The sequence below is a fragment of the Lacerta agilis genome, chromosome 16, assembly GCF_009819535.1.
Source record: "Lacerta agilis isolate rLacAgi1 chromosome 16, rLacAgi1.pri, whole genome shotgun sequence".
NCBI classification, from domain to species: Eukaryota; Metazoa; Chordata; class Lepidosauria; order Squamata; family Lacertidae; genus Lacerta; species Lacerta agilis.
In genome coordinates, this window is record NC_046327.1 from 28,441,315 (window position 1) to 28,506,482 (window position 65,168).

At 44.3% G+C, this 65,168-nt stretch overlaps 1 protein-coding gene across 1 annotated transcript; it reads left to right on the plus strand.

Annotated features, from left to right (window-relative positions):
• The first annotated feature begins 26,743 nt into the window (after positions 1–26,743).
• On the plus strand, positions 26,744–59,866 carry CASQ2 (calsequestrin 2). Its single transcript, XM_033173549.1, has 11 exons — positions 26,744–26,977; positions 39,093–39,177; positions 43,178–43,278; positions 45,151–45,262; positions 46,350–46,423; positions 48,341–48,471; positions 50,230–50,275; positions 54,340–54,394; positions 55,561–55,661; positions 56,339–56,413; positions 59,674–59,866. Exons 1-11 carry the CDS (start codon positions 26,744–26,746, stop codon positions 59,836–59,838), a joined length of 1,179 nt encoding a protein of 392 aa, XP_033029440.1. The 3' UTR covers positions 59,839–59,866.
• Positions 59,867–65,168: the final 5,302 nt, after the last annotated feature.

Consider the following 65,168-nt stretch of genomic DNA (forward strand, 5'->3'; position numbering starts at 1 on the left):
ATGGGCCAGTTGAATTTCATCTGGGAGCTACCCTGACGAGGGGTTTCCCCCAGTGCATTTGTATGAATAGATATTTGAAATTATCTCCTCTATTACAGTCTAGGTTTCTTAACTGCCCCCTTCAATAGGTTTTGCATCTTCCTATCCCTTCCTTCCTTCCTCCCTTCCTTCCTTCTTCGCCGAACTGTATAACCCTGTACCCAATTAATATAACCCTTTTGTGTAGATGGACGTGTCGTTTAAATACCAGGCACATTTCCCTTTGCTCTTTTATTCTCTGTCAACTGGAAGCCCCCTTCTGTATTTCCTTCCATTAAGAATAGGATAAACCTCTCTCCTTCTCCTCCTCCTCTCTCCCCCTCCCCAGTATGTGGGCTTCAGATTTGTCTTTGGCTCTTTGCTGGTTTGGGATGAGCCCCTCTGAGCCCCCTTGGGACGGAGGCAGGTGTTGCTTCAGTCGAGCGCATGCAACCAAATTACAGGACCGTCTGTCACCTCCTTTGGGAGATGGAGAGGGGGGGGAGGGGGGAGGCCACATGACAGAGAAGAAAAGCTTCCTATCGGTGCGGATGGGAGAATGAAAACATGAGTCACTCCAGTCCCTGGCCAGCTTTCCACCCTAAAACAGGGACCGTCCTCTGAAATAGAAACATCATTAGTATATAGACAGAAGAAAATTCAGAAGCTGCATTTGATGGTATCTGCTAGGTTAGCTCCCCATCTTCCTTTCCTTCACTTTTGAACATCTCTATATGTTGTCCATGAACGCTTATGCTGTAACAAATCCGTTAAGTTGCTATAGGACTTGTGACATCTATGTTGGATGGCTAAATCAGAGGCATAGGAAGGTCAGGTGGTACCCGGTGCGGAAAATTTCTTGTCATCCCTCCCATTGATTCCCCCCCCCCCTTGCAAAAATGGTTTTACATTATTTCATATTTTCTTGCAAAGGAATAATAACAAGTAATAATAATAAAAAAAACTTTTATTTGTATCCCGCCCTCCCCGGCCGAAGTCAGGCTCAGGGTGGCTAACATCAGATACATAACATTGGTATAAAATCAAACAATAATTAAATTACCTCCTAAAAACACCTCAAAATCAAATTAAAGTCTAATTAGATGGCTTTCCACAGGGTTAGGGTTGGGAACAGTAAGTGCTCCACTGAACTGAAATTTCAGCCTTCACGACATAGGAAAACAGCCAAGTAAACAGCTATTTTGGTGGAGGAGGGTCAAGATATTAACTGATATGTATGAAATTTCATATATAGTTATATAATCCCTAGTATAGTAAGATAAGACCTTTGGAGCAGGCATTTTTTAAAAAAAGTTTTTTTTTATGAACCGCCCTAGTAGGGCAGTAATTGTTCCTTGATAATTTGTCACCCCCTCCATTATGGAACTTGGGGCGGTCCGCCCCCTACGCCCCCCTTGCTATGCCCCTGGCTAAATAGCAGTGCTATTTTTTCTAGAAAAAGTGCCAGAACTCTCCATGAACACCTCCATTGTTCTCTCATAATGGCAATGGCGCCTACCTGAGAGGTAACCTCCCATCCATCCACTGTGAAGATAAATTGTAGCAGAGGAGAATCATGAATGCCACCATAAGTTCCTGTTAAGACAGAAATGAAATGTTTTAATTGGGGGAGATTTAAATCATGCAAGACAACAAAGATGCAGGAGAACAAATATCAGTAGGTAGAGCACCAATTGTTCCGAGTATCACTCTGGATAAACGTGCACACCAAGCAGAACTTTACATGTGTTAAAGGAAACTGGGCTTACTTGTTTTGATTGGTTCAACATAGAACAGCTGGTCATGAGAAATTAGCAACGTGAGCAAGCCAATTCTGTTGGGTCTATTGGTGGCAACCGTAAGCAGCAATCCTCACCATGTCTAACCTGAAATAAGTTACAGGTGGGTAGCCATGTTGGTCTGCCATAGTCGAAACAAAATAGAAAATTCTTTCCACTAGCACCTTATAGACCAACTGAGTTTGTTCTTGGTATGAGCTTTCGTGTGCATGCACACTTCTTCAGATACACTGAAACAGAAGTCACCAGATCCTTAAATATAGTGAGGGAGTGGGGAGGGGTATTACTCAGAAGGGTGGTGGGAATGGGTGATCAGCTGATAGGTGTGGAAAACCTGTTGATGACTCTTAACGGCTGCAATTAGTCTTGCAGGGAAAGGCAAGGGGTGAGATGGCTAAAGATAGCTTTGTTATGTATAATGAGATAAGAATCCAATGTCTTTGTTCAGACCAGGTTTCTCCATGGTTTTAAGTTTGGTGATTAGTTGCAATTCAGCCACTTCTCTTTCCAGTCTATTTCTGAAATTTCTTTGAGATCTTTTATAGAATGTCCTGGAAGATTGAAGTGTTCTCCTACTGGTTTCTCTGTCTTGTGATTCCTGATATCAGATTTATGTCCATTTATCCTTTGGCGTAGGGTTTGGCCTATTTGTCCAATATAGAGAGCTGAAGGGCACTGTTGGCATTTGATTGCATACACAATGTTGGTAGATGAGCAATTAAATAGTCCTGAGATGGTATGTTTGATGTTGTTGGGACCAGTAATGGTGTTGTCCGGGTTTATGTGGCAGCAAAGTTGGCATCTGGGTTTATCCTGCTGATCACCCATTCCCACGAAAGCTCATACCAAGAACAAACTCAGTTGGTCTATAAGGTGCTACTGGAAAGAATTTTCTATTTTGTTTTAACCTGAAATAAGTCCTATTGAATTCATTGGTACTAGCTCACACGTACAGGGTTAATTTAACTGCTGTTATATCACCTCCCAAAACAGGAGTTAAAAGTATAAATTAATGAAAAGCAAAACACAACTAACAGGCTATTTTAAGCATTCTTAAAAGCTTATGTCAAACACTGCAAGTATGTACTGTATATTATGGGCCAGACAGATGCAGCATACAACACATTAGTTTAGAGAACTGCAAAGCCAGCAACAAATAATGGGCAAATGTGCCAGGAAGTGGCCAAAATATGACCATCCAAATAGACACAGCTGCACTGCAGAATGTGCCAATACTTAACCAGCATACAAGATCCTAATTAGACAGCAAGAGAGAGGAAAGCTCTTTTAAAATAAAAACCAAAACACACAAAGTACAACATAGGACAACAAGGAAAGAGTCTGAAGTGTGCTTCTCAGCTTTAACTCTGATGCTTTATAAACCACCAGGAAGGTTTTGAAAAATCGTCTACGTAAAGGGCAGTGGGGCTGGGGACAGGGCCTGAGCATGTTTAGGTGAAAAAAGCCAGGAGGAGAGACAAAGGATTCTAGCGTGCACCCACACAGCAATTTATTCCACGTTGCATTTGAGCAGGGGTCAGCAAACTTTTTCAGGAGGGGGCAGGTCCACTGTCCCTCTGACCATGTGGTGGGCCGGACTATATTTTGAAAAAACAAAACGAACAAATTCCTATGCCCCACAAATAATCCAGAGATGCATTTTAAATAAAAGGACACATTCTACTCATGTAAAAACACGCTGATTCCCGGACCGTCCGTGGGCTGGATTTAGAAGGCGATTGGGCTAGATCCAGCCCCTGGGCCTTAGTTCACCTACCGATGCATGTGAGCTTCCACATGGACTGCATTGAGCATAGCTGTCAAGTCTCCCTTTTTGTGTGGGAAACTCCCTTATTCCAAGCCGTTTCCCGCTGCTATCCCGTATTGTTGATATCCCTTAAATTTCCCTTATTTCCGGGAAAGAGTCCGCGGACTCCTTGGGTCCCTGCATTTCTCAGCCCTGCCTGCCTGCCTACCTCACAGGACTATTGTGGGAATTAAATGAGGACTAGGACACCAGGGAGCTCCTTGGAGAAAAAGATGGAATATGAATACCTAATAACAAACAGACAGACAGGCAGATATATAAAGAAGAAGATAAAATAGACGAAGGTTTCTCTGCAACAGGGGCTCAGATTAAGCATTGCTGCCCCTAACTGGAGGCAGAGCAGAGCCAACCTATCCAGAAGCCATCAGTGGTCCTCTCCTCCTGCATGAATTGGCCTAATCCTTTTCTAAAGTCATCCAAGTTGGTGGCCATCACTGCTCCTTGTGGCAGGGAGTTCCAGAGGTTAACCGTGTGCTGCGTGAATAAAGTGCTTTCTTTTCTCTGCCCTGATTTCTCTTTCCTGGGTTAAATTAAGTTGTAGCCTGGAGGGGGGGGGGATTACCGCGGCGTGGACTGTCCCTGAGAACTGTAGACTGTCCCCGGGACAGGTGAGGGTGCTGATCCCTTATTTTCAAATCCAAAACTTGACAGCTATGGCATTGAGATGTGCAGAATATTGCATTAGTTTTCCTGATTATAATGCTAGTGCTTCTGTCCCATCTCCCAACATCCCTTTCTGTTGTGTTATGGAACTATAGCTTTTTGAATGCTACAACGGCATCTTCTCGCACTAAATTTCATTCGTACACAACAACAATGCCCACCCTTTCTGTATTATGCATGCTTCTGTGATTCTCTCATGGATACAGCAGGAAATCACTGCATGTTCTTCCCCTAGATATGCAGCGAGGTTGCTTTCGACTGGTGACAGAAGCACATTGGACTCGGAAGACCTTCGCGGTCCCTTCCAACTCTACAATTCCATGATTCTGTGACCTTGTTTTTACTTCACTTGATTCAGGGCTGATCCCTGGCATTCAGAACTGGTTCCAAAGCCAAGCTATAAAAAATCAAAACATGTGGGTTCCTATTTAAATGTTTCTTTGGAACAAGAGCGCAAATGACTTCTGCAAAACACAACACACCCACACCAACAGGCTGTGATCTCAGCTACATATACAGTTATATACAGGGATGTGCTGTACAGTACATGACTCTTTATGCATGAGAATCTGTAGGGTTGCTTCTATCCATGCAGGTGTGAATTAGATCCATTGCAATGTGGATGTACCTGGACTGTATCCATGTAAGCAAAAGCGTCCTTTGCTGGATTGTGGATGACATGTTTTTAGTGTCATGTCTCTAATATTCAGCAAGAGGCATCATCACCCCATCTCTATTCCACATAGATTCTTCCAGTAATAGGCTGAAGCTGGTTTGTGGTTGCTAGTTCAAGGCTGAAGAAGGGCGAATCATCTAAACTGTCACATAATGTACCCGGTAAATAAATACGGCCAATAAATTTTGTGTGTTTTAACTGATGGGTCCATCAATTAAATTGAGGAATAGGTAAAGTCAATGGGGGATGCGGGTGGCGCTGTGGTCTAAACCACTGAGCCTCTTGGGCTTGCCAATCAGAAGGTCGGCGGTTCGAATCCCCACGACAGGGTGAGCTCCCGTTGCTCCGTCCCAGCTTCTGCCAACCTACAGGTTCAAAAGCACGCCAAAAAGTACAAGTAGATAAATAGGTACCGCAACGATGGGAAGGTAAACGGTGTTTCCATGCGCTTCTCTGGTTTCAGTGTTCCATTGTGCCAGAAGCGGCTTAGTCATGCTGGCCACATGACCCGGAAAAACTGCGGACAAACGTTGGCTCCCTCGGCCTGTAAAGCTAGATGAGCGCCGCAACTCCAGAGTCGTCTGCAACTGGACTTAACTGTCAGGGGTCCTTTACCTTTAAAGTCAATAGTTCAGAGCAAATTTATTTATTTATTTTAGATGATGCTGGCATGTTTTAGTAGGCATCACCAAGAAGGGGATATTCCTTTGTCTGGAAGAGTGCCTTGTAAAAACAAAACAAAAACCCTCACTTTATTATTTTTAAAATGCATTGCAAAAATTCATTGCCATCCAGTTAATTTAATATGAGAAATGCCTCTTCTAATATGAAGATCACCATTTGCATATATATATTTTTTACAGTACTGTATCTTGAACTAAGTGGGGGAGGGTGGGGGAACTTTTCAGTGCAATGGGTCAGATGCTTAGCTCTGCCCCCACCCTCCACAGGCCAGTTTGACAGGTGGATGGCTCTGTCCATCTATCAATACTTGCATCACCACGACATCAGGCAACCTATTAGTCCTGTGCAGCTTAGCTTGAGTTGAAGGAAGATCCCGGCTGATCCCAGTTGAAGACACTGCTGATCAGTTGATCAGCGCTATCATCAAACCCCACTGGCGGCAGTTGGAAACTGTAGAGTGCAGCTGATCCCAGCAGGGGTCAGCTATGCTTGGGAGCTGCAGCCAGGAGCTGCCAATCCATTTGGGACAAATTTAATGCAAGCACCATTTCCCTAGGAACAGCCAGGAACACATTTTAATTGTCATACAAAAAGCATTCATAGATATTTCCTCAGAGGCAATGCCTATATATGCTTTAAATCATCAAAGTGCTGGTACAAAGTGCAATCTACAAAGTGCAAAATACAAAGTGCCATATAATGTTCAGTATAATGTTAAAGATGGTATTGCAAATGTCTATCAGACGCGTGGGTCCATCCTCCCAATGTTGGAGAAGATTACACAGTCACTCCAACATGTACAATAAAAAGGCTTAATAAAAATTCATGTACTCACCATTTTTATTGATGGTTTGTATTGTTGTTATCAAAGATAAAGTCCAGACCTTGAAGAAACAGCTGGTGAAACGGGAAGTTTGAAGCTAGCCACCCGTCGAGAGAACACACCCACATGTTGGAGTGACTGTGTAACCTTCTCCAACATTGGGAGGATGGACCCACGCGTCTGATAGACATTTGCAATACCATATTTAACGTTATACTGAACATTATATGGCACTTTGTATTTTGCACTTTGTAGATTGCACTTTGTACCAGCACTTTGATGATTTAAAGCATATATAGGCTTTGCCTCTGAGGAAATATCTATGAATGCTTTTTGTATGACGATATTGTCAGTTTAGCTTCATATTAATACAATTCTTCCAGTGATATACACGGTTTTGTATTTTATCTGAGGAACACATTTGAAGGCTCCTGGTTGTTCCGTTGCAGCTGTGTCTGCCCCCCATCTGATTTATATATTAAGTCAGGAGGAGAGTGGGTGGAGGGACCCTTGAAGAAAATGGCCTGCAGGGTCCCTGCCACTTAGGTGTACAACCATTCAAATTCCAGTTCCCTAGTTCGCAAATGTGCTTATGAATTGAAGAAGAAATTGGCTCCACACTTGGAATCCTACAACCTGGTTTTTCTCAATGGTATTTATGGGAATACCTTTTTCTTATTTTAATTGTGGCATCCCCAGAGTTCTGCAAGCACACTTAAAACAAATACAATAACTTTAGGAGGCATTAAACTAATGACACAGGGGCCGTGTCCTCCCAGAAGCCATTAATGCCTTCACTAAGAGGCCTTGCCTCAGCAGCAGGGCTGCAGTATCTTGGAGTCACTTTCCCCTTCATCTTCCTATTAACAGTCCTTGCATAAAGCAGGTTTGATGTTCAAGTAAGTGGTTTGGCGTGACTACAAAAGTAAGCTATTTAAAAGCGGTCAGTTCGGAGGGGGGGGTGATGAATAAGAGAATGTTCTGAATCCCAAAGGGACAAGACTATATCTTTCTTCACACCCTTTTGTTGTGCTGTTAATTATATTAATCTGGAACTTTGACCATGTACCAATTTATTGCACAATTTCAACCCCAGATCTGCCACAATGGGGAAGTTTGGATCCAATTGGGCTGTTGTGGCTGAGGCAGGTTGTGCCGGCAGAAATTAAGTTGGCAGAACTGAAGCCTGCACAAACCTCAAAACCTCAAAAAGGGACGTGGCAGGGATAGGATGGGAGAGGCGAGAGTTATGCCGACTCCAAACCTCTCTCTGCTCCCAAGGCATAAATTGTGCAAGCAAAAAGAGTGGTGTAAATTAAAGTTCCCCATCAAATGGGGCTTACTCCCTGCTAAGTCGCCGCAGGGTTGCAATCTAGGCTTTCTTGCGAGGAAGGTGCAGAGAGGAGTTTGTAGTGAGAGGGACCCTGGTGGCTTACATTGTGTTCAGTTGAACACACGCAGAACTTATGAATCTAAACATGCAATAATCAGGTCGGATTAAGATTGGTTGAAGCATTGGAGCTGTACTAATTTTCAGAAAAACATTATTATTATTATTATTATTATTATTATTATTATTATTATTATTATTTCAATTTATATGTCACCCCTTATCAAAGATCCCAGGACGGTGTACAACGTTGAAAGCACATTACAGAACATGAATGATAAAAACATAATAAAACATAATAAAAAACATACTGACAGACAGCCTAATATAGTGATACCTTGGTTTCCGACATCTCTGTTGACAAACGTTTTGGTTTTAGAACGCTGTAAACACTTCTGTTTTCGTACGCGCCTCAGAAGTCGAAATGCTTCCGCTGAGTGTATATGTTATATTTCTCAGTTTTCCCTATTAAGTTTGCAGACCGCCCCTTGCGCCTCATTTTTCGAACGTTTCAGAACTCGAACAGTCTTCCGGAACGGATTATGTTCGAAAACTGAGGTACCACTGTAATCAAATAGCGATCATAATAACAGTCCTCTTCCCCACACTTTCGCAGGCCATAGATTATTTCATAGCCATAAAGCCTGGGTAAAGAGGAATATTTTTTTTCCTGGCGTCAAAAGACATGTAATGACAGTGCCAGGTTGTGATGGCCTGGGAGTCAGACTCAGATGCTGAACCTGAGGGATCCCAGCCTGCACAGGATTCCCCGCCTCCAGAACCAGCTGAGCCAGGGCTAGGGCTTGAGCCTGAAGGATCCCCACCTGTGCTGGATCCCCAGGTGCAGGCATCAGCAGAGTTTGCTCTGGCTCCTGATGGGAGGGAGGACCCATTGCCTGCAGGTGCTCCACTCCCAGCCTCATCAGAGGAAGCTGAGGCGGCCCCTGGGTCCAGTAACCCACCAGCCTCTCCTGAGCTGCAGAGGCGAAGGGCAGAGAGGCGAAGGGAGTTAAGTGCCTGCAGGAGGAGTGCTCGCCTCCAGGCCCGGAGGAGAGGCGAGTCTCCAGAGGATCGGGGCCACCCTAAGCATAGGGCCAGATAAAAGCCAGCCAGCCCCAGCCCAAGTTGCGTGAGCAACTTAGCTGAGAACGTATGTTTGACCCGCAACCTCGTGCCTGCACCTACCTTGGACCTTGACCTGCTCCCTGCCTTGCTCCCCGCCGGACTGACCTCTTTTGGATCCCTAGACTCAGGACTGGACTTGGACCTCACTTCACGGACAAACCCCCGGGGCCAGCACACAGGTGAGCCTCTCTGGGGAGAACGTTCCACAACCGGGGAGCCACCACTGAAAAGACTTGTTCTCGTGTTGCCATCCCCTGAACCACTCTGGAATGGGGGACATAGAAAAGGCTTAATATGCAAGTGCAGGGTCTGAGTTAGTTCATACAGGGATAAGCAATCCTTAAGGTATTGAGGTCCTGAGCTGTGCAACATGTCCTGAAAGTGCATCTCTGGTTAAAGGAAGCAACATTTCATGCCTATAATATAAGCGTTTAGTCCTCCTTTGCAGCCATTTTATACTTCCTTCTAGATCTTCGAAAACAACATATGGAGTAGATAAGGCCAAGAGTTGGTGTGGCACAAGTCAGGAAGTGAGAAAAAACAAGCGGAACATTTCAAAAACAAAGGAGATTAGTAAAAAGGTTGGTGAAAGGGAAAGTCAAGAGGGTCAGATCTCTGAAAGGTTTGTGAGTTGCTTATAAAACTACAGAATTAGAAGCTCCGCTAAACAGTACCAGCAAGGAGTACCAAAAGATTGTCTGTGTGGTTAAAGAGCAGAGTCAAAGGAGCTACTGGAGTCAAGAAGGCCTCCTTGAGAAAATGGAAATCTTGCCCAAATGAGGCCATAAAGGAACTGATGCTTTGGCAAAGACAATAAGGGATGCTAAGAAAAGAATTTGAAGAACACATTGCTAAAAACATCAAGACAAAAACGCCAAATTATTTAAACGCATTAGTAGTAGGAGACCAGTTAGGGAGGCCATTGGTGCACCTGCTGTCTTGTGTGACAAGGAAGTCAATGATGTTCTAAAGGAGGAAAAGGAGATTGCAGAGAAGCTGGATAAATTCATTCTACCTCTCTTCACAGTGGAAAATATAGGGCAGATCCGTGTGCCTGAACTAACTGTCACCTCCAAGTCAGAATATTTTGGGATCAATATTTCTGCTAGGCTATGTGGAGACTTATTAGGGTAGACAGATGTAAGATTCCCATCTAGTTTCTGGCGATATGGTTAAATCCAGAAATAAAACTAATACAAGAACATAATTGTAGAGAAATGGCAACAGAAATGGAGAAATATCTAGAAAAGTAAAGATGCAATCCATTATCTTAGAATAGAAGTAATATCAAGATCACCTTACCTAAAATATTATTTTTATTAAGCACGCTCCCATTGGGAATAGAAAATTGCAAGTTAGCAGAATGGCATTATGAAATACATCTGTATGGACAAACAAAAATCTATATCGAAAAACAGACAAGGGAGGTTTGGGAGTTTCAAATATGATTAGCTATTATCAAGCCACAGAATTAGCTGCTGCTACTAAATGGTTTGAAATAGATATTTTGACAACAGCAGAGAAAGATCTATATGGTTGACAGCTGTGGGATATATTGTGGCACAGACCAGCAATGTTTATCTCTGATCTCAAATGCCTTCCCCCTACTAAATTTATTTTGAAAATATGAAATAATCTCTCACCCAAACTGGCACTGGGCCTCTCATTCTTGACATCCATATGAACAAATGTGTTTACAGTTAAACAATTCTACTGGGCTATAAACTCATCTGCGGGGCCCAGGTGGCGCTGTGGGTTAAACCACAGAGTCTAGGGCTTGCTGATCAGAAGGTCGGCAGTTCGAATCCCCGCAACGGGGTGAGCTCCTGTTGCTCGGTCCCAGCTCCTGCACACCTAGCAGTTCGAAAGCACGTCAAAGTGCAAGTAGATAAATAGGGACCGCTCCAGCGGGAAGATAAACGGTGTTTCCGTGTGCTGCTCTGGTTCGCCAGAAGCGGCTTTGTCATGCTGGCCACATGACCCGGAAGCTGTCTGCAAACAAACGCCGGCTCCCTCGGCCTATAGAGCGAGATGAGCGCCGCAACCCCAGAGTCGGACACGACTGGACCTGATGGTCAGGGGTCCCTTTACCTTTACCCTTTTATAAACTCATCTATTTGGTCTCAACTAAAGATGATGCATTTCAACTAAAAGAAGAAGTTATCTGAAGAAGTGTGCATGCACACGTAAGCTCATACCAAGAACAAACTTAGTTCTCTAAGGTGCTACTGGAAGGAGTTTTATTTATTTTGTTTCAACTACAGCAGACCAACACAGCTACCTACCTGTAACTATGACTAAAAGATGGTTATATAGTTTCATATACCTAAGTATCTATATTAATGAATCAAAATAAAACATGAATTATTTCAATATATTCAATTTAGGCATGCTATAGAGTGAATACGCTGTGGGAGCGACACTGGTGGCACTGTGGTCTAAACTACAGAGCCTAGGGCTTGCCGACCAGAAGGTTGGTGGTTCGAATCCCCGCGACAAGGTGAGCTCCCGTTGCTTGGTCCCTGCTCCTGCCAACCTAGCAGTTTGAAAGCACGTCAAAGTGCAAGTAGATAAATAGGTACCGCTCCGGCGGGAAAGTAAATGGCGTTTCCATGCGCTGCTCTGGTTCACCAGAAGCGGCTTAGTCATGCTGGCCACATGACCCAGAAGCTGTATGCCGGCTCCCTCAGCCAGTAAAGCGAGATGAGCGCCGCAACCCCAGAGTCGTTTGCGACTGGACCTAACGGTCAGGGGTTCCTTACCTTTACCTTTACCCCACCAGAACACTACATTTAAAAATATACAGTGGTACCTCGACTTACGAATTTAATCCGTTCCGAATGCAGATTCGTAGGTCGAAAAATTCATAAGTCAAAAAAGTGATTTCCCCATAGGAATGCATTGGAAACGAAAAATTCGGAAAAATTCGTAAGTCGAGTAAACTGCATCTAAAATTCGTAAGTCGAGTAAACCCCATCTAAAACCCCCAACGGATGTCCTTCGTATGTCGAAAAATTCGTAGGCATGCAGGCACTTTTTTCATTCATAAGTCGAAAAATTCGTATGTCGAGTAATTCGTAAGTCGAGGTACCACTGTACTGGTTAGTGCTAATCCAGTGAGGATATTCAATAGAATATACTGATTTCTTTTGCTTTTAACTTATATTTTTAATTATGATTTGATATTAACAAAAAGAATCTACAGCTGCTGAGACAGTGCTTGCTATCACCAATACAGAGCTGTAAGGTTATCAAACAGCAGAACAGCGAAACTTGAAATCAACAAATGAACAAATCCAGTAACAACTTAACTGCAGTGTTACAGTATGACAGACATGGATCTCACAAGTGCAATGTTAAGTCCTTGTCTAAGAAACAGATTGATTTCTGGTATTGAGTCCATTATGCTGAAATTCACATATACTGTATTGGCCCAAATATAAGCCACACCCAAATATAAGCCGCACCTTAAAAATTCAAGGGGGAGGGGGGGACAGACAATACCCGAATATAAGCCGCTTCCTTAAAATTCTGCAAGCACTCACAACCCTTTTACCGTATGTCTGTTTCAGCAGCGATATCGTAAAAGCCAATTTATGTAAGGTTGCGAATTTAAGACGCATTTAGCACGGCCAGAAGTTGGGGGGCAGGGATTGAGGCTTATATTCAGGCCAAAACGGTAAAAGAAAACGGGGAAAAGATCTGAAATATGATAACCTGATATATTGCAAATAGTGTGGACTTGGATTTTTAAGGTAATACATAAAATGTTAATAAGCACACCTCTGAAAGGTAACTTTTTGAAATCTGTTTATCTTACACAGTGTGGAATATCCCACCACTCAGAGATTGGGGTGGCGTTTAACAATATGATTATCTGCAAAGTTTCACTACCTATTCATTGTCCCTCAGACCTTGTGGGGGGCCGGACTATATTTTTTTTGGAGGGAGGGGGGAAATGATGCAAGAACACCACAAGCCCCGGTAGCTGCTGTGTCTTGCAAGCAGCAGGGGCTGGTGGTGGCGGAGGGACGATGAGCGGCACAGGAAAGGGCTCTGGAGAGGGGCTGCTTAAAATGGCCGCTCAAGCGCTGCTGCAGCTGGCACCAACTAAGCCCAGCCCCCTTCCTCCTAGGCAGGGCGGGGAGAAGCCAGGAACAAGAGAGGGAGGCAGAGGCAGCGCTGCTGCCGCCGTGTGAGGGAGAGGGAGGGAGAAGGAAAGAATGCACACGCTGGCGATCCACGCGGCAATTCTAGAAGGTAATTGGGCCTGATCTGGCCCACGGGCCTTAGTTTGCCAACCCATGCTCCTGACTCTGCATTCAGGTCCCCACTGCAGGATGTTGCAGTTGTACTTTCACCAGTGGAAAAATCAACCTCAGAATGGGCATTCCACTTTCTAATGATGACAAATCTATTTGTGGTGAATTGGTGAGAATGGTGGGCACAAATCAAGGGAAAACATCAGGTTTCTGAAACTTTAAACTTAGCTCAGCTGCAGCTCCTTCAACTTGGGTATTATATGGGGCGACCCAGCCAAATGGGCGGGGTATAAATAAAATAATAATAATAATAATAATAATAATAATAATAATAATAATAATGTCATGTGGCAGGAAACCCCACCAACTGTCCTAGTCTACACTACCTACAGCTTCTGAACCAAAGCTGCCACAAATGAAGTGGAGTACAGTAATCTACTCTCACTATTCTTATTATTAATTTCAATTCTATGCTGGTTTATATTTTAAATGGAAAAATGTCAAAGTGGTTTACAATGTACATTAAAACATCAGATAAAGCAATCCAGAGTAAAACATTGCAGAAGAAAGTCCAATGTAAAGTATACGTTCAAAGCAACATAATTAACAGGAAACTAAAATATTGTCTTAAAAGATTTCAAAATAAAACGTTACAAAGGAGGCCAAGCACAGAATGTACATTTAATGCAGCAAAGTTAACAAAAAACAATTACCTTTACATTTCAAAAGAAAACATTGCTAATGGAAGGCAAATCTATGATGCACATTTAAAACAGCAGAATTGGCAAGGTAGTAACATTCTACAGTAAGCATAGAACATATCTGCTGCTGGTGCTGCCAATGGTGGTTCATAGCAGGCGGCGGGTGTGGAAGCTCAGACTCAATGACCTGGGTCTGCCAAGATGGTCTCTGGCCTTCTCAGCAGCCTCAGCTTCTGTAGTTGGAGTCAATCTGGATGCAGTCTTCCCAGGCCCGGTGGGAAAAAGCCTGCAAGACAGGGAGCAGGTCTACCAGAACTTGCAGCCATACTAGTGTATGGACCACATCAGCCAAGCTGATGTAGTAGGATCTGAAACGAGGAAAAGATCCATTGTGCCTCCAGCAACAATGACAGATTGGGGAGCATCCCAGATTGAGATATGTCCTTTTCCTCAAGCTCAGTGCAGGTACGCATGCTCACAAGAGAGCTAGTTGTTTTTTCAGGTGCCCGCGGCTTTGTTCTTCACTGCCGATACACCTGACAGGTGCGTCATGTGTGTAAGGGCGCTTGGTCACATGCCTCTGTCTCCTCCCTTTGCTGTCTCGATTGTCAACTCCTGGGGACAGCAATCTGCTGTGCATCCTGACAGTATCGCCACAACAGCAATTCAACAAGCCGCGAATCGGCTGGCGGTATAACACAAGATTTTAGTTGCTTTCAGTGTATTGACCTCACCAGGGTTTATGCATACCCTGTTTGGACGTCAGATTTTCCATGTGCAATATTTCTGTGTGGTATGATACAAACGGACCATCTCTTTTCCTCTCACTCAGAGCCGCTTGCCCAAGCTTTCTGCAAGGAAGGAGAGCAGGGGCCAGCAAACTTTTTCAGCAGGGGGCTGGCCCACTGTCCCTCAGACCTTGTGGGGGGCCGGACTATATTTTGAAGGGTAAAAAACGAACGAATTCCCCACAACCCAGAGATAATAAAAGCACACAATATACTCATGTAAAAACACCAGGCAGGCCCTACAAATAACCCAGAGATGCATTTTAAATAAAAGGACACATTCTACTCATGTAAAAACACACTGATTCCCAGACCGTCTGCGGGCCGGATTTAGGAGGTGATTGGGCCAGATCCGGCCCCCGGGTATTAGTTTGCCTACCCATGAAGGATAGGAATGATGCTTTGTCCCAGGTCTGGCGCATATTTTTTATTATTTGTGTTTTTAATATGCTCTGTATACAAATTGTTCTTTCTCTTGCCTGGATAAAAGCGGCAGCACAGCTTGAAAGGGTTGCATGTGCTGCAATGTAGCCCAAGGATATGTGTTATTATCCCTCCCCTCTTGACCAGCAGGGTCTCGGCTCTCTCTCCCTTTCAGCCTTTTGTTTGAACAGATGGGATTGGGGAACAGAGGGAAAGAATAGCAGTCTCTTCTCATTAACTCTCCCAGTACACAAACAGAGACCTGAGCACTGGGGACCCAGGAAACAGGCCCTGCTTTCACTCCACACACAAATTGTGGCCATATGTACCCGTGTACAAAAGGAAGACACAAGATGCACAAAAAATAGACATTTACCTAAGGGGCCCCTCTCTATTTTGGTATCAAATAATAACCATTAATTTCATTCATGTTATTCAGCCCTATAACTCAAAAAAACACACACAACCCAACACCACCTTGTTTTTATCGAGCCTTAGCTAAACTACGGACTCAAATGATTTCTTGACGGGTGTGTTAAATATTCAGAGCTGTATCAGGAGGACTTGCCCAACCAAAAGAAGAATTATCAGAAATGACGGACAGACTATTCATCCAGGTTACCTTCCTTCTCTCAAAATGTGACCAGTTCTACCTTCTTCCCAGAATGAACACTAGTACCGATGACATTGTGGACAATAGCCTGTCCTGAAGCATATTTCAGGCCCTCCAAGTGTCCTGGATTTACAGAAGCTGTCCTGGTTCCTATTTTGATCCCGGAATTTCCCCCACTTAGGACGTCCCTGTTTTCAGCAGAGAAATGTTGGAGGGTAGCTATAGAGTTATGTGACCCCCCAAGCCAAATACAACCTTTAGAAGACATATGAAGGCAGCCCTGCAAAGGGAAGTTTTTTAATGTTTAATGTTTTATTTTGCTTTTAGATATGTTGGATATCGCCTAGAGTGACTGAGGTAATAATAATAATAATAATAATAATAATAATAATAATAATAATAATAATAATAATACAGTCATACCTTGGTTCTCGAATTTAATCCATTCTGGGAGTCTGTTCGATTGGCTGCAGGCAGGGCCATCTCGTCCATTGGGGCTGGTGGCGCAGCACGCCAGGGCGCCGGGCCCCCAGGGGCGCCCCCACGAGCCCACCGGCATACCGGGCACCCCCTCCCCAACCCAACCCCATGGGCGGGTGGGCGCTCGCACGCTCATGCGCCGGCAGCACAGCCACTGCCACCCATGCTGCTCCCTGGCGGGCTGCGAGCCAGCCGCCCAGCCCCGTCTTCCAGTGCAGCGAGTGGGGGGGAGCCCGAGGGGCGGCAAGCGCGAGAGGGAGGCGGCGGAGGGATTGTTGCACCACGGCGGCCGATCTCCTTAAGACGGCCCTGGCTGCAGGAGCTTCCTGCAGCCAATTGGAAGCCATGGAAGCTAGTGCCGGACGTTCAACTTCTGAAAAACATTCGAAAACCGGAACAATCACTTCCAGTTTTTGATCGTTCGGGATCCAAAATATTTGAGTTTAAACGCGTTTGGCTTCCGAGGTACAACTGTAATAATAATGGAGGAATAGCACTATTCCCTATCTTCACTGGAGAAATATTGGAGGGTATGACATGTTTCTCCAAGACCACACCCCTGTCAAAGTTTCAGAGGACCAGACAGTAAAATGTTGGCTCACGTTGTTGGCTCTCCCAGAATTTGTCCCCAATACATGACTTGCGTTTAGAGGGGGGAGGCCCTGCCTGTGGTTCTGCCAAATAAAAATGGTCTGATCCAGGGAGTGGTTACCTAAAACAGGGCAGGTGCCGCCATTGGGAATTTCCTATCAGGAGAAGTGCCACATTGCCAGTTCCATGTTGCCTGTTTTCAGATGTCAGCCACAGATGTATTTGCTCACCAAGGCTTTTGAAAGATGAAAGCTAAATATGTATTTGTTCACCAAGGCTTTTGCGAGATGAAAACCCAGAGAGCAAGTAGCTTTACTATGGTCTGTTTGTGTTAAGTTCAGGTGCTTTTAGATTTTTTGATGTTTCAAGTAATACTTTGAGATGATTGTATTTTGCATAGTAAAGCACCCTGGGCTCCTATAGGAGGAGGGGTGGTATAAAATAAACAATAAATAGTAAGAATTTTGTTTTTTAATGACTTTTCTCTTGGTGTTCCTTGGGGATTTGGCTTCCAATCGGCTTCATGTTTCTCTTTCCCCAACAGTGGTGTAGGAGCGGCGGGGCATAGGGGGTGGGCTGCCCCGGGTTCCAGGGGAGGGGGGTGACACTCCCCGGCCCCTCCCGCCACTGCCCCGCCGCCCAGCACCCTGTCTGTGCTTCTTTACGGACGGACGGGGCAGCCCCACAAGTCGTCGCTCGCTTACCAGCTCGCCGCGGGAGCAGCAGCGCCGGCCCGGATGCACTACGCATACCCGGAAATTCTGGGCATGCGCAGTGCATCTGACATGCGTCATGAGCCCCACCCCTCCACTGCCCCGGGTGGTGAAGAGGCTTCCTCCGCCACTGCTCCCCACAACCATATTCTTCCTTGGTTCCCTTATTTATTTATTTGATTTACAGTATTCTGTGCATAGCATGTTCACTTGCATGTTTGTCTCATTTTACTTTTTAGAATGTGCCTATTTCCTCATAGATGTCTACTGTAGTGGCAATTTGAAAATCAGCATGCAGAAAACTGAACTAATTGTTTTTTCTTCCTAAACCTTCTCTGTCTTCTTCTATTTCACTATGTTTGAGTGGTTCAATAATTCATTCTACAAAAGTTTAAAAGGTTGGAGTTATTTTGGCAGTCCTTTCTTCACAATATTTCCAAATCCATCAATGTTTACCTATATTCTATGGTGAAACCATTATTCAGCTATTTATTCTCCCCTAAAACCTTGAGTTTTGATACTCATAAATTACAGGCATATGACTGTGTGTCCTTATGACTTTTAGACACTGTCCATAAACACTGGGCATGTATAGATCTTTAGATTATGACTAAATTTTTTCTTCAGAATCACAGCCTTCAAATTGTCCTGAAACAAAAATGTCCACCCCCAGACAGTTGGTTAAGTATTCCTATTGTTTTTACTTGATCGGCATGGGGGGGGGGACACCTGCCCACCCCCTTGGCTATGCCCATGGCAGGGTCACGTGGAGAAGAGCCTCCAATGAAGACCGCAGCCAATGGGCAGTTTCCCAATGAAATTGGGTCACATATTCCAGGGCCGGATTTAGGCTTGATGAGGCCCTAAGCTACTGAAGGTAATGGGGCCCTTTATAAGCCCAGCTGTCCTTTGTCAACAACAAATTGTTGCTGTTTTTTGTGTTGAATATATGCTACATGGTAATTTATGGACCTAAAAGGTATCTAAAGCCATTTGCACATAAGAAAATACTGTATGAATTTTATCAAAGTAATTGATATAGAAATGAGCAAACCAGTGATATTTTAGGGAGCAGGCTAGCAGGCGGGGCCGATTACTTACATCATAGGAGCCTCCACAACAAAACACTGTTGCTGTAGGTAGGTTTTTTTTTATCTTATATTTTGGAAATGTACATCCAGTTTTATTTCTTTAAATTTTTAGGGGCCCCCCAAGAGAGTGGAGCCCTAAGCTATAGCTTGTTTAGCTTATATATAAATCCAGCACTGACATATTCTCATCTCTGAACAGGACAAAATAAGCAGTACCTAACTGGGGAGAAATAGCTCCATCTCTTAGTATATGGTAGAGAACCAGTGGCAGCCATAAGAGTGGCACTGCAACTCAGGCAGACATTTTACAAAAGGTGTCCCCTGCCTTCAGCTAATTAGGACGAACCCATTAAGTGCAGAAATACTATTTTAGGTAGGAACACATTCTCAGCGGACTTATAATTAAGAAGCTACATTAGTAATGAAAAAGTGTTATATATGCGTTGTAATACTGTGAGAGGCACAATGAGAAGGGGACGACAGAGGACAAGATGGTTGGACAGTGTTCTCGAAGCTACCAACATGATTCTGACCAAACTACGGGAGGCAGTGGAAGACAGGAGTGCCTGGCGTGCTCTGGTCCATGGGGTCACGAAGAGTCGGACACGACTAAACAACTAAACAACAACAACAATACTGTGAGAGCTGGACCATAAAGAAGGCTGATCGCCGAAGAATTGATGCTTTTGAATTATGGTGCTGGAAGAGACTCTTGAGAGTCCCATGGACTGCAAGAAGATCAAACCTATCCATTCTGAAGGAAATCAGCCCTGAGTGCTCACTGGAAGGACAGATCCTGAAGCTGAGGCTCCAATACTTTGGCCATCTCATGAGAAGAGAAGACTCCCTGGAAAAGACCCTGATGTTGGGAAAGATTGAGGGCACAAGGAGAAGGGGACAACAGAGGACGAGATGGTTGGACAGTGTTCTCGAAGCTACCAACTTGAGTTTGACCAAACTGCAGGAGGCAGTGAAAGACAGGAGTGCCTGGCGTGCTCTGGTCCATGGGGTCACGAAGAGTCAGACACGACTAAACGACTAAACAACAACAGTACTGTCACACCAGAGGGCGCTGTGGAGTCCCATCTTTCGCCAATGTGATTTCTGATTATGAAGTTTACAACGTGTTTTCCTAAAACGCTTTTTTGATGCGTCTAGATGCAGCCCCTGTTTACATTTATAATTAGCAGTAAGATACAGATCACCTCCACCCTGTGCAACAGATAGACCAGTGGAAATTCATTAACTAAAAATCTCGAAATTTTGAAACTCCTCTGAAGAATACTCAGCATGGGAGACACTGCAAAACACGGGGTTTTTTTGTTTGTTTTTTTTGCTGCAAAACGACTTCAAAACTCTGGCACAGGTTTGGAGGGGACCCCAAAATTTCAGGGTTCGTAGTTAATGAGACTCCATCAGGCAAGGCCTCCTTCCACCTGCCTTGCCCCACCCTCTGGCCCTGGGAGTCCTCATAAGGAAGCTGTGCCTGGAGGGAGAACTGTGAGGGGAGAGACTTCCTCAGGCAAGGCCTCTTTCCAGCTGCCTTGCCCCACCCTCTAGTCTGCTTCTCAGTTTGTATTGTATTATTTTATTTTATGTACTGTGGTTTGCCGTTGTTTTATTGATTATAGTTTAGAACTTACTTATTGTAACTGTTGAGTGGATTTCTGTATACCTGAAGGAGCGTCTCCATCCCCATCATTCAGCCCGGACACTGAGATCCAGTGCCAAGGGCCTTCTGGTGGTTCCCTCACTGCGAGAAGCAAAGCTACAGGGAACCAGGCAGAGGGCCTTCTCAGTAGTGGCACCCGCTATGTGGAACTCCCTCCCTTCAGATGTCAAAGAGATAGACAACTACCAGACATTTAGAGGATATCTGAAGGCAGCCCTGTTTAGGGAAGCTTTTAATGTGTGATATTTTAATGTATTTGATTTTTTTTTGGAAGCCGCCCAGAGTGGCTGGGGAAATCCAGCCAGATGGGCGTGGTACTACTAATAATGTTTTTTTTGTTTGTTTGTTTGTTTTTTTCCCCATGGACTGCAAGAAGATCAAACCTATCCATTCTCAAGGAAATCGGCCCTGAGTGCTCACTAGAAGGACAGATCCTGAAGTTGAGGCTCCAGTACTTTGGCCACCTCATGAGAAGAGAAGACTCCCTGGAAAAGACCCTGATGTTGGGAAAGATGGAGGGCACAAGGAGAAGGGGACGACAAAGGATGAGATGGTTGGACAGTATTCTCGAAGCTACTAACATGAGTTTGGCCAAACTGCGGGAGGCAGTGAAGGATAGGCATGCCTGGCGTGCTCTGGTCCATGGGGTCACGAAGAGTCGGACACGACTGAACGACTGAACAACAACAACTAATAATAATAATAATAATCTTATACTGTTCTAATAATTGCTGGATGTTACTTTTTTGATGCAGGTTGCTTATTTTAAAGTTTTGTTTTATTATCACATTTTTGTATTGCATTAGATTGTTATAAGATGTATAATTTTCGTTTCTGCAGTTTGTAAGCCGCCTTGAATATTGTAAGACAGAAAGACGGTATACAAATTAAAAATGAAATGAAGCTGGCACATTTGCACACAGCAGAGAAGGGAAACGCAAACAAGAGATAGGTCACATGTAAGTGACAATGTGAATTTTTCATTACACTTTGATTACTATTGGCAGTAGCAGTTTATGAATCATCCTTGACATGTGTGTCAAGGTTATTTGCAAACGTAATGCAAACAGCTAGAAACAGTTTTTTAAAAGTAAATTAGAAAAGCAACCCAACAGGTTCAAAAACATTGCAAAGTGAACATCTAAGGCAATGACCTTTCTAACCATCTGTTAAGTTAAAGCTTGTCAAAAGAAAAATGACTTTAATTGTTTCCGTTAAGATGAGATAGCTGTTGTATTGCAACAGGAATGCTGAAATCCCTCTTCTGAGTTCCTGCGGAGCAGACTTCTGATGTTTCTGGGACTTGAAGGAAAACCTCTCCTGCAGAATGCAGTGGCCTGCTGGGTATACAGTATAAGGGATCGGTTGATCTCTTGGGTAATCTAGTCCTGAGTTATACATGGCCTTATAGGCTCGTACTAAAATCTTAAACTTGGCCCAGCAGCAGATTGGCAGCAAATGCAAATCCCACAAACAATGGTAGTTTGCCCCCCAAGCTGCTGTGCTCTGTACCAGCTGCAGCCTCCGTTTCTACCTCAAAGGTAGCCCCACATAAAGCAGTAACCTAACTTTGAGGTTGCCAATGCAAGGAAAACTCTGGTCTAAGTATACAAATCTAGGAATGGCTGTAGCTGTCTTGCTAGCCAAAACTGGTAAAAGGCACACCCAGCAATGGAAAACATTGGGGCCTCCAGGAACAGGGCTGGATTTAGGGGCACCCCCAGACTATGTACCTGCTCCTTCAGGGAGAGGGTGACATCACCCAGGGCAGGCAACTTATCAACTTCCTGAAGCCCTTGCCCACAGTGTTATGTATTGAAGTTCTCACCCTAGGCCACTAGGGGTGTGTGTATATAGTTCATTCTGCTGCAGTTTTCACTCAGGTCCGCACATGCAAATGAGGGATTGAAAAGTGACGTTCAGGGATTGGGTAACTACAGAAAGTTGTTACTGTTGCTTTGTAGCTGAGTTCTATATAAGCAGCTTGCTGAGCCCTTCAGCTCACTTCTGTTCCAGCCTGAGAATAAACAAGAGCTGCTTGGAAATCACTGTGTCGTCTGCTGTGTCCACCCACTACTTAACACACAGAGTCTGTGTCTTGCAAGGTTTCAGAAAGTAGTAGGTTGTGCATAGCTCACTTATGGAATTCACTGCCAGGTTTGGTGACAGCCACTAGTTTAGATGGCTTTTCAGATAATTCATGAGGTCTATCCATTGCTCTTCGCTGCGTGGCTGCTAAATTGTATATCCATGATAGCACTACAGGTTGCTAGGCAGCAAGACCACAGGAGGGTTATTGCCCTTATTTGGGGTTGTGGTGCTTTCTGGAGGCATTTGGTTGGATGCTAAACTAGATAGGCCTTTAATCTGATCCAGGAAGGCACTCCTGAAGTTCCTAGCTACCATATTTTTCCGTGTATAAGACGCCCCCATGTATAAGACAACCCCTATTTCTTGAGCCCCAAATTAAGAAATAATTAATTGCAACATTCCGTGTATAAGACGACCCCCAATTTTAAACTTAAAAAAATGGGGGGGGGGATATAGTCTTGTACACAGGAAAATACAGTATTTCCTTCTGCTAGTTCTCTACCCAGCCACCCCAATGAAACTGAACAGAGGGATATTATGGCCTTTTAGTCTTCAATGGATCCTTCTTATATCATTGATTGTGGTGTGTTAATGGCCCAGCTGGTATCAGTTAGCTGAATTGCTCTCCGATAATTCATGTTCTTCGAAGGGCTTCTTGATGCCGATGACAATGCTTGAATCTTGTCTTCTCAGGACTTCTGGCCAATGCAAGTGCAAATTTGATTTATATAGGGATCCCTTTCAAAAAACCTTTTCAGCGACAGGAAAACGTCAAAATAGGAATATGTCAGGCCGACCTGAGCAGTTATGTTCCTGATCTGTTGTTTAACCTCATGGCTGAATTTGCATGCTGAAGGGCAGCAAAATGGATTCCTTGTAAAACCCTTTAGCATTTACACAGACGCTGTCTGTGTAAGCAAGGTTGTCAAAGGATACGATTTTAGAGCAATAGGTGTCTGGTACCGTCCAGGCCCTGAGACATTTCTCAGTAATGCTCCAGGGATAGTAGTTGGGAATCCAGTAAATTATGTCTAAAAGAGTTATCAGATCAGTAATAAGCATTTCTATAGTGCTTTGGAATGTTCAAAGCACTTCTGATACATTAACATAGTGATCCTTACCAACAAGCAGTATAGGTCAATGTTGTTGTTGCTGCTGCTGCCGCCCCCCCCCCCCCCATATAGGGGCAATAATATGAGGAGGGGGCTCAGGCTGAGATAATGACTTTCCAAAGGCCGTCTACTGTGTTCATAGCAATTTATAGATTTGAATCAGGAGCTCCTAGATCTTCGCTCAAACTCATAACATTAGTTTTCAATATCCTTTTACATTGCTTGACCCATACATTTGCCTTTGATTGGAGAAATGACTTTGGCACTCTGATTATTAGTGATCTTGTTAATTTCCACAGCTGTCTTTTAAAATTGCTTTAGGGACATGAGCTGATCGGCTCAGACCACTTGCCAGAAGCTGAAAAAATAGTACCCAAAGGGGGGGAAATATATAGGGTGGGGAGTCCAAACAGCAGAAGCCCCACACAAGGACTTTGTCCTGCATAGTGGGGCTTTGCCCTTTCCCCCCACATGCTCCTATAATTGGGGGGGGCAGAGAGCACCCCCAAAACAGTGTGCAGGGCAAGAAGAGGCAAATAGTGTCATCTAGAAAACTTAAAAGCTTGCGCTGACAAAATGGTCAGAAAAGAGTGGTGTTGAATTCGTCCCAGAGATACCTACTATAACAAGTTTCCTGTAGGAGTCTACTTTCATTTCAGGACAAATTTCAGGACAATTGAATTGAGAAGGGCCCATTCAGTTTATTTTACATTCATACAGAAGCCAACACAGAGGGAAATTAATGAGGTCCCATTTGTGAATAGGCGAGGCCTGCCTTCTATGGAAGCACTGGCTGTGGCTGTATCTACCTTTGATGGATGCTCTGGGTGACTACCATTTTGTTTCCCCCAAAATGCCCCTTGGTAAAATAAAATGCCTGTTCCCACTGCAGGCAGCAGGAAAAACACAAGTGGGGGGAGGAGGAGGAAATGGAAAGAGGGATAAATGATTATAGTAAATCTACGATGTTTTAAACTAGGGGTATTGTTCTTGTTTGTTGTTATGATATGTGTTTTTGTGTTTTTATAATGTAAACCGCCCTCTGATATTCAGATGAAAGGAGGTACAGTATAGAAATTAAACAAACAAACAAACAAACAAACAAACAAACAATGTTGTAAGTGAAACGAGATTCTAACATAGAAACATGAAACAAATGGGGTTTTCAGTAATGAATGGTATCCCAAATTGAAAATAAATAAATCTTTCATACCCTTAACTTTCCGTGTTTATATGTTACAGTATTGTAGTAGCAATATGAGATTTCAATGCAGATTGCATTTATTCATATAGCAGAATTGAACAGCAACTGGATTACCTAACTGACAGAAGAATCTGGAGGCTAATTCACCACCAGGTGGCTGAAAAATATCATGGATTTTCTCAAGCTGGGCTTTTGCTTTTGCAAAACCCCTCCTTAGCTGAATAAACTTTCCCTGTGGCAAACTTTGTGGTCCCTTCAGCTTGAGCTGCTAATGCTAAATGTTTTGTGCAACATCTCTATCTAGTGACAGACAGAAGCAATTGCATCTCCCTATTCCTCCCCCCTTCCCCGGTTTACCACCTGGTGACTTGAATCATCTTGAACCAGTGGGGTGAAGTGAGAAAGTGTGTGTAAATAAAACTGCCCATAACTTTTCTCCTGGAAATGCTTTGTTCAGATCAAATGAGAAGCAGCAGTTTTTCAGCAAGTCCATCTGGCGGGGACATTATTTGTAGATGCTAGAAATGGAGATTTGTTTTCAACAAAACCTTTCAAAGTCTTGTGGAGATCTGTGTGCCTTGAAAAATACCAAAATCTAGCTGTTTAAGGCAGAATCTATAACCAGAGGAAGATTATCATGTTTTTCTGTACTCCTGCGCTCTGCTAGCCAGGGGTCTGTGTGTTTCATTTCAGGTATGGGATAAAACTGGGTTGCAACCTGAGACCTGGTTGCCACAGCCACTCTGGGCAGCTTCCAACATATATAAAAACATAATTAAACATTTAAAAAAAACCTTCCCTATACAGGGCTGCCTTCAGATGTCTTCTAAAGGTTCCATAGTTACTTATCTCCTTGGCTGGGTGTGTATGTGTGTCACATAACTCCATAACCTCCAACATTTCTCTGATGATAATAAGGGAGTCCTAAGGAAAAGCGCGACATTCTGGGATCAAATCAGAAACCGGGGTGGCTTCTGTAAATGTAGGACTGTCCGTATGAAATAGGGACACTTGGAAGGTCTGTATTGCATTGTTGTTTTAATCAATGAACCATTGCAAAAGCTGGTTGGGCTACCAGCAGTGTAGCTTAGGAATAAATAGATTTGTTTATGGACAAGCACCTACCCTGAGCTCCGTTGTGTGGAAGGGCAGGCTAGAAATTTAATAAACAAATACAGCCCATGTGAATTAAAATGTGTCTCTTTGGTTGAGTCCCACAAAAAAACGGGAGTGGGGGAGTGCGACAAATCCTCTTGGTCGCATCAACTTTGGGGGTTTGTTTCTTCTTCATAAGAACATAGGGAAAGGCCTGCTGGATCAGTCCAAGTTTGTATTTAGTCCAGCACCTAACAGCAGCCAAACATGTCTAGAGGAATTCTGCTTCATGGAAGCAATTTAGAATGCAGGAAATAAAACATCTCTTTGGAAAACCCCTAATCGCCTCCCGATAAATAATGAAGGTATTTTAAGGCCTGTTACCCACAAAATCCATGTAGTTGCTTGTCCCCTTCTGAAACTCAAAGGGAGATGCGTGCAGTTTCTGTACAGCAGAGGCATCTATCTCTGCGCATTCCTGCCCCTCCTCCCCTCTCCGCTATTCCCTTTCTCTCTCTGAGGCAAAGCAGAGTGCCAGCGAAGTCCCTCAATCGTGTCATATCTGTCCTTTTTATTCATTGCAGGGTCTATTTATAGCCCGAAACAACTGCTTCCTAAAAATGGAGTTCTTAATGACCCAGAAGCCGGGCCAAGCTATGTAAGGTATCCAGGGTTTGGTCTCCCAGCTTCTCCTGTCCGTCTTTTTGCCTTTGTCTTCCAACCAGGGTTGCTAGTTTGCTGTGGCTGCTTCTCAGTGACCTCAATCTATCTAGACGGATTCATAGGAAAAGCTGAGGTGGCGGGGGGTGGCGGATCAAGCTGGCACCCAAAGAGCTGGACCTCCGCAGGCTGTGGAATTCCTCTTCCTTCCCCCAAGATAAACAAGCCGAAACACCCCGAGATGAAAGCAGCTTGCTGGCTCCTGGCAGTTTTTTACATGCTCACTAGCTGCAGGGCAGAAGAAGGACTGGAATTCCCTACTTACGATGGGAAAGATCGGGTGATTGACCTGAGCGAGAAAAACTACAAGCAGGCCTTCAAGAAGTATGACATGGTCGGAGTGCTACTTCATGAGCCTGTGGCATCCGACAAAACTTCGCAGAGGCGTTTTCAAATGACTGAGATGGTGCTGGAGGTAAGTGTGGGTTGCATGTCACGGTCGCACTCAGCACCTTGGGGGGGGGGGACGGGACCAGATTGGGGACGTCCAGAGAAGCATTTGAAATATGCTCGAGTGCAGATTTGCACCTAAATCTTAACTTTTCCATTCTGCAAGGTTCGTGCCAATGAACCTCCTCAAAGCTGTCAATGTTTCTGTGGGGCAAGGTCGCTGGCTCTGAGTTGTAGTAAGTGGGGAACATCAGAGCAATTCAACAAGATCACAAATGCAAGCTTCATAGGCTTTCATCCACTAGCCAAACTCTCGGAACAAATTTCCCAGTCACTTATGTTTAATCCAAGTGTTTCTTCCATCTGCATTCCGGTATCAAAGCCATTGTTCTGCCCCTGTCAGGAATCCGACCCAAGCAAGCCTCTGCTAAATCAAGCTGAAAAAAAATATTCCATTACTTAGAAAGCCTCAGTCTGTGCTAGACGCCGGTTTGTTCTCTGCTGCCTGCTTTCAGATCTCTTCGCCGTTTGCTGCTCATGTTTATTTATTGTCAAAACCCATTTCTGAGCCAAGAATGTGTTTAATGCTCTGGTGGTGAGAAGGTTCCACTATCAGGGAGCAAAACGAAATGCTGTACTGGCTACCAGAGGAATCCTGTAAGTAACTAAAACATGTAAAGGACTACAAGGCATAGTGGAGGGATAACTTTTGGCAATCTGATTCTCCTGAAATTGCCAAGCTAAGAATATTAGTTGGGAGAAAGAGATGCAACAGCTACTTCTTACAGAGAAGCCGTCCTACATTGCCCTGTTCCCAGCTAAAATTCCTACTGTGGTCTCCTCCTTGTGCTGCATCTTGTGAACTTCTGTGGGTATCTCAAAGCAAGGCAACTGTGTGATATGAGAAGGAAGGAAGTCTTTTCTAAGCCTGTTCCTCTACTAATCACAGGTAGAGCAAATTCATGTTGACATTGGCAACTTTTAGCATCTCCCACCTGCTGCAACCAGGTCATCTTCCTGCCATGGCTGCATGTTTCCTTCATGTCCACGCACATGCCTTTGCAGGCATGCATGCATGCCAGAAACGAGCTGCATCCTTTCCCCTCGGAGATTTAATAGCTAGGGACTGCAGGAGAACAAGAGCCCTGGCACATCCCCAAAGAAATCACATTGCCAGACCTTTTAATACAGCAGCCCAATAGGCAAAAATAGGGGGCCAAGAAACACAGCAAAGACAGGGGCCAAAACACAGGGAGAGTTGGGAAATTTGTTCACGGAAATAGTTATAGCAAAGGGATTTAAGTGTGCCAAAGTGTTGCTAGCAGTGGCAAGACTTGTTTAACGAATTGTAGCAAATCGTTTCCGTAAAGCATGGTGCATTCTCAACCAGCAAAAGACAGACTGTGGGCTTATCCGCATTTACCTTTCCCCTGCTGTTTCCGGGCATAGTCTGAGCGCCCTTGTTTTTGCTCTGGAGCTTTCTGGACAAAAACCTGCCCTTTAAAGCTCCGTCCCATTCTAAGGGATGCTCCATTCTCTGCTCACGAGCCTACTCTTCGACATTGTGTAGATCTCTTTGAAACCAACCCTTAACATGTTTTTCTTCTTTTGAAGCGGGTGCTTGGGTGGCCTTTGTTTAAGACATTACAGGTCTTGCTAGGCCTAGCAATTAGTCCAGGGCCTAATAATAATAATAATAATAATAATAATTTATTTATACCCCAGCCACTCTGGGCGGCTCCCAACAGAATATTAAAAATACAATAAAACATCAAACATTAAAAACCTCCCTAAACTGGGCTGCCTTCAGATGTCTTTTAAAAGTAAGATAGTTGTTTGTTTCCCTGACATCTGATGGGATGGTGTTCCACGGGGTGGGTGCCACTACCGAGAAGGCTTTCTGCCTGGTTCCCTGTAACCTCACTTCTCCCAGGGAGGGAAGTGCTAGAAGGCCCTCGGAGCTGGACCTCAGTGTCTGGACTAAACGATGGGGGTGGAGACGCTCCTTCAAGTATACTTCAGGTATAATGAGAACAACTGAGGAGAGCGGAAGGCCAGCATCTGATGGATGAGGGTGTGCTAAGGCAGAGGGAGAGCAAGCTGAAGTTGACCACCAGCCAGCAGGAGCAGATGACAGCTGTGCCAGATTTAGAGCGGTGTATGTGGTCCCTCCCCCCCCCTCCACAGGGTGCCAAGCCAAAGGGGCACAAAATTGAGATGATTGATAATTGAGAAGATCCATTTGGGGGCGCCAAATGTTGGCCTAGCACAGGGTGCCATATTACATCCGCCCCTGATGCCAGTGTCGTTCACTCTGATTTGACCCACTCTAGGCAAATGGTGTAAAGAGCTGTGTAAAGAGCTTCCTCAATTCATTCCTTTGGCCAAATCTGGGTACAGACTACAAACTGACTCTGCCCTGACATGAAGGATGTCAGGGCTCATCCACACTTGCCTTTCCTCTGCAAATTCCAGGCACAATCCGCACTTTAAAGCTCTGTGTCCAAGCACCATTTTCTTTTGCTCCAGAGCTTTCCCTATGAAAACTTGCTCTTTAGCGCTCATTCGGAGCAAACATCAATCCATAGAAAACTCAAATTGATGTTTACTCCGGTTGAGTGCTAAAGAGTGTGTGTGGGTGGGGGGTTGTTGTTGTTCTTGTTGTTGTTTGCAGGGAAAGCTCCAGGGCATCTCCACCACCACCACCACCCCCCCAAAACCAACACTTGGACATGGCTCTTTTAAGTGCATATGTGTGCCTGGAAAGAGCAAGGCAAAAAGTAAGTAAGGGTAGATAAGTCCTGTGTTCCTGTACTGGGTGGAGAGGAAAAGAAGTCCCTTTCTTCCTACCCAGCACACAAAATGCAAGCAGAGAAAAACAGGAAAGGAGTGGCTTCACTCATTTGTGATCTGACCCACAGCTGGCTTCTGCCCCACCCACCAACAGTATGTGGCCCCCACCAGATTACCCACCAAGACCTTCAACATAGAAAAAGTTCCCCATCTCAGCTTTGAGATGATAGGTTATGGGGTGAAGGGGGGGAGGGAGGGAGAGAAAGAGAGAGAGAGAGAAATGCACATCTTTGACTTTCCCTCATTACCAGGGAGGCAGACATGTCTGTTAAATCTCCCTCGGAGAGTATCTTCTCCAGTTACCTCACCAACAGGAGAGAGGTTTCTCTGCTCACGCTCCAGGAATTTGGTTTACAGGCATCTGGGACACACAATGGTTGGCTGATCTGCACACTGTTTCACAAAAGGTTTCATATAGTCTTACTAGGTCATATTTTTAGCTGGGCTGGGTGTTCCTAATTTTAGTGACCTTAAGGGAAAGGCATTCTACAGCCCTGTGAATCTAGGGTGAGGCCATGTTGAACTCCAGAACTCATTCCTACGCCCTGTTACAAGTCTGGTAAAAGAAACAAATTGGATATGTTGCAGCAATTGCAGTCTTACCGATTTCAGTTTCCTCGCTGGCAAATGCAACTGGTACAGGATTTTTGGCTCGGGCTGCAATCTTTTGCACATGGTTGCAGGACACAGTTCCATTAAACTCAGCAGGGCATTGTTGTTTAGACGTTTAGTCGTGTCCGACTCTTCGTGACCCGATGGACCAGAACATGCCAAGCACTCCTGTCTTCCACTGCCTCCCGCAGTTTGGTCAAAGTCATGTTAGTAGCTTCAAGAACACTGTCCAACCATCTCATCCTCTGTCGTCCCCTTCTCCTTGTGCCCTCAATCTTTTCCAGGGAGTCTTCTCTTCTCATGAGGTGGCCAAAGTATTGGAGCTTCAGCTTCAGGATCTGTCCTTCCAGTGAGCACAGCAGGGCATACTTTTGAGTAAACGTGAATAGGATCATGTTGCCAATATGACCCAGCCAGAGTGGTGCATCAGATACGTAGAGTTTAATATAAACTAACTTCCACTGACTTCCTAATTTCATTGGACATTCCATTGCTCTCAGGAGACAATGGTGGAGTGGGTCTTTGGGGTGAAGAGAAACTATTGCCTTTTGTGCCTGTAGAGACTAAATACAGGAGAAGCATGTTTTGTTGGACTTAGGATATAATCATTTCATCAGACACTGTGTTAGGCACAACCAATCACACATTCTGTTTTATATCCTTTCCTCACACAATTACTACGGTAATTTTCATGTCAGAACGCATAATGAGAGATTCCGCTGCATGCAATATGCACGTAACTTTCCAAGCTAACCAATCGCCACCTTCCCCAGTTGCTGGGACTTCAAAGCACACCAACGGACTGCTCGAAATCCATTTTGCAAAGAGCCCACACGGCTCTTCCAAGTTGCGCCTGCGAATTAATAGCCTAATTCTCCTCGGAAAGAGTTCTCAAATTAAGCCTGGCTGCCCTGCCCTTGCTTCTAACATTTCAACAAAAGCCTGAACTGCTGTCAGTGAGCGCCATGAGCAGATTTAGTGGTAGACCCCCCCCCCCCCCAAGAGGCTTCCAGCTGGCATTTGTTATCTTCTTCAGCCTCCTGGTACTTTCAGAGCACACTTGGGCTTGGGCTATTTATAACAAAGATTTAGGGCATGCTGCACTTCCACAAGAGCCATGCTATTGTATGACATTTCAGTTGCGTGTTTAGACCTTTAATCTCCCCCTTAAATAAATTCAGACAAGACTCATAATTTTGGTTTGGTTTTTGGCAGAATTTAGGCCACAACTTTATTGATTACAGCAAGTGAGTGGTTGCATAGGCTCTGGTTCGACTAGCTTCCTGCACCATTGCAGGCAGCGCTGACCCAGGGCACCAGCATAGGTCAGCCTAGGGCGGGGGTCAGCAACCTGCGGCTCCGGAGCCGCATGCGGCTCTTTTACACGGCTGCCACGGCTCCGGGGCGGATACGCCCGCCCACTTCTCCAGCTGGCAGCGACCGCCCTCCAGCTGGCCGGCGGCCCGCCCTCCGGAGGCTGAGGGCGCTGCTCAGGGGCGTACCCAGGATCACCTGGCCTTGAACAGCGGGGCAGTGGGGCTCGGAGGCGGTGGGGACGCAGTAGAGGTGGCGCAGCTCAGCCGAGGGCTCTGGTGGGGAGCGCGCCTGAGGCGCGCACGCTCCTTCGGGAAGAGATGGAGCTGGGCGAGCGGGAGGGGGAACTTTGAAGACCCCGCCTCCGCCTCCGAAGCAGGCGCCCATGGGAGAGGCCGCCCCCCGAGCCTGCCTGGCGGGACCAACCCTGCCCAGCTCCAGGATTCTTCCTAGCGTGGGAGGCGGCCTTGGGGCGGACAGGGGAGCTCCGGGGTCGGCGGGTATGTGGGACCCCGCGGCATCCAGAGGCAGCTGGGAGGCGGGACGAGATGGGGGCAGGAAGGGGGCCTTCAGACGCGTCCCCGCACGGGCACTGGAGGCCAGGACTCCTCGGCTGGGTAGTGGGACCGCGGGGAAGGGCTGGCCGCGGTTCCTCTCAGAAGGCTGCTTGCTGCTGCGTCGAGGTGACGACGAGGTAGGCAGCTGCGGGCTGGGCCAGGGGCGGCGGGTGGCGGGCGAGGGGGGAAGCCCTCTTTTTAAAAATGGTCGAGGAAGCGGCGCCTGTTTCCCTGCCGCTGCCTCCTTCGCTCCTGGTTCCGCTCGCAGCCTCAGACCGCGCTCTTGCGGGCGCGCGTCTCTCTCCGCCCCGGAGCAAGGCCGGGACATTTTGCAGTTTTTCCTCTGTCCTGAGTGTGTGTTAGGGGAGCCTTGACAAAGCACCTGTTGGTGTGGAAGAGAGGAGTCCTAACTTGGATCTGTGTTCATGTGCAAAATCTATCGCCATTGTCATTAAGGGGGCAGGGAACTCCCCTAAAAAGGTTTGAACACTACGAACTACTACAGCCACCTGTATGCAAGTCAGCACAAACATCACAGGCTTCTCTGGTGCAATTCTGTGCTTTATTTAGCAAGAGAGGAGGTTGGAAGAGGTGAACATAGCCTCTGGTCTGGAATATTAAGGGTAAAAGACACTAAGATTATTGTAAAAGCCAGCAGTCTTCAATAAGACATGGGACAAACATTTAACACAAGTGTGCAGTTGAGGACTCATTTTTTTAAAAAAAACAACAAATCAAATATTTGTATGCTGTTGCAACCCACCTTGGATCAGGCTGTGACCTGGTAGTGGTCCCCAGGGTGGATAAAAATGAAAGATTTTTTTTTTAAAGGATTTTTTTTTATTTAAATCGGATTTTTTAAAATTTAAATCGGATTTTTTTTAATTTAAATCGGATTTTTTAAAATTTAAATCGGATTTTTTAAAATTTAAATCGGATTTTTTAAAATAAAATGCAGTGTTATATTTGTTTTAAATGTCGCAATGGTTTTGCGGCTCCCAGTTTTTTTTTTCCCCCTTCGGAAACGGGTCCAAGTGGCTCTTTTGGTCTTAAAGGTTGCAGACCCCTGGCCTAGGGTGAACACCTGGAACAGCAGAAAGCTGGGGTCAGGCTAGTCCACCACTCAGATGTCCCCCTGGACCAGCTGAGCTAGTTATGAGAAGGCTGCAAAAAAAGAGGTTCCCCTATGTGGGAATACACTTCGTGGGTTCCTTTGAACCCAGGGTTATTTGCTTTAAGTTAAGTTTGTTTTATGCACTATTTTACGTATCCTTCCGTTTAAAAGTGAAAGTAAAAGTAAAGCTCAGTAGGCATGTTGCCACTGAGATTACTCCGCCTAAAAGTTTAGTTCCAGAGGTTTGAATCTGTCAATGATCGTTTATTCTGCTTCCCGCCTTTTTGGGGGGCAGCAAAAGCGTTTCTATTGGTAAATATATCACTCGTGACGTTGCACTTGGTTGTCAATAAAAGGCTGCGGCTCCCCGCTTAGGCATTCATTCTTAGTTCAGGTTATTTTGGGTTTTGTTTAGTTGGGTTAAGTTTAGTTTTTGGGTCTCTGGGTTGGATGGGTTGGAAGCGCGTGTAGATTTAGTTAGGTCTTAGTTTGCGGAAGATTCTCGGTAAAGGCTTAGATAGCTTTAGTTTTAGCATAGGCTTAGATCGCGGAAGATTTGCCGCGTATAGTTTTAGTTAGCCTTAGCATTGCGGAAGATTTGGCGGTGCAGGGTTTGTTAGCTTAGGAAAAGCTTAGAATAGTGATAGGTTTAGTGAAGTGTAAAAGCCTATGCGGGTCAGCCAAAGCCATTCAAAAGAAGTATTGTGTCTGTCTTTATTTCACTCCGTGTAAAAATTTTGGGGTCTATCTAGCCTTCATGCTTAGGTGTAACTTTAGTGTAACTCAGGAGGTCGCAAGTATTTGTAGCTACTTTCACGAGGCATTTTCATCCGAACGACTCACGCACCTTCAGATTAGCCTGGCGAACAGCGGTACGGTTCGTTCGCAGGCTTGGCCGGCGCCCGTGCGGAAACGCATGTGAGGTGCTGGCCGCAGATCCCCGGCAACTGGAATCCCGTGGGTGGGTGGCCTAAACCTACACGCGGGAAGCTCCAGCAAAGAATCCCCGCACCCCTAGTTGCATTTGAATTCTTCAAATTAAAATGACAAAATGTCTTTTTTTTTCTTTAATCGATTGCAAGGAAAACACTTGAAACCAGGTGTTGCCAAACAAGGGAGCAGATTGACAGCAGAGGAGCGAAAGAGAGACAGGCCTTTCTGGTGAAATTCAGCAGGGCTTGGCTTTTGTTTTTCTCCTCTGCCTGACCTGAATCTGAATGCTTCCATTCCAGGCATAGGTGTGTCACTTGAACACAATGGGAAGGTGAAAGCAAGCTGTCAGGCAAACCCCTTTCCGGGAGCTGCCACTTTGGGAATGTGTCTTGGCATGTGCTAAGACAGCAACTTGCCATGTTCAAATGCTGATGCATTGAAGGGGGAATATGTTGTACATGTGTCACCAAAAGAAGAAGCCTTTCCAGGCTTTTTGGCCTGGAGTTGCAGGCTGCTGAGTTGCCTTGCACGCCAGTAACAGGAGAAATAGCAAGAGAACAGATTCCAATTGCAGGAGCAAAAGAGAGATTTGAGTTTACAACAAAACAGGGAGCAGTTAGTAGATTTACCTGTTGTAAGAATTACAGTTTTGAAGTGTAGGTGGGTTCCCACAAGGCAAGACATAGTGATAACAGCAAGAACCTTTATTGAACTAACAGAACAGGACAACAGGGGGCAAAGCAACTGCTTATATACATTTCTGAAGGCCTGGACCACTCCCGCTCCCAACGTGATTGGCTGTCTAAACTTCCAAGCTGCAAATCACGACTCAGAGTTTAAGGGCCAATGGCAGAGGCCCAAATCCTGAAATGTTTTGTGATTGGATGTCAGGTATCGAATCAGAACACAGGAGCTCAGAATCCTTAGTCCAGACTCAAGCCCAGGCAAACACAGAACACTGAATACATAACAAACTTCATAATATATGTGGAACTTTTTAAATTATTGAAACACTTTTAAAATGCTGAGTGAGGGCTTGTCCACGCTGGAGTTTAGTGTGGATTAAAATCTGTCCGTGGGTTTATGCATATTACTTTTATTCTGCTCTTTCCAGGCAAGATCTGTGTCTGAGAACCTTTATTCTTGCTCTGGAGCTTTCCCCCATGAAAACTCGCTCCTTAAAGCTCAATCAGAGCAAACCTGAATCTGTGGAAAACACGAATTGATGCTTGTTCCGATCCAGTGCTAATTAATGTGGAGAGCCAGTGTGGTGTAGTGGTTAAGAGCGGTAGACTCGTAATCTGGGGAACCGGGTTCGCATCTCCACTCCTCCATATGCAGCTGCTGGGTGACCTTGGGCTAGTCACACTTCTTTGAAGTCTCTCAGCCCCACTCACCTCACGGAGTGTTTGTTGTGGGGGAGGAAGGGAAAAGCAGATTGTTAGCCGCTTTGAGACTCCTTTGGGTAGTGATAAAGCGGGATATCAAATCCAAACTCTTCTCTTCTTCTCTTCTTTTTGTGGGGAAAGCATGGAGCAAAAGAAAAGACACTGGGACACAGAGCTTTTAAGTGTGGAGCTGTTTAAATGTGAATAAACCCTAAGTCTCCATTTATGGGGCTTTGTCTACATAACATCGCTCTCAATCAACAACCTTTTTTTTTTTTTTTTACTGGATTCACAGATAATAAAAAAACAAAACCCAGGGGGAGCGGGATGTGTTCAAATTGCATCAGTGTCGGGATCAGATGATTTGCACTTCTTTTTTCCCCCTCTGGGTGGATCTGGTTTCTTCTTTCCAACTCTTCTTTCCGTGACCTCTACTTCCGTTTTGTCTCACATCTCTTTTGTGGCAGTTGTGTATACTTCCCACAAGAAAGTCCAAATTTTCGCTCAAGGTAGGGTTGCCATGTGCCCTCTTTTTCCAGGACACGTCCTCTTTTTCCACTTGGGACAAATTGTGTTTATTTGCTTTGAATGGCCATCACAGCGTCCTCTTTTTTTTGCTCTTCAAATATGGCAACCCTACTGAGGGGTTCAGTTGCAAATGCGCACAGATTTGAATAGCGGAGATCAAATTCGAACTGAAAATCTGTGGATTCTCAGTGGGATCAAAGTGTTCTGTCGATGACCCCAATTGTTACACTGAGGTGGAGTCTTGGCAATGGGTATCCAGCTACAAAGGAGAACAAGGGGCCCCTGATACCTTCAGCAGACATGCAGAATTTCAGCAAGTTCAAATTGTCATGCAGAAGTGAGAAAAGCTTAGCTGCAAATTTTCTCCTTCTGCACAAAAATGAAGGTTACACAAGCTCCACTTTGTAACCCTCACAGGTCATGTCAGCTGCAAAGCACAGGTTATTGGGCATTGACACTGTCCCCGGTTCCCATTTTATTTCAACCCATATTATACCAAGCATTCCCAGCTGGATGAGAAAAATATTTTTTATGGTGCTTTCAATGTGTATTTATATTGTTTTAAAGGCTATTTTAGCTGTTTTTAATTGCATGATTCTAAATCACCTTGAATCTTATATGAAAGGTGATTTGTAAATTAATAAAACCATAATAATACCTCTGGCATTATTTTGGATATCATTTGGATATTTCCACCTATTATATTATAACTTCACTAGAGATCTAATTAGGTAGTTTTCCGGTAGCATTTGCTCAAAATGCCTCAAACACAAGAAAACACTGGGAACTACATTGAAAATATAAAACAGACTATACAATATCAAAGGGATACTATTATAAAGCATCAATAACCCTCCCAGTTCTGGGTCTGGGGTAAAAGCAATTTGGGTGTCTCCTTGCCTCAAAACGGGAAAATGTAGAAAAGAGGAGAATTATGAGAACCATGGGGAAAGGGCTAAAAAGATCTGACAGCAAGAACAAGTTTGCTTATATACTGAAAGCATGTTTATCCCATTCTTCATCTGGCTCTCAGGGCAGCTTATGTAAGATCAATAAGAAGCACGGCTGTCTCTGCCCTCAGGTTTAATCTGCAAGACACAATGGAAAAGGGATGAGGGGAACAGAAGAAAACAAGCAAACTCGGGCAATAGTTCTTATAGTTGCAGACTTCTTATAAATGGGCAGCTTTAATGGAAACAACTGAAGGAGAAGAGAAGCCCAATAAAACTGACCTCTCAACATAGCCAGTGTTTCCCCTCCTTCCCTCTGTAACCCATGTGTGATGGCCTGGGAGTCAGACTCAGATGCTGAACCTGAGGGATCCCAGCCTGCACAGGATTCCCCGCCTCCAGAACCAGCTGAGCCAGGGCCAGGGCTTGAGCCTGAAGGGTCCTCACCTGTGCTGGATCCCCAGGTGCAGGCATCAGCAGAGTCTGCTCTGGCTCCTGATGGGAGGGAGGACCCGTTGCCTGCAGGTGCTCCACTCCCAGACTCATCAGAGGAAGCTGAGGCGGCCCCTGGGTCCAGTAACCCACCAGCCTCTCCTGAGCTGCAGAGGCTCAGGACAGAGAGGCGAAGAGAGCTAAGTGCTTTCAGGAGGAGTGCTCACCTCCAGGCCTGGAGGAGAGGCGAGTCTCCAGAGCATAGGGGCCGCTCTAAGCATAGGGCCAGATAAAAGCCAGCCAGCCCCAGCCCAAGTTGCATGAGCAACTTAGCTGAGAACGTATGCTTGACCCGCAACCTCGTGCCTGCACCTGCCTCGCTCCCCGCCGGACTGACCTCCTTTGGACCCCTAGACCCAGGACTGGACTTGGACCTCGCTTCACGGACAAACCCCTGGGGCCAGCACACCATGACTAGTTGGTCAGGCCATTAAGAGTATATCAAAATTGAAAGGTTATGGAACCACTCCCTTGGATTGCCCTGTACTTAGAACTTCTACGTACCCTCCAACATTTCTCCAATGAAAATAGGGATGTCCTGTTGTTGTTGTTGTTGTTGTTGTTGTTGTTGTTATTATACCCCGCCCATCTGACCGGGTTGCCCCAGCCACTCTGGGTGGCTTCCAACATATATAAAAACATAATAAAACATTAAATATTAAAGAATTTTTCTATACAGGGCTGCCTTCAAATGCCTTCTAAAGGTTGTATACAGTGGTACCTCTGGTTACGTACTTAATTTGTTCCGGAGGTCCGTTCTTAACCTGAAACTGTTCTTAACCTGAAGCACCACTTTAGCTAATGGGACCTCCCGCTGCCGCTGCTCCGCCAGAGCACGATTTCTGTTCTTATCCTGAGGTAAAGTTCTTAACCTGAAGCGTTATTTCTGGGTTAGCGGAGTATGTAACCTGAAGTGTATGTAACCTGAAGCGCATGTAACCCGAGATACCACGGTAGTTCCTTATCTCCTTGGCTTGGGGTTCGTGTAACATACCCTCCAACATTTCTCCGATGGAAATGGGGACGTCCTAAGTAAAAGTGGAACATTCCGGAGCCAAATCAGAAACCAGGACGGTTTCTGTAACTCCGGGACTGTGCCTGGAAAATTGGGACACTTGGAGGGTCTTCTACCAGGAGCAGCCCATCCCGTTTCGCAACCTGATGCGAAACAGGGCTGCCCCCTGTTCCTCCCAGTGGTGGGGAAGACGAGTAGCAGTGCAGTGTGTAGGAAGCAGTGGGGCGGCTGGGGCGCCTCCTCTCGCATATCTGTGTCCTGAGGCAACTGCTGCACCTCGCTTAACGGGAAGGCCGGCTCTGTCTTCTGCTCCATCAAATGCTATCTGTGGGATACTGGCCTGAGGAAATTTGGACTGACAACCTTGTCTGTGTTTTCCTTCAGCTCGCTGCACAGGTCCTAGAAGAGAAAGGCATTGGTTTTGGATTAGTGGATTCCAAGAAAGATGCCAAACTTGCCAAAAAGCTGGGTAAGTGTGATCTATTTATAATGCTGAAGATAATCATGAGTGAATGTTGAGGGGATTCCAGTGTCACATATCCAGTGACCAAAGTCAAATTACTATTTGCAGAGCAGCCAATGTTCTGCTGGATTTTTACGCATTACCGCCAGGCTTCCCTTGCCAGGGCCCTGATCCAACAAGATGCACTGCAGCAGCCATCTGGCCTCAGGCTGGCTGCGATGAGGCCCTTGCCCAAATTTCACTCTAAAGCAGTTGATGAATTCAGTCTTTCATATGCAATTGTTCCAATGATACCAGCATGGACGAAACAGCCTTTGACAACAATGACATGGCTAAGCTGGAGCAAAGTTAAAGCTGCTGTACTTCTGTGGTAGTTTAAAAGGACTGTGTGGGTACTTAAAAATAGACATGGCACTCAAAGCTGAGAGCAGCCAATAGCAGGAATCAAAGCCTCAAGGTGGAACAGAAAGTGATGGAGAGGAGGCAAAAGACAGAGATTGTTGGACAGGCTTGGAGTAGGCCCTGTAAGAAACTATATTGATAAAGGACACTGTTTATATTACTTGGGAAGTTACCTCTTTGGTTACACAAACATAGAATCATAGAATTGTATTAATGGAATACACGCAGCTTGCAGATTTAACATATAGTATAAGAGAACAAGAAGAATACGTTTAAAGAAGACTGGAAAATGTTTACTGAATATATGGGTGAAAATTGTGTTTATTTAAAAACGCTGGTAGCATTAAGATAAATTCAACAGTGTAAATAAATTTTGATGGATGTAGCAATGGATTACTGAATGGTTTACCAGTACTTCATGTAAAATGTGCAGGGATCTATGGTATGCAAAATGAACCATGGAAAGAGAAGAAGGAAAGTCATTGATTTAAGTTTGTTTAAATGAATATTTTAAAATGTAAATTAGGATAATAATAATAATAATAATAATAATAATAATAATAATAATAATAATAATAATAGAATCATAGAGTTGGAAGGGACCCCGAGGGTCCTCTGATCAAACCCCCTGCAATGCAGGAAGTGCAACTAAATCATCCTTGACAGGTGGCCGTCCATCCTCTGCTTAAAAACCTCCAAGGAAGGAGAGTCCACCACCTTTCGAAGGAGTCCAAAGAAGGGAGAGATCAAGTCCCCAGCAGGGAGTAAAGCAGGCTGAGAGAAACATGGAGGCACTGACATCTCCAGGAGAACTGGATTGCCACACAAAGATCTTGGCACAGCGATGGAAGCAGAGGAAGAATTCAGTCTGTATACGGAGCTAACGGCGGCTGATTAAAAGGAGAAGATGAAGACAGAGGGCAGACTCCAATTAACTTGTTTTGTCAGTGCAAGGATTTACATGTGCGCAATGGAACACTCCACCGTACACCTCCAAATCTGTTCTGCGTTCCCCCCCTCAAAAAAACCCCTCCAGAGAAGATTTGAGGAGGGCACAGGGAGAGAAGAGGGGGGGAAGTTTCGTTGCACAAGTGGAAATCCTTGTGCTGATGGAACGAGATAGCTTCATACTGCCCAGAGATGTTTCATTGTCTAGCAAGAGGGAAAGGACCAGGAGGAACTGAGTGCAACACTCTGAAATATTTAAACAGTTAAAAGGAATATTTGCTGTATACTGTGACCCCGGAAAAAATGGAACTGTTAGAGGGTATGCTATCTGAATCTTTTCAGCTCCTGTCCCAAGACTGAGGGCTCATCCACACTTTTGTTTGTCTTGTGATTTCTTTTGCCGTACCTGGGGGCAAAAAAATTTTTGTCACCCCCCCCCAGAGGTCAGGTGGTACCCGGTGTGGAAAATTTTTTGTCACCCCCCCCATTGATTCCCCCCTGCAAAAATGGTTTTACGTTATTTCATATTTTCTTACAAAGGAATAATAACAAGTAGTAATTATAATAATAAACTTTTATTTATATCCCGCCCTCCCTGGCCAAAGTTGGGCTCAGGGTGGCTAACATCAGATACATAACATTGGTATAAAATCAAACAATAATTAAATTACCTCCTAAAAGCATCTCAAAATCAAATTAAAGTCTAATTAGATGGCTTTACACAGGGTTAGGGTTGGGAACAGTAAGTGCTCCACTGAACTGAAATTTCAGCCTTCACGACATAGGAAAACAGCCAAGTAAACAGCTATTTTGGTGGAGGAGGGTCAAGATATTAACCAATATGCATGAAATTTCATATATAGCAAATGGCCAACGTACCTTGATTTGCTGGAAAGAAGAGATAAAAAATTAGAACTAAAATCATACGAAAATTTAAAGAACACAGTAAAGGATTGGTTCACCTACTACCAACTCTTTGAGAGATATAAAGTTGATAGCAAAATAGGATTTGAAAAAGAACCTTCCAAATTTCATTTGGAAGTGTTAAATTCTAAAACAAAAACTCTATCAAAAGCATACAGGATATTGTTGGACTGGATGGTCATGGAGGAACAAATAAAAACCTCAATGACACACTGGGCACAAGACGTAGGTCAGAACATCATGTTAACTAGATGGGAAAATCTATGGAAGGTGAACTGGAGCTTCACAGCATGCAACTCAATCAGGGAAAACATGATTAAAATGTTTTATAGGTGGCATATCACCCCTTACAAACTTTCTAAAATGTACAGGAATGCAAGTAAAAAATGCTGGCGATGTGATGAAGTTGGGAACTGGTATCATCTATGGTGGGAATGCAAACAGATAGAGTCATTCTGGAGAGAGATCCACTTAGAAATAGAATTAATATGTAACATCAAATTTAAAATAACACCGGAAGCCTACCTTATAGGCATAACAACGCCTGATATTCCAAAGAGAGTACGAAGTTTTTTTTTATATGCCACAACTGCGGCTAAAATTTTAATAGGTACAAAATGGAAAAGTGCGACAGTGCCAAATATAAAAGACTGGATTAATAAAACGCTAGAATATGTAGAACTGGCATATCTTACAGAAAAAATTAAAGACAATCCAAAAGAAAAATTTATAAAAGAGTGGAACGATTTCATACAATATCTAAAGAAAAGATGTAACACCAATACAGTGGTTATTATGGAATAGCCTCTGCCGTACTACAAAATGGAAAAAAAGAAAAAGGAAAAGGAAACAGAAGTTAAAGACAACATCAAAAGAACAACATTCGGGCTGAGTCACAAAAATACATATATTGAAAGTATATTTAATATTAAATTTAATGAAGAGATAAAATGGGAAGCCCTAGGAAGGAACTATGAATATTTTTAGCCTTACTGAAGCAATCAGGAGGCTAGAATAAGATAGTATTTTTAAAGAATTCATTTAATAAAATTATCCGGACTAGTATTACATGAAATTATATCTATTTATGTGGGTATGTTTTTTGTGTATTTGTATTACGTGATTGTATGTATTTGTATACGTGTATGTGTATGTATATGTAAATTTGTAATTTGTTTAATAATAAAAAAAGAAAAAGAAAAAAAGAAATTTCATATATAGCTTTATAATCCCTAGTATAGTAAGATAAGACCTTTGGAGCAGGCTTTTTTTTTTTTTTTTTTTAAAGTTTTTTATGAACCGCCCTAGTAGGGCAGTAATTGTTCCTTGACAATTTGTCACTCCCTCAATTATGGAACATGGGGTGGACCGTCCCCTACGCCCCCCCTTGCTACGCCCCTGGCAGCAGGACAAAATTTTTTTTTAGAAATCACAGGACAAATAGGAGAAATTGTGGAACAAATGGCAGTGTGGATGAGCCCCGACTGTTCTATTTCAGATGCAGATATTGCTGACACCACCTCCAGCCAAGGAAGACTGTTCACTTTCCAGAATGGTCTCCAGCTAACATTACACAGCAGATTCTTAATAGGCCTAGTGTGACCATTTTAGCAGTCTCTTTTTCTACATAATCCGGTTTTACAGCTCTAAAATCACAGGGCTGGAAGGAACCTCACCAGCCCATTTAGTCTAACTGCAAAGTCGTTGCTCTCTCTGTATGCCCTTTCTCTAGGTTTGGATGAAGAAGGGAGCCTGTACATCTTTAAGGAGGATCACATCATCGAGTTTGATGGGCAAATGGCTGCAGACGTCTTGGTTGAATTCCTCCTAGATGTAAGTGCAAACAAAACCAGAACTGGCCCAATAAATTCTCTCACATTCATAGTAGAAATAATGTTTTGGTGTTAGTGCTCTGGGCAACTTTTATTATGTGATACCTTATTCATGGTCTCCGGGCAAATGTAATATTATAAGCCATAAATTGTGAATGGAAACACACTTTGTCTAAAGGACTGTTCTCAATGCTATCTCCTTTTTTCTCCAATACTGTTCAAGTGGAAATTTTGAACTCTTGTTTTGTTCCAAGCTTGTTAAGATAACCAATGACCACTACCCAAGACTGCAATCCTATGCACATTTAATTGGGAGTAAACTTCATTTACCGTATATACCCGAGTATAAGCCGACCCGAATATAAACCGAGGCACCTAATTTTCCTACAAAAACCTAGGAAAGCTTATTGACTCGAGTATAAGCCGGTTCACCTTTGCCGCTGTGGAGGAGGAGGAGGAACGAGCAGCCTGAAAGCAGCCCTTTGGGCTGCTCCTTCCTCTTCCTCCTTTGCCAAGTTTGCATTTATGCGAGCAGTTCAGGAATGGAACAAGCTGCCTGGGGAAAGTAAAGAACCGCCGTTCTTGTACGCTTCTTAAGGAATGGTTAACTGGGGAGAGCGGGTGGCGGCACAAGCGGAGAGAAAGGGCTTCTTTCTCGCTGCCCCCACCGCCCGCCTCACTCAAGTATAAACCGAGGGCAGCATTTTCAGCACAAAAAATGTGCTGAAAAACTAGGCTTATACTCAAGTATATACAGTATATATCATGGGACTTATTTTTGCAAAATTGTGCATTAGATTGGACTGCTTGCACACAAATTGTAACGCTAGAAAGTTAGCCCACACAGGGTTACTCCTGAGTAAACTTGTTTAGGATTATGATGCAGTAATACCTGTTATTTCTGACATGTTCCCTAAATGCTGACTCTGAAGATTTTAATATGCAGACAATGCCACTATGTGTGCGTTGAATCAGTTCTTGTAGAGCCACATCCCCAGTACCTAGTTTGTATACAGCAATCTTCCCCAGTATGTTTTGGACTATAACTCTCACCACTCCAAGCCAGCATAACTGGCCAGACAGATGGGCATTATAGTCAAAAATATCTGGCCGGTACTGAATACTATGGAGCCGAGTGAATAATCCCAGATGGCATATAGAGAAATAGTCCCGCTTGATGAGACACTTTGGACTCAGCTACATTAGTAAAAAAAGCAAAAACAGCATTTTGAATGCATTATAAACATGCAACACCAGGTGGTGCTGGAGACTTCTTCTTTTAATCCAGATAAGGAAGAACGGGGCACTCAAATGCCAGCGGCGGCCGCCACTTGGTTTTCCCGGTTGGGGACAACCTCCACAGCCCCGCACCGTTACCCATTCACCCGAGCCTCCCTTTTACAAGGGAAGCCCGGGAATGGGGCGACGCAAAGGGGCCCGCCGGAGAGCCCAGACCGCTTCTCCTGGCCCCCGGGACAACCACCCCCAGCCACTGGCAATGGCGCCCTCGCCGGAAGTATGTTACGCTTTATCCTAATTTGATGAGATTTGGTCCAGTGGTTACGGAGCAAGGTGGTGTCATGCGCGCACGCAATGGGAACATTTTTATATATATAGATGCATCTCTGGGTTATTTGTGGGGCATTTTGAATGCATTATAAACATGCAACACCAGGTGGTGCTGGAGAGCACAAAAAATCTATGTTATTTTCCATAGTGTTTTTTCCCTTTTGTTATAATGATTTAATTTCTGACTTATTTATAGTGCGTTTCCCCCCCTGTTTGTAGATCCACCCTTTGTTTCATATCAGGCAGTAAGCACCCCATTTACATTGCTAATGTTGTTCTTGACCAAATTCTTTCTTCATGGCAGCTGATGGAAGACCCAGTGGAGATCATCAGCAGCAAATTGGAGCTGCAGGCCTTTGACCACATGGAAGAAGAGACCAAACTCATTGGCTACTTCAAAGGAGAAGACTCAGAACGTGGGTTTGATTGGGGGATTCTTAGGTCTGGGCAGATTCTGAAGTGGGCTAAAAAGGTCAACGTTTCTCATCCACATTCTGTAGCAAGAGAGACAGACTTGCTTAAGGGAGCTCTGTCCGCCTTGCTTACCGAATTGATCTTGTGATGCAATTCCCGTGTTCTGTTCAGCATGTTAGTGGAAAACCGAAAGAGATCACGGAATGTGTGCAGTGGAGATGGAATGCAAGGGGGTGGGGTGGTGCCCTTGCTCCCGTCATCAGCACATCCAAAAGTCTGAGCAGATCCTAAGCATGTAGGCTTACACAAAGAAGGAAAGTTTATCATCCCAGTTTCTCATCCCCTCCTGCCTCCACAGACTCCTGCATCCCCCAAGAAGACACCCAAGAAGGATGGGGTCCTTCTGAACAATGTGGGATGGAGTGCAGGGCAGGGGCTGTCCTTACATGAACTTCCTTAACCATTCTTAGGATCCAAGTTTGATTTGGGGTGATTAGATTCCCCTCCCCCCGGTATAAGTAGCCCTGTGTTGTTTGGGAGAGCGTCTCTCACCCTCTTGAGGCATTTAACTTTTCAGTTCAAGCCACAGCTAGGTTGCCACCTCCATGAACCTCTCCTAACTACATAACATTGTCACTTTCCCATTCACTGCAAAAGCTAGGGATAAAAAAGCATGTGAGCTCTTGCAAATCCACAACATGGATTCCTTAAACTTTGGAGTTGGATGCATGTCATTTTCAAACGAGAATAATATAGACAAATAAACCTCATTTTTAAAGGTTCTCTGTGCTTTAAAAAAGTGATATTTTAACTCATGACCCGTTTCATATTATGAGAATAGCTTGATTTCACGTTTTCCCCTCTTTCCCACTTATTCTTTGAGGAAAGAGGGTCTCCGCAACGGCAGAATCAGGCAAGGCTGCATAGCACAGCAGCAGCAAGGGTGGAAATGCAGTGTTGGTTTCTAGGCGGATTACCGTGGGAGCTACTTTTGACCCAGCTTTCAGAAGCCGGTGCCAGTGCATGTGTTAATCTTCATTTAAGACGACCAAATGTGAAATAATCTCCTCCTTCCTTTCTGCTTCTCAGATTACAAAGCATTTGAGGAGGCAGCGGAACACTTCCAGCCTTACGTCAAGTTCTTTGCCACCTTTGACAAAGGGGTAAGCAGCTGGAACCCCGCAAATTCCACACAAGAGCTCTTAGGAAGGATTGCAACAATGGCTAAATCTGGTGGTGGTTAAATATGAGTCATGCAATACTCCCATGGCAAGGGAGTTTGCCAGTTGTTCACTGCGTGGCTTGCAAGAACTACTGTACAGGGTCCTAGGTGTTGGTGCAAGTGTGTGTGTGTGTGTGTGTAAAGGAAAATTCTTAAATGCCAAGATTCAATTTTGGGGCAAGTACTCTTTGGAGAGACAACCTTAGCAGCGGTTTAAAGTCACAAAATATGCAGCAAAGTAATGTGTGGAAACATAGGCTGTTAGACCTTTTAAATATCCCCTACCAAGTGAATTCTAGAATGTCCCCTTCAAAAGTTTCTTTTCAAAGTTTCCCGTTTAGTAAACTTAAAAATGGTTTACTTACAAACTCTCCAAAGGTCAGAGTCATGTGCTTTTCCATACATCAGTTAGAAAAGTTGCAGAGGCAGTAGCACTTTGCTTAGTTACAAAGTGGTGAAAGTTCCTAAATTATTGGTATAGGAACTCAAGAATGGCTTATGAGAGCCGTGTGGTTGAGCTGATGTGTTATCAAAATTGTTTTGTGAATTACCACTGCTGAGAATGTAATTATCATTATTTGTAGTTTTCAAAAATTAAACTCCCTCTGGCCTTACTTTTTACAATCTCGCACCCAATCGTATATCTGTGTACCTGCAACTCAGGATAACACTTCATTCATCTGATGAATTGGGGTGTGGTCCACAATTTTTCTTGCCATTTATATTGGGACTTGATACTCAAACCTCGATGACTTGGAATGAAATTCAAAGGAAGATGAGGAGAGTATTCAATTTCTTTTACATTTTTCTTAGCTTGATTCTTTTTTATTTACAGTGTTTCATAGTTGCTAAGGGTCTTATGTATTTCTTTATTCATGTGAAGTGAAATAATCATTCACTCCTACAATCTGCCCACATGTAACAACCTCCTTGCCATCTGAGTTCCCACTTTTCTTAGCTCTCGCATTTTTTGAAGTCAGGTGGGTGGTGACCAGTGAAATTGTATTTTTGTTCTGGCATCTTGACTGTGGGATACTGTCCCTAAGGAGGCTCACTCAGTGCTGCCAATCCTGATATCTGTTCCGCACCAGATAAACACTTTTTTGCCTGATGCTTTTAATGCTAACTCGTTTTAGATCTTTTTCTAGCAACCGTGGATGTTCTTGCTTTAACTTATTAATGTTGTTATTTATGTTGTTAACTGCAAGCCGCTTAAAATATTTGGACTACCGTGTTTCTCCTAAAATAAGACACCGTCTTATATTTTTTTTCGCTCAACAAAACACAGTATGGCTTATTTTCAGGGGATGTCTTATTTTAACCGCATCGCATCGGTACGCTGCATAGCCATGCCTCTCCAGGCTGTTTTAATGGGAGGTACCACCTCACTATGGCTTATTTTCGGGGTATGGCTTATTTTTGGGGAACGGCTTATATTTCGCAAATGCATAGAAATCCTGCTATGGCTTATTTTATGGCTATGGCTTATTTTAGGAGAAACAGGGTAGATGTAAATTATCATAATACATTATTGTATAGGCATATAGAAAACTCTGCATGTGGGATTAAAGAACAAACAAATGATAACTGCCATTCAACCTTGCTAGATTCAATTTTGCTTTGTCAGTTTTCAGAAGAACATTGCTGATTCTGATGAAAGCAGTGTTTTTGTCGCTATGAAAGTACGTACAGTAGTGCTGTATTTCTTTGTTGCGGTATTTTAACTTTCCACATACTTACATGTTGAATAATTCTATCATTCAGAAAGTATTTGGTGTGAGCTGCCGATATATTAGAGAGAAATGTTTTTCAGCAAAAGAAATGCCCATAATTTACCAGTGTCTTTGATTGTTTATAGGTTGCAAAGAAGCTGGGCCTGAAGCTAAATGAGGTGGATTTCTATGAGTCTTTTATGGATGAACCGGTCCATGTCCCTGACAAGCCATATACAGAAGAAGAACTGGTTGATTTTGTGAATGAGCACAGAAGGTATCAATCATGGAACTCAGAATAGTACCCCTTGTCCTATAGGGCCAGGGCATCCCAGTTGCAGTGCAGACTAGGGTTATTGTCCCTGGACAAATTCCATCCCCGGAATGTCCCCAGATTTCATCTAATGTCCCCGGGAAATGCAGCAGCAGCAGTCTCTCAACAGCCCAGAGCAGTTGGCTCTGGCTGGCTTCAGGAGTTGCTTGGAAGTCCCCATATGACGGGGGGTGCAGGGGCTCTAAGATGCAGCTTCTGGGCTGCCTCCACCTTCCCTGACCCCAGCAACTAAGCTGTGAAGGGAGGCTGCCTATCAGAGCTTGCATGCAAGCAGGAGGGTGCAGGGATCTCTCAAGCAAAGGGAAGCCTCCCTTCCCAGCTGACGGATCCCTGCCCCCTCCTGCTTCCATGCAAGTAGGAATGGGATTGGGGCTGCTCCAATGGGAAGGGAGGCATCGCGCTGCCTGAGTCTCGCCACCGCTCTTGGACCTCCTTCCATGCCTGACCCACTGCACACCGCTTCCCCACCACCACCACCAAAGAACCAACTCAGGGGCTGCCCAGGCTACTGTGGAGCAATCAGGGCTCAATGACTGTGCAACAATTTAAAGCAAGCAGAGGCAAACTCCAGATGTTTTGGGACTACAACTCCCATCATCCCTAGCTGAATATTTACAAACAAACTGTAATCGGATAAGAACATTGGCAGGATTGTTGTAATAACCTGCAGTTTTATAAGAGTATACATTTAAAGCAGATGAATAAATGATTAAGTTAATTTGGAATATGCAGAAAATATTTTTTAAAAAATTAAGGAACCGCAGAAAGAAGGGGAAGGGAGTCAAGTTTTGAAATATTAAAATGATTGTAAAATTGTTGAAATTTATAAAATTGAAAATCATAAATAAAAATTAAAAAAGAAAAAGATACATCATATGTTGAGCCCAGATAGGGTCTATTCTTCCTTGACCCCGCATTGTTGCTGTTTGTGTTAATGGAAATTGCTGGTGCTCCTGTATGGTTTGGAATCAGACTTACTGTATTTTTCACTCCATAGGGCGCACCTCGTTTTTAGAGGAGGAAACAAGGAAAAAATTTTTTTCTGGTTTTCCTCCTCTAAAATCCCTGTTTTTTTGAGGATCAGCTAAAAGTTTTGCAGCTTTTTTTGCAAAGGGGGAAAAGCAAAGCTCCTTTTGCAAAGGGGGAAAAGCAAAGAGGAAAAGCCCCATTTTTATGGAGTTCAACTCACATTTCTGCAGCTTAGAAAGGAAAGGGAGCCTTTTCTACAGTTTCCAGACTGATAATCTAATCAGCCAGTCACACGTCGCTGGGGAAACAAACAACCTCCCTCTGCAGCACATTCAACAATGGAGGGCGGGGCTGAATGGGAGCCGGGACTCTTATCTCTCTCCCGATCTCTTGCTGCTCAGCAGGGTCCTTTCAACACCCCCTTTTCTCTTTGTAAAATAAAAAGCATTATCCTCTTTTGGCCGCTGGGCAGTTCAGCTCCAGGGACCACCATTCGCTCCATAAGACGCACAGATATTTCCCCTTACTTTTTAGGAGGAAAAAAGTGCGTCTTGTGGAGCGAAAAATACAGTACTGCAGTTGTAAAAAAGATGGACCACTGTGTCAATCGGCTTTACACCTGCCAGTGGAAGATCCTGTCTTCTGAGTCTGCTTTTGTTACACAGAATCTTACAATCATAATCACCACACAGATTTACCCATAAAACTGAGGTCTCTATTCTTTCTTTTCAGAGCCACACTGCGCAAACTGCGCCCAGAAGATATGTTTGAGACCTGGGTAAGTGAAACATATTGGGAGCATTGGGAGCTGTAGGGATGGGGATATTTTCGTGAGAATGTATCCAGGCTAGCTGCATTGTCAAGCACGCCTGTAAATACGACTCAAGAGGCAAAGTACAGGCGAAACTCGAAAAATTAGAATATCGTGGAAAAGTCCATTTATGTAAGCAATTGTTTTCATTAGCTACTGGAGTTTAATATATGAGATAGACTCATGACATGCAAAGCGAGATATGTCAAGCCTTTGCTTGTTATAACTGTGATGATTATGGCGTACAGCTGATGAAAACCCCAAAGTTGAGATTGTTAATTTGGGGTTCTCATCAGCTGTACGCCATAATCATCACAATTATAACAAATAAAGGCTTGACATATCTCGCTTTGCATGTCATGAGTCTATCTCATATATTAGTTTCACCTTTTAAGTTGAATTGCTGAAAGAAATGAACCTTTCCATGATATTCTACTTTTTCGAATTTCACCTGTATATGGTAAAATTGTTATACTTGCTACAACCAAATCCAAGGCTTCTGGGAAGGTAGATTTTGTCCTAAGGAAGAATCACAGCCCTCCTGGGCATGTTAACAGCTGCAAACCGCAGCCATGCAGCAAAGGACTGGGAAGAAATGACCCCCCCCACCCCACTTGCTACTTGAAGCTTGCGTATGTGAACCTGGCACTCGTGTAGCTCTGCTATCCAGCATTCACCAGGGAGGCACTCTCAAGGACCTCCCCCCAAGTCAAAGGCAGTATTGATCAAAATAATTTACACAAATATAAGGGAAATTTGCCATATGTATATATGGCAAAATCATAAGCAAAATGCATGCATTACAGGGGAAGCGGGTGGCGCTGTGGGTTAAACCACAGCGCCTAGGGCTTGCTGATCAGAAGGTTGGCGGTTTGAATCCCTGCAATGGGGTGAGCTACCCTTGCTCGGTCCCAGCTACTGCCAACCTAGCAGTTCAAAAGCCCGTCAAAAGTGCAAAGAGATAAATAGGGACCGTTCCGGCGGGAAGGTAAACAGCGTTTCCGTGCGCTGCTCTGGTTCGCCAGAAGCGGCTTTGTCATGCTGACCACATGACCCGGAAGCTGTACGCCGGCTCCCTCAGCCAGTAATGTGAGATGAGCGCCGCAACCCCAGAGTCGGACACGACTAGACCTAATGGTCAGGGATCCCTTTACAGGGGTGCCCAAACTTTTTTCAAAGAGTGATGAAGTGAACATGCATGAGGCCCGATGAAAGTTGTTCAGCTTTTTTTAGGATTGAAGTTGTTGAGCTTTTGGGATTTTACCCCCCAGGAAATAAACTGCCCCCCAAAACGGACTTTGGACATGCCTGCATTAGGAGAAATGCACATCAAAATGAATACAGATTTTTGCGATGACTTCAAAAAAATAATACTAATTCTAAACTGATGCAGAGATAGGGTGAACCGAAATCAAGGTTGGGGAAAAAAATTAGAAGCACAGAGAAACCGAAATGGACAGATCCATCCATTGGTAGTTGAATGGCAGCCTATGTTCTCTAACACACTGGCACCGCGAGATGCTAGGAAAATGAAGCGTGGGTTTCTTCCACTGCATCAGAGATGAGCCTTTGCCACTTGTTTAATGAGTTATCGACTCTGGAATTGTGTTTGTGCTAAGACAGTTTGAATTGTCTTGTGGGGTAAGGGGGGGGGGGGTTGGAAGAAAAGAAACACACAAACCACACATTACAGTGGACTGTTTTTGCTCTCATTTCAGTAGTAAATCTGCTCCAAACATCTCTAAAGCCTCGTTCTTACAACTCCCCCACCTTCCCCCAGAGATGTTTTCCACTTATTCTTTTAGCTCTTCATTTTATGGGGGTTCTGTAACTGGTGGGCTCAGAGGGGAAAGAAATTAGCATTTAGATGGATTTTTTTCCTCTTGCATTAATACCAATTGAAATTGAAAGCTGGGATTGGTGGAAGACAAGGAACATGAGGGTTTTCCATGGTATAATTCCAAGATGACATTCATAGCAGGTGCACAATAAACAACCTGACTGCCAACTCAGATGGCCTTTGCCAATATAATTTTCATTGTGCCCAGATACCCAAGGCCTTGCTGCCAACCTTGTGGCTTTTAGGAAGAAAACCATCCCAGATTTTTTTTAAAAAATGCTAACCTTTCTCAATTCTCTGTTCCTCTTATTAGATTTTACAGACACCCATTGCCAGAATCCTTTTGTTCCTCTCTCCCATTCTTATGCCCCAACTGTCCCCTTCAATTCTCACTTTTGGACAACACCAGAAAGAACCTTCTGTGATTGTTTGGTTGCTTTGTTTCTCATGAATTGGTCTATTGCTTTGCCGGACAAGCTTTATGGGCGATCGAGACCTGTACGAAACCACTTGAATGGTCCTTAATGACTTGGAGTCTCTCTACAATCTTTGAAATGTTATACCCATCAGAATTTTGTAGAAAGGTGGGAGCCCTCTGAATCTTGTAAGAATTCACCGTACAAAGTTACAGGAGAACCATGCAACGATGCCTCCTATGTTGGCATTTCCATCTTGCCGTATAAAGTTGAATGCATAAAGGGAGTGCATATACAGAAGGCTTCTTTTGTTCTTCAAATAATTGAAAACCCCGATAGTGCAGAACCCTGATGGTGTGGAAGCCCAACATTTGTGTTCAGCCATACACATTTAGTTCCTTTTATGTGGAGCTATTAGGGTTGGGCAGAGTGATTTGCTGATATTCACTATCTGGTGTGTTCTTGCTTGCCATTCAAACATTCACAGAAGAAGACTGTAGTTTTCAGTTGGGAGTTTTCGATTGCTGGGATTTGGGCAGGGCCACAGGAGAGAGCTGGTGAATTGACTAAATACAATGCTTAGTCAACGGTTGTTCAGGTGCAGTTCAGATACATGTCTTAGATAGAATCTATGTACGCCCCAAGTCTTCTGCTTGAGTTGTTGTAAATAAGTGGCTTGCCATATGAGTTCTGGGACACTTTATCCCTCTGCAAGAAAAATAACTTTTGGGGGAAGAGCCTTATGGACCATGGAACCTGCCGCTGAATCACAGGAATAATAATAATAATAATAATAATAATAATAATAATAATAATAATAATAATAATAATAATAATTTATTACTTATACCCCACCCATCCAGCCATGCTTCCCCAGCCACTCTGGGCAGCTTCCAACAGAATTAAAAAACGCAATAAATCATCAAACATTAAAACTTCCCTAAACAGGGCTGCCTTCATATGTCTTCTAAAAGTCAGGTAGTTATTTATTACCTTGACATCTGGTGGGAGGGTTCTACTGCCGAGAAAGCCCTCTGCCTGGTTCCCTGTAACCTCACTTCTCACACGGAGGGAACCACCAGAACGCCCTCAGAGCTGGACCTCAGTGTCCGGGCAGAACAATGGGGGTGGAGACGCTCCTTTAGGTATGCTGGGCGGAGGCCATTTAGGTCTTTAAAAGTCAGCACCAACACTTTGAATTGTGCTCGGAAACGTACTGGGAGCCAATGTAGGTCTTTCAGGACCAATGTTATATGTTCTCGGCGGCCACTCCCATTCACCAGTCTAGCTTCCACATTCTGGATTACCGTAGTTGTAATTTCCAGGTCACCTTCAAAGGTAGCCCCACGTAGAGCGTATTGCAGTAGTCCAAGTGGGAGATAACCAGAGCATGCACCACTCTGGCGAGACAGTCTACAATGAAGACTGGAATTCATTGGAAGGAAGTCATTACTGACTGCTGTTGGACCCAAACAAGGACGACATTCTGTTGGTAGAAGCCATGAGTATAAAATGTGGAACTAGCATATTGAGGCAAGTCATTTAGAGCCCTTTCCAGTGCATCTCCATCTTGTGTCTGCTCATTTATTTTCAGATCCCCACTGAATTTTGCCTAATGTTTTTATGTTGATTCTGTTCATATTTATCTTTCTATTAATTTCCGGAAACACTTCTTGACATTCTCTGCTTGATCAATCTTCAGATCCATCTCCCTATGCCCAGCACACTCTCGTCACTAACTTTCAACTCACCAATCCCATCTTTCTTGTCCACAGGAGGATGACCTCGATGGGATTCACATTGTGGCATTTGCTGAAGAAGATGACCCAGGTAAGGGATCTTTCTTTGTCCACCTTTCTGGGGCTCAGAGATCAATGGAAATTACAACATATCCCTTCCTACGTGCAAGAACACAAGAGAGCAAATCATGGAATAAAACTGTTTGCTTGGATATCTCTAACCCTCCTACGTCTGTAGGATTCAAACTTGGTCAGTGATACTTTTCTACTCACCCTGGGGACAAAGCGAAGGCAGCAGTAGTTTGCTCCCTGATGCTTTGGGTGTGTTTGAACTGTACAAATGTGAAGTAATTTACTGTTGACATTAATGCAAGAACAAGCTACTGCTGTTTGAAAGAATTGTTGTGAACACACCTTTCCTTTATGTGAGAGTGTGTAAATCTGTCGGAGACTACAGTTCTTGTATTTCATGGCTACAAACACTGCAAACATGTTGCTTCCATTCAATATTTTTTTAATTTAATTTTTTTTTTTTAAGATAACAGCTTTTCCTAAGTTGCAAAACTACCTCAGGGATTTGGGGGAAGTGGGCCTGTGATATCACAGGCACCAGCTAATCTGCAATGTGTACAGTCAACTACTGCTGCTCACCCAGGAACCATTTCCAACATGGCTTTGTTGCTCCAGTAATGTTTTGTTTACATGCCATTTATGTCATGAGGCGGGTTCTTAATGCAGAGGGGAAGATGGGCAAAGAGATGAAGAGATTGCCGGGCTACTTCCCATGTACAGAACAGAAAGGACAGTTGAACGGCAATGAGAAAATGCAGAGGGCCAATATTTTTTATTTATTCTCTTCTGCCACTGGCAGGGTTGCTTGGAACATCCTGTTCTCACCCTGATGGCGACAAGGGTGATAGCTTAGTGCAGGCACAGCCAACAGGTAGATCGTGATCTACCGGTAGATCGCTGGACATCTGTGGTAGATCACTGGTAGATCACTGGATCCCCTCAAAGAAGCTCAACAACTTTGACTCCCCTAAAAAAGCTCTACAACTTTGACCTGAACCTCTAAAAAACGGGCTTTCCTCCCTAAAAAAAAGCTCAACAACCTGAACTCCCCCAAAATGGGGTAGATCATTGCCTGTTTTTAACTCTGTGAGTAGATCGCAGCCTCTTGGGAGTTGGCCACCCCTGGTTTAGTGGATTCTTCTGACATCTATGCATGAGAGAAACTTAAACAGTGTTTCATTTCAGATGGCTTTGAATTCCTGGAAATTGTCAAGCAGGTTGCTAAAGACAACACCGACAACCCTGAATTGAGCATTGTGTGGATTGACCCAGACGACTTTCCTCTGGTGAGTACGATGGCCTGGCATTATTGTCATTTTGTCGTATTTTTTCCAGCGCTCCAGATAGATTCATAGGCACTCTCCTATCTAATTCTACGATGGCAAATCTCCTAGAGATGAACTCTGGCATGGAAAGTACCGTTCTGTCAGCTGTACTTGGCTCAAATTAACCCTTACCTTCAGGAATGTTTTGGTGGAGACAAAGGAAGAAGAATAAGAAGAGTTTGGATTTGATATCCCGCTTTATCACTACCCTAAGGAGTCTCAAAGCTGCTAACATTCTCATTTCTCTTCCTCCCTCACAACAAACACTCCATGAGATGAGTGAGACTGAGAGGCTTCAAAAAAGTGTGACTAGCTCAAGGTCACCCAGCAGCTGCATGTGGAGGAGCGGAGACGCGAACCCGGTTCCCCAGTTTACGAGACTCCCGTTCTTAACCACTACACCAAACTGGCACACTGGAAAGAGAAAGAAAATATGGAACGAGAAATGGAGAACAACAGCCCAAGTCTTACAAAAGCAGCACACACATGTGGACGGCTACCTCACTTCTTTCCCTCTTGTTTCCCACTTGTCATGCCTCATTATTTATTTGGGTGAACTTGGATTTGTGCACCACTTAATAAATCACCATTATTTGTTTTGAAATCTTCAATGCTTCCCTTTTCTTTTGCTCCTACAGCTCATTGTGTACTGGGAAAAGACCTTCAAGATCGACCTATTCAAGCCACAGATTGGTGTGGTCAATGTCACAGACGTGAGTATCAGCAAGTTCACGTACCTGGTAGCTTTAGGTTCAAGGAAGAGACAAACTGACATAGGGCCTATCCAAAGTCCAAAAACTGGATTTCTTCGTTTGGCACACCCATACCCTTCTCTTCTTCCAGGTATCCCACTGCAGTATACTTCTAGGAAGTCCTCTGCCAAATTAAGTCTTGCTTATTTCAGAGACAGAACTATAGTTGCGTGCTGAGGATTATCATATACCGTACATATTCGGACTCAGGAGTGGTGTGCCACTTATGGTTGGGGTGGTGCCAACCCTGATCCATCATAGATAGCTTGGAAGTCAGTTCAGTAGCAAGTGGGAGGGGGGGGGGAAGACTGCATATTCCCAGTTATGGCATCTTTCCTTTGATTCATGAAGTAAATAAAGTGGTACAAAAATTCAGATACAGTCGTACCTCAGCTCCCAAACGCCTAGGGAGTCCAACATTTCGGCTCCTGAACCATCGAAAACCGGAAGTGAGTGTTCTGATTTTCAAACGTTCTTTCAGAAGCCGAATGTCCAATGGGGTTTCCGATTGGCTGCAGGAGCTTCCTGCAGCCAATCAGAAGCAGTGCTTTGGAAGTCAAACGTTTTGGAAGCCGAACTTCAGAATAAGTTAGACAAGATTCTTGCCTTGCGTAATTGATTCTAAGAGCTAAATTTGAGCTTTGAAATCTCTTAAAGAACATAAATAAAACTGGATGAATATTGTAAAATATTCTGTATTGCAGTCAGCCTCTGCCCATTAGAGAAGCTCTAGCAGTGAGATTAGCAAGCTGCCCATAGGTGGTCCCCCGGTTCTTTGGGTGGAAGACATGAGGGAGGCACAGAAAACTCAGTGCTCTCGTGAGTATGCATGCAGTCTGAAGAGGAGCAGCCCAGAAAAAGCGTTATCCGCTTGATTCTGTCAATTGCTCTTAATTTGAAAAGCAAACATTTATTTCAGCAATTTGGCACAGAGCACTGTTCTGTCATGAGTGAGATATCTTGTTCGAACTATTATAACTGATTGTAGGAGCCACCAAACTAGAGAGGGCAGTCTTGTATCTGTTTGCAAATCGTGTTCTTACACCTGATAAATTTTTACAAGCGTTTTATTTCCCCAACCATCTTCTACACTTCATACTGGAGGCCGTCTGCTCCCAAATCCAGATACAACGATAAACTGATTCCATATGGCACCTACATTTATACTTATACCTCTTTATCGTTTCTCTCCTTTTTTATTCCATGTTTCCCATACTCTTTCTATTACTAATTTATTCATAACAGGCCCTTCACGCTAAGGTCCCAGAGCGGGTGACAGCATTAGAAACTATATTAAAACAACTTACAACCCTTCTCTTGGTGATAGTGGTTTTTATGGGGAGTCATTGGTGGCGCCTCATAGAATTATAGAATTGGAAGGGACCCCCCCAGCAATGCTAAAATCTCAACTAATGTAGAAAAGAACTTGCCAACTGTCAGTTTTTTAAAACAGTCCATCCTGTTCTGGAATGCTGAGGGAGTGACTCAGATGCACTCCTGTTTACAAAGAAATAAAAAAAAATCTGGGATGTAGCTTGGTTTGAAAATTATGGTTTTTTGTTTTTTTTTACCGGAGCCAACTTTGTCTGGCAGTTAAACACTTCATGAGGTGTTAAAAATAATGAGGTAAAGTGTGGGTTGCTTGAAATCTTGTCTGTGGAGGGAATTGAGACAAAAGTGAACTTTTTCTTGTCTGGTTTGTTTGTGGATTTAGATTTCAAAAGGGTAGCTCAGGGATCTAGATGGTTGGGGGGGTGCTTGCAGAGATGAGATCTAGATGGTGGGGGGGGCGCTTGCAGAGATGAGAAGCAGCACATAGGAAGATCTGAAGAGCTCTAGCCTGGTGCAGGAGGAAAAAGCTAGGGCTGCTAGCAGACAGAAGCGCCGAAGAACTCCCCACTGAAATAATCTTACTTAACAGAATTTGAGGAAATGAAAAAGAGTTTTAGATAGGACTAGGTGGATGTATTTATCATGTTTTATTTCCATTGCCCTTTGGGGAATGTTTTATGTGCATAAAAGGTAAAGGTAAAGTTAAGTCCAGTCGCGAACGACTCTGGGGTTGTGGCGCTCATCTCGCTTTACTGGCCAAGGGAGCCAGCATTTGTCCACAGGGAGTTTTTCCGGGTCGTGTGGCCAGCATGACTAAGCCGCTTCTGGCGAAACCAGAGCAGCGCACGGAGACGCCGTTTACCTTCCCGCTGGAGCGGTACCTATTTATCTACTTGCATTTTGATGTGCTTTCAAACTGCTAGGTTGGCAGGAGCTGGGGCCGAGCAACAGGAGCTCACCCCGTCGTGGGGATTCGAATCGCCGACCTTCCGATCGGCAAGCCCTAGGCTCAGTGGTTTAGACCACAACACCACCCATGTCCCATTTTATGGGCATATAACCATGCTGAAACTCTTCCCCCACCCCCGCTAAGAAGAACCTTCTTATTTTTAAGTAAACTTTTGAACTTGGGTCATCAAGTCTTGTGGTCTCTTTACCACGCTTAAATGCCAATCTGTGAAGGTGTTCTTGAGGAGGTCCAGCAGACCATAGATTGTTTAGTGGAGGCTGTCAGGTGGGTTAAACGAAGAATTTCCACTTGGTGACAGTGGGAAAGTCTCGGGGAGGGGAGAGCAAATGAGTGTGGTGAGGTGCTCACATGGGCAGGGGCATGGCTGGGGTCCTGTGACAACTACAAAAAGGAACGTGGCGCGGAAGGAAATTCAACTTGGTTTCTATTCATTGTAACTTTCTATGTATTTTGATTGTTCCATGCACATCGCAGACGGTTGATTCTGCAAATACTTATCATAGCAAAAGTCCAGTGAGGATGAACTGGGCTTACTTCAGAACAGTTTAAGGGCCAGTTCTTAGAACAAAAGCAGTGCAAGGGGGAGGAGTCATAGAATCATTGAACTGTAGAGTTGGAAGGGACCCCAAGGGTCATCTAGTCCAACCCCCTGCAATGCAGGAATCTCAGCTAAAGCATCTATGACAGGTGGCCAAAAGGAAAGTTGAACTCTGACTGCTTACCCTCCCCACAGCCTCCTTTAAGCTCTTTTCTCCCTCAGCTGAGGAGAAAACACCTAAAGGGATTGAAGGGTGGTACACCTCTCATTATACACATAATTGAGCAGATCAGGATTTGAATGTTTATTTTGGCCCAATCTCCTGCTATTTTACATGAAGCAAATCTTCCATTTTTCTTTCTATACTGCATTTTGTTTTAGGCTGATAGTGTCTGGATGGATATCAGAGATGATGATGACCTCCCCACAGCTGAGGAATTGGAAGATTGGATAGAGGATGTGCTTTCTGGGAAGATAAACACTGAAGATGATGATGTTGATGAAGATGATGATGATGAAGATGACGATGACGATGACGACGACTAGGTTATGGCACTTTGAAAGCATCCGGACATTATATGCCTCAAGATGTTATGCCTCCCAGTGTTCTCCCTTAAAGGGAAGGACATTTGTATTTAGGACTTCCAAAGTCTGTTTCTAAGGGTCACTGAAGGCTTGCTGCCTTGTTTTCTTTCCTTTGTACCCACCTCCAACATATTTCCTATTCTAACTTCCAAAAGCTGTTTCCCAAGCATAAGACAATAAAAAGGTGACTGCATGGCATTTTTGCTCTCTGCAAATCTCTCTGTTTATTGGTAATAGCAGCAGCAGGGGGGGAAAGCATGGAATTATCCCAGTGGCATGAAGGATAATTCTTTACAAGGGGCTGAGAGCTTCTTGGATTATTGCAAAAGGATCTTAATGTTTTGGGTTGAGCTTTGCCCAACTTGTATTTTTAAAACAAGCTCTCAGGGTGAAGCCCAAGGAGAATAATCAAGCAGACCATAAGATACCTCTTTAAGAAACCACCGCTATGGCCCCTTTAGGTAAAGGTACCCCTGACCATTAGGTCCAGTCGCGGACGACTCTGGGGTTGCGGCGCTCATCTCGCTCTATAGGCCGAGGGAGCCGGCATTTGTCCGCAGACAGCTTCCGGATCATGTGGCCAGCATGACTAAGCTGCTTCTGGTGAACCAGAGCAGCGCACGGAAACACTGTTTACCTTCCCGCCAGAGCGGTACCTATTTATCTACTTGCACTTTGATGTGCTTTCGAACTGCTAGGTGGGCAGGAGCTGGGACCGAACAACGGGAGCTCACCCCGTTGTGGGGATTCGAATCGCCAACCTTCTGATCAGCAAGCCCTAGGCTCAGTGGTTTAGACCACAGCACCACCCGCGTCTTTACTTCATTGTAATTCTCCTGATTAGAATGATCGGGCTAGTTACTCTGTATTGCTAGCATTATCAGTTCTGCAGTTATCTGTATTGTTAGCTGTACAGAGCCAACTACAGATTAAAACGAAGCTCCAAAAAGTTTAAAAGCAACTTTGTCTACTAACTAAGCATAAAATGGGTTTAAGTAAGTGAAGAACAAATAAGAGACACATAGGGAGGGGATAAATTAGCTGTGCTTAGATGCAAAGGGAACCGCTACGCACCTTGTTTTTCCTAATAAATCTAAAAGCCTGATTCTCACTGCATAGGCAGCGCATGGAAAGGAGGGGCTTTGCTCAGGGCCAGCCCAAGGCATTATGGCACCTGAGGCAAACCACAAAATGGCACCCCTTGCCTGGGAAGAAGTGGTGTGTGAATAGCTTCATCAGGACAAAAGGGGAATAAAGATCTACATTGGAAGAGATGAGCAACACCTCCTATTCACCAAGAGGCAGAATGTGGTTCTGTGTGTTGCTAAGGAGATAGCAGACCCAGCCTTTGAGGAGTGTGCCACAGTTACCACTGCCACTAGAGGCGCCGACTTACGAAGCAGGTGGGGGGGGGCGTGATGTCACACATGCGACGTCGCATCACAATGTCAGAAGCAGCTGGGGCCTGTTTCCATGGCAGCCACAGTAGGCAGTTGCCATGGAAGCCACTCCACGCTCAGCCTCCTCCACCCGATGGCTTGGAACATTGGGAAGGCCTTCCCCCAAAAAAATATTTTTGGGGGACAACATAGTCAGGGGCGTCACAAGATGGCATCCCTGACTGCCACCTTGGCAGCAGCAGGTTGTGCATTTCTTGGAGGATTTATCTGTTGCCCATGTGAATTTAGTCGCCTGAAGAGGTCACCCTCTCTTGCCTCAGGCATGGGCCAGCTCTGGTTTTGCTCCTCCACCAAGATAGGAGTACCCTGGCTCCGTTGGGGACTTTTCCCATAGGGTTCCTAGTCAAGCTGGTGGGAGTGATCTCCATTCTGATCTTGGTGGGGCAGTGAAAATACACAAGTCTCCCCTTCATGGCCTTCAGAGTCAGAATTGGACTCTGCCACTCCTGCAATTCGTTAAGGAAAAACAAGATTCCAACTGAACATTAGGAAGGGCTTTCTGATCCTTAACCTATTAAAAAAGGACTGAACTTAGAATGTAGTTGTGCAGAACAATTGAAAGAGACAAGGGGGGGGCAGCTGTGTGGGGGAATTTACAGGCAACACAATACTGATTTAAGGTGTCTTCCTTATTGTAAACCTGTCCTTTTGAGGCCCACTGGGCATGATGCCCTTTATTTGCCCCCCACAAAAAACACATTGATTGTTGACTGCTGTCAATATCATTTGCTGCTTGACCACATAGCAACCCTGCAGTACTGTAAACAGCCTGAAGTATGAGGCAGTATACAAGTTACCGGTAAATAAATAACAGTGGGTCAAGCTAGACAACAGTTTGCAAGATGCGAACTCAAGTTGCTCAACGCTGCTTTTTCGTACTGACATGCTGCTATGGAGGGCTGCGATTCTGATCGTAGCAGCCTTTTTGCTGTAGTAGTTTGATTGCTCCAAACTGAACGTAACATCGCACCATAAAATGCAGGAAGGAAAAGCTTTTGGGCGTCAACCAGGGGAGTGACTGAGAGTGCTGAAAGACTGGCCGGCATTTATCTTGGCCTGAAATGTTAGTGTGCTCAGGTTGCTGCCCTTTCCTGGTAAATAAGAGAGATATCCTAAGGGATGTATCAGCCTCTCCCAAGCAAATGGTGTGACACTGCAATATGCAGCATATCAGCAATTCTCATATTAATTGCCCATAGAACACATGGGAAAATTAAGGGATTCTTTTCTACCCACCCCAAAGCTACCCTTGAAGAAAACCACTGCAGCTATGATCTGCTCTTCTGAAATCTGGTAGTGTCCATGGCTCAGAAGGCACAGGTTTCATCAAATTGTCTCCAAAATTAAATGTTTTTTTTCTTAAAAGAAAAAAAAGGAAGTTGAAGGTGTTCAGTCCCAAAACCCTTGGACATGTTTGCTCATTACTTGTCATGCTTAATCCACTCTGGAGGGACAGCTATGCCTATGTATTTCAAAATGGGGTGAGGGAATTACAGCTGCATTTTTTATTTCCCATTATAGTGAACGAGGTGAAACAGCTTCATTTTTTTTCCACAAAACCGCTTTGGACCCAAAACACGAGTCAGATTGGACAGACTTCAAACGGTTGCTTTCCAAAGTGATGGATAAAGACCGAATGTTGTGGCTGGTGTAACACCCCAAATAAGGAGGGTGACCAAAGATCCGTTTTATACCTCACTAAAACAAGGAAACTAAAACTAAACGCCAGAGGAAGAATTCAGCACAAACATTTCTACTTGTCTGATGGAACAAGCAGGGGTGGAGGAAGCGGGGGTGCGGTGCTCACTGGTGTCACCACTGAAAGGGGTGACAAAATGCCGGGCGGCACTCACCACAGGGCCTGCAGTGCGCCCGAGCCATGCGTCTCTCCTGGGAGTGATGAGGTTGCTTGGGCGCCTGCAGGCTCCACGCTGCCCCCCCTCAGCTGTAGGGCCCTGGATGTTCCGCCACTGAGAACAAGCTGCCCTCACCTCCCTCTGTGTGCTGTTCTGGGGGGGGGGTTCCTTCTGACACCCCCAAGTCAACGGCAGGGATGCAGGAGGAGGTGTGGGGAAGCCCTGTTGCAGCAGCAGAAGTCCTTGTGCAGGCTCCTGCTAGCAGGTCCCATTAGCTCAACCCTGCCCCAATCATTTGCACAAGTGCAACACTTGTGCACTCCTCTGCTCTCTCTTGTGCAAATGTTCATGGAACAGCAATAACAGCTACCGGTACTTTGCTTTTGCTCTGTTTGTTGAGCCCAGCAAAACACTAACTTCCCGGAAGGAAAACATGCTCCATCTACTGAATCAAAGGAAATGCCAACGCCACAAACATAAAAAATTTCCAATTCTGGTTTATTTCAAATTAACTGTACAAATATGCAAAGTGTAAAAGGGTTTCAATTTTAAAAACAGCTATCAAGAACCAGTTTCATTACAAACACTTGTTCATGTTCGACACACAGTACATTCAGTGTTACAGGCAATTAGGAATTCCACTTAATTTACTTCAATCCACAATTAGAACAAAAAAAAAGGAAGAAGATCACACCGTATATATATTTGACATTAAAGTTACGTGTGCAGAGAAGCTGTCTTAAAAAAAAAATAAACAACAACAACCCAGGGACAAATAGACTGTCATACTTAATACAATTTGTACAGAAAAAAGTTGTCAGGCTGAACAGTGCACAGTGATCAAGGGAGGGGAGTGTTCAGCAAAAAAGACCTACTCCCAATACACAATAATGCTGGATTAAATTAGGTAACAGGCACTGAGGAGAATTACAATACTTCACAGTTAGGTCCGTGTAAGCAGCAGACCAGAGCAGCCAAGTGAGTCAAGTGTGGTTTCCACATGTTTGTTGTAGTTGGGGAAAAGCTGGCAGCCTCACGTCAGAACATCTGGAGAAGCTTAAATTGTCTCTCTCCCCCAAGGACTGGTCAGCATCAGCAAAGCGAGTTTTTGGTTACCACAGCAGCCAATGTGTTTGAGCGTACTTTAAAAACCCCTGTATCTGACCCACATCTGATAATAGTTATTTTATGAACAATATGGATAGGCTTATGGTACGACATTATTCACACAGTAGTTGCTGCTTGATAATTTGGTGTAATTTGTGAAATCGGTGACCGTGTGTTAACGGCTTCCAGTTAAGTAGCATATTAATGGAGTTAATTCCATTGTTTCAAATTCAAAGCCATCATTTATCATGCCATTAATGTAAATGATGAGCCTCAAAGAGGCTGGTGGGAGGTTGGGTGTGAAGTCTAACTTCCATGAAAGGGAACTCATGGAGTAGCAACATTATAGTCTTTTGCGACAGGGAAACCTGAAACCAGTCACCTCAGGAAGATGCAGGGCATGCTCACATGGAGGTGTGTAAACTTCCACATGGGTTCTGCACCAATTTCTGTGATAGTGCTGTTTCCAAGAAGTGCCACTAACATAGCAGAAATCGCTGTGTTGGCATATACAGCACTCTGTGTGAAGCCACCGATTCACACAGATAATGTCTGCCAGAAAACATTGCTTCACTGCCGGCCATCGCTCAAGACGACCATTTTATCGGGATCCCAATTGTGTGTGTTTGTCCTGGTCCCCATTTTGAGCATTATTCAGAATTCATATGGCTGTTTCGCTTAAGTTGATTTCCTATACATCTCTCTTCTACAACGAGCACATGAATTGTTGCTACTCCCCAACTTGTGAGTTCCTGTGGCAAAGTAGATAGGTTTGCAGCCCCATATACATGTGTGGTGTTTCTAAGTGGAAAGAAAGGACCGTGTAGGGAATCGCGGCAGGTGTGAAGTAGAAATTAAGGAATACATG

Excerpts from the sequence above, each read along its gene's own strand:
- CASQ2 (XM_033173549.1), top strand. The coding sequence starts at position 26,744 with ATGAAAGCAGCTTGCTGGCTCCTGGCAGTTTTTTACATGCTCACTAGC. Across the intron at positions 46,424-48,340 it reads TTGCCACCTTTGACAAAGGG|GTTGCAAAGAAGCTGGGCCT; the intron begins GTAAGCAGCTGG and ends GATTGTTTATAG. Across the intron at positions 55,662-56,338 it reads ACCCAGACGACTTTCCTCTG|CTCATTGTGTACTGGGAAAA; the intron begins GTGAGTACGATG and ends TTGCTCCTACAG.